Raw genomic sequence first — 60,948 nt, 5'->3', positions numbered from 1 at the left:
TGAAATCCATTTGCCACAATTCTGTCCATTCAATCGGTCAATCAACATCTCTTTGTAATTTTATACTTCCATCTACATTGCTTGTTGTCTATCTTTGTCAACGGCAAATTTAGATTTGTGACTTTCTATCCCATTATCTGAGTTGATAATGACTACATTGTATTCAAGCCCCGGAGCTGTCACATGCTGCCAATTAAAGTTATCCCTAATCTGTCCCCTTCCACTCAGCCGAGTTCCTAACCAGGTCAATAATTTGCCTTCAATGCAATGACATTCATCTACGGCTAACAGTTTCTTTGACAAAAATATCAAATGCCTTCTGGAAGTCTACATAAATAACATGCAAAGACATTCTCCTCTTCAGTGCTTGAGTTACGTCTTCAAAAAAAACCAATCAGGTTTGCGAGACATGACCTACAAATCCATACTGACTCTCTCAGGTCTCTGTGAATTGAAACTGAGTAGTACCTGTCTTCCGAAACTAAACACATATGAATTCTTGATGAAAGCTTTATTTACACAGCAGACCCTGCTCGCAGGGCAGTCCGATACTTCCCAGTCATTTCCTTGGGTAAAGGCACCAGACCTGGGCAGGGAACCTGCCCTTCCACTTGACACATGCATTCTCGCAGGCAGTACTTCTTGGGCCCAAAGTGTGCAGGGTGCGAATGCTCTTTCTGCGCTTGCTCATCCGCTTCCAGTAACTCTCTTTGAGAAAACACAAGATATCACCAGCAGCTGGTTACCATTTTGTTGTACGTAGACAAATATCAACACCATTAACATCAGCAAGATAAAAACAAAATACTGCGGGCGCTGGGAATCTGAAATAAAAAAAAGAAAATGCCAGAAAAACTCAGCAGGTCTGGCAGCATCTGTGGAGAGAAAAACAGAGTTAACATTTCAAGTCTGTATGACTCTCTGAAGAAGGCTAGGCCAGCATTTATTGCCCATCCCTAACTGCCCTTGAGGAGGTGGTGGTGAGCTGCCTTCTTGAACCGCTGCTATCCATGTAGTGTAGGTACACTCACAGTGCTCCTAAGAAGGGAGTTCCAGGATTTTGACCCAGCGACAGTGAAGCAACTGCGATATATTTCCAAGTCGGGATGTGAGAGACTTGGAGGGGAAGCTGCCCGCAACCCAATGGACTGTCGCTGCTCCCACACCAATTTTATCAGCAGGAGGGATGGCGTTGAGATGCGCAGCAGTGGGCCAATTGTGGCCTTTGAGTAGGCAATATTCTCCCACTCATCGCACCACTGACTTGATTAACTGGCGGCAAGAGAGGCCGGCCTGGCAGGTCGCCCTTCATCACCTGTTAGCAGTGAAGGAGGGAGTCCCTCCTTAACAGATCCATTGGGCCCAGAGGGCTAGAAAAACCCGCCACGCCTATCTCTCCCCTCAAAGTCCGACACCTCAGAAAATTCAGTGCAAAGTGCATGCCAGCACTGAAGTAGAGCGGCACAATCAGAGGGACCACGCTGAGGTGGACCTGCACAAAAAGAGGATCCGCACTGAGGGGGAGCTGCACTATCAGAGGGACCGCACTGAGGTGGAGCTGCACCATCAGAGGGACCGCACTGAGGTGGAGCTGCACCATCAGAGGGACCGCACTGAGGTGGAGCTGCACCATCAGAGGGACTGCACTGAGGTGGAGCTGCACCATCAGAGGGACCGCACTGAGGTGGAGCTGCACCATCAGAGGGACTGCACTGAGGTGGAGCTGCACCATCAGAGGGACCGCACTGAGGTGGAGCTGCACCATCAGAGGGACTGCACTGAGGTGGAGCTGCACCATCAGAGGGACTGCACTGAGGTGGAGCTGCACCATCAGAGGGACTGCACTGAGGCAAAGTTGCACAATCAGAGGATCTGCACTGAGGCGGAGCTGCACCATCAGAGGATTCGCACTGAGGTGGAGCTGCACCATCAGAGGATCCGCACTGAGGTGGAGCTGCACCATCAGAGGATCCGCACTGAGGTAGAGCTGCGCAATCAGAGGGATTGCACTGAGGTAGAGCTGCACCATCAGACGGATTGCACTGAGGTGGAGCTGCACCATCAGAGGGAAAGCACTGAGGTGGAGCTGCACCATCAGAGGGACCGCACTGAGGTGGAGCTGCACTATCAGAGGGACTGCACTGAGGTGGAGCTGCACCATCAGAGGGACTGCACTGAGGTGGAGCTGCACCATCAGAGGGACTGCACTGAGGCAAAGTTGCACAATCAGAGGATCTGCACTGAGGCGGAGCTGCACCATCAGAGGGACTGCACTGAGGTGGAGCTGCACCATCAGAGGATCTGCACTGAGGTGGAGCTGCACCATCAGAGGATTCGCACTGAGGTGGAGCTGCACCATCAGAGGACCCGCACTGAGGTGGAGCTGCACCATCAGAGGATCCGCACTGAGGTAGAGCTGCGCAATCAGAGGGATTGCACTGAGGTAGAGCTGCACCATCAGACGGATTGCACTGAGGTGGAGCTGCACCATCAGAGGGAAAGCACTGAGGTGGAGCTGCACCATCAGAGGGACTGCACTGAGGTGGAGCTGCACTATCAGAGGGATCGCACTGAGGTGGAGCTGCACCATCAGAGGGAAAGCACTGAGGTAGAGCTGCACCATCAGAGGGACCGCACTGAGGTGGAGCTGCACAATCAGAGGATCCGCACTGAGGTGGAGCTGCACCATCAGAGGGAAAGCACTGAGGTGGAGCTGCACCATCAGAGGATCCGCACTGAGGTAGAGCTGCACCATCAGAGGGACTGCACTGAGGTGGAGCTGCACCATCAGAGGATCTGCACTGAGGTGGAGCTGCACCATCAGAGGATTCGCACTGAGGTGGAGCTGCACCATCAGAGGATCTGCACTGAGGTGGAGCTGCACCATCAGAGGATCCGCACTGAGGTGGAGCTGCACCATCAGATGGAAAGCACTGAGGTAGAGCTGCACCATCAGAGGGACCGCACTGAGGTGGAGCTGCACAATCAGAGGATCCGCACTGAGGTGGAGCTGCACAATCAGAGGATCCGCACTGAGGTAGAGCTGCACCATCAGAGGGACCGCACTGAGGTGGAGCTGCACCATCAGAGGATTCGCACTGAGGTAGAGCTGCACCATCAGAGGAGCCGCACTGAGGTAGAGCTGCACCATCAGAGGATCCGCACTGAGGTGGAGCTGCACCATCAGAGGATCCGCACTGAGGTGGAGCTGCACCATCAGAGGGACCGCACTGAGGTAGAGCTGCACCATCAGAGGATCCGCACTGAGGTGAAGCTGCACCATCAGAGGATCAGCACTGAGGTGGAGCTGCACCATCAGAGGATCCGCACTGAGGTGGAGCTGCACCATCAGAGTGACCGCACTGAGGTAGAGCTGCACCATCAGAGGATCCGCACTGAGGTGGAGCTGCACCATCAGAGGATCAGCACTGAGGTGGAGCTGCACCATCAGAGCGACTGCACTGAGGTGGAGCTGCACCATCAGAGCGACTGCAGTGAGGTAGAGCTGCACCATCAGAGGGACTGAACTGAGGTAGAGCTGCACCATCAGAGGGACTGCACTGAGGTGGAGCTGCACAATCAGAGGATCCGCACTGAGGTAGAGCTGCACCAACAGAGGATCCGCACTGAGGTAGAGCTGCACCATCAGAGGGACTGCACTGAGGTGGAGCTGCACCATCAGAGGATCCGCACTGAGGTAGAGCTGCACCATCAGAGGATCCGCACTGAGGTGGAGCTGCACCATCAGAGGATCCGCACTAAGGTGGAGCTGCACCATCAGAGGATCCGCACTGAGGTGGAGCTGCACCATCAGAGGATCCGCACTGAGGCAGAGCTGCACCATCAGGGGATCCGCACTGAGGTGGAGCTGCACCATCAGAGGATCTGCACTGAGGTAGAGCTGCACCATCAGAGGACCCGCACTGAGGTGGAGCTGCACCATCAGAGGATCCGCACTGAGGTGGAGCTGCACCATCAGAGGATCCGCACTGAGTGGAGCTGCACCATCAGAGAATCCGCACTGAGGCAGAGCTGCACCATCAGAGGATCCGCACTGAGGTGGAGGTGCACCATCGGAGGATCCGCACTGAGGCAGAGCTGCACCCATCAGAGGGACTGCACTGAGGTAGAGCTGCATAGTTGGACATGCAGTATAGAGGAATATCTAGGCTATCGGTAGGGGGAATGATGGAGCGCTGCACTGTCAGAAGGGGCAATACCGAGTGAGGGCTTTAATGTTGAGGGAGCAGGAACGAGGTTTGGGAGGAGCACTGCACTGTCGGAGTGTCAGTACCCAGGAACCGCTGCATTGATGAGGAGATCCAACACCGGATTAGCCGTGCCAGGTCAGCCTTCTACAAACTACGGCAGCAAGCGTTTGACAACAGAGACCTCTGCAAGTCAACAAAATCCTAGTGTACAGAGCAGCTGTCATCATCAGATTTCTGTATTGCATTGAGATCTGGACTGTGCATTAGTGACACGTAAGAGCACTAGAGGAACTCCAGCAATACCTCCACCACATCCTCTGGGTTCAATGGGAAGGAAGTCAAATAAATGCTAGTGTCCTTCTTGAAGCCAGCTTCACAAACCTTCAGGCAAAACTCCCGCAAAATCAACTTTGATGGACTGGATACTGTGTCCGGGTGGTCAATAACCACCTCCCCGATCAGGTTTCCCTACTCTCAAATGGCTGAGGTTTCAGGGGAGGACAAAGAAAACACTTCAAAGACACTCTGAAGCTTCTTGAAGCACGTCAGCATGACTATGAGGAGCTTGCTAGCAGTTGTTCAAGCTGCATCATGCTTTGGGTCACAATGTCTTAATGATGATACACAGCGCTGGCAGACAAGGAAAGAAAAGGAAACAGATCCTACACTCTAGATCCCACTATCTTGTCGGATGCCCTGCCATGTGACCTGAGGAGATATGATCCACGAATTGAGAGACAGCCAAAGACTGAGAAAGCGCCGTACTGTCAGATGGAGGGATCTGAGGGAGCACCCCACAGTCGGAGGGAGGGTACTGTGGGAGTGCCACACTGTCAAAGGGTCGGTATTAAAGGAGCACTGCAGTGTTGGAGGGTCAGTACTGAGGGAGTGCTGCACTGTCAGAGGGTCAGTACTGAGGGAGCGCTGCACTGTTGGAGGGACAGTACTGAGGGAGAACTGCACTGTTGGAGGATCAGTACTGAGGGAGAACTGCACTGTTGGAGGGTCAGTACAAAGGGAGCATTGCAGTGTTGGAGGGTCAGTACAAAGGGAGCATTGCAGTGTTGGAGGGTCAGTACTAAGGGGGTGCTGCAGCGTTGGAGGTGCTGTGTTGGGGGAGTGCTGTACCTTGTCCGTGAGATTCATCTTCTGTTGCTTCGACTAGAAAGCATCAATTTGTATTTATATAGCGCTTCTAATTTAATAAGGCATCTCAAGATGCTTCACAGGAGCATTCTCTTCAGTCTGCAGGCAGGTCCAACCTACAGTACCGCAAGCTCCACCACGGGTAGGAGGCAGGTCCCAAATGCACCCTTGCCGGAACAGGGTTCAAATCCAGTGCTGTTGGCACCAGTCTGATCCAAACCTTGCCACCCAGCTAACTGAACCAAACTGCACCACCAAGGAATCAGAGTTGCTGTGGAAACATGTATTTTAATATGCATGTTGTAGTCTACAGCAATGAATAGTGATGGTAAAGGCTCCAATGTTTTCCCATCACATGGCTGACCAGGAATCTCTTCACCTCTTACCAATGGCCATTGGTGTATGTTGGAAGAATTTACAGGTTGATACTCAATGGCCCAGATCTTCCAATCTCAGGATAGTCAGAAACTGGATGTCCCCTGGGAGATGTGCCATGGGACCCCATGGAAGTCCCAATGCAAGGACTCCTTGGGGATTGCCTGGGAAGTTTGAACTTCTGATGGGCAATTCCCCTGCTCCCTGCAACCCTCTGAGAAAGTCTCCAAGTCTGAGTGAGATTCGGAGACTTCAGGCGGTTCCGACGTACTTACCTGCAGAGTTATCCAAGAAATGTTACAGAGAAAAACCTAGTCTAACACCTGGATAACTATACAAATTACTTACACTGACCTCCCCGCAACTAACCCCTTGACCACATGACTACCCCTCTACCCCCCACTGACCCGACCTAACTAGTCCCCAACTGACCTGAAATGCCCCCACCATCCAACGCCCCCTCTGACCCACCTACTCATTCAACCACATGCCACCCTACTCATCCTTTCTTTAAAAATTCTTTCACAGGACATGGACATCACTAGCTCAGCCAGCATATTCCTCATCCCTAATTGCCCTTGAGAAGGTGGTGGTGAGCTGCTTTCTTGAACTTCTGCAGTCCATGTGGTGTAGGTACACCCACAGTGCTGTTAGGGAGAGGTCCAGGATTTTGACCCAGTGACAGTGGAGGAATGTGCCATCCCACTACCTCACCCACGTGCCACCCTACCCCTTTACTTCACCCAGCCAACCCACCTCATTCACCAGCTGATTCTCTCTGCTGCTCCCTCCGAGCTTTGCTACACTGAGTCAGTTTGGAAGGATCCTTTCTTGGAAGATTGCTTAGAAAAACTAGAGGAAGATAAATGGGTATTTTTTTTGTCTGATCAGGGTCGGAAATAGGTTTCTGATCCTGCTCAGAAGATTTGGGCTAACCTGTTTTGTTGCGTTATGAATTCACCTTCCTTGGCCTTCAAGTTCCGGAGCGGGACTTGAACCCCAGGGATTCTGGCTCGCATGCAGGGACACTACCAACTGCACCACAAGACTTCCTTACTCTTGTATTATAAAACACAATATGACACTGAGACACAAGGCTTTAGGTTAGGTAAACAGGTTGGTCAAAGGAGTAGGTTTTAAAGAGGGACTTAAAAGGAGAAAAGAGAGGTAGAGAGACAGACAGGTGAAGGGAATTCCAGAGCTCAGGGTTTTTGAAGCTAAAGACACCAATGGCGGAACAATTAAAATCGGGAATGCTCAAGAGGCCAGAATTAGATGAGTGCAGATATCTCAGAAGATTGCTAGCGGAGATTCCAGAGATAAGGAGGGGTTAGGGCGTGGAGGGATTTGAAAAAAGAATGAGAATTTTAAAACCAGGGTGTTTCTTAACTGGGAACCAACGCGGGTCAGTAAGCACAGCAGGAGTGATGTGTGAATAGGACTTGGTACAAGTAAGGACCGGGCAACAGAGTTTTGGACAACCTCAAGTTTTATGTAGGATAGGATGTGGGAGGCCAGCAAGGAATACATTGAAACAATCAAGTCACAAGGTAACAAAGGCATGGGTGAGGATTTCATCATCAGATGAGCTTAGGCAGGGGCAGAGTCGGTCAATTTTGTGAAAGTGGAAGTTGGCGGTCTTAGTGATAATGTGGCTATGACAAGGCATTGGCCGGAGTGTGCAGTTGTAAAATGGCAGTGCTGCCATCAAATCAGCAAGCACACTGATTTGCATCATGGGCTGCCTGCTCCACATGCTGCTGCCAGTCAGTAGATGTGTGCATGTAAACCCCTTTACCAGGACAATCTACGCACTTCCCATCAGAAGTGTGCATGTCCATCTTGAACCTCATTTCAAGCATCAGGTAGCTGCATAGCTCCTAAAAAATGGGGCTACATTGCCCCCACAGAGATACTGAGAGGTACACAGAAATGTTTATAAGTATTGGGATATACATAGAAACACAACAAAAGATTTTTTCCCATAGTTATTTTATATATGGAGAAAAAGATGGAGAGAGAGATATATATAATTACATTTAGGAATCAATGTTGGGACTGTTGCTGTTTACTAATTTTATTAATGATCCAAATGTTGGTTTTGTAAGAATTATGGGCTTTAATATACTTTTTATTGTATTATGAATTTCAGACTGTGCTTTATAAATGTTTCTGTGGGCTTTTGGTAAGCCAAGAGGTAAGTGCTGGTATGTGAATAACTATTTATATTGATTAGTTTAGATATTAGGGATATTGCATGAATCTAGATATTCATAGAAGCAAAGGGCGGGATTTTCCTGCCCCGGCTGCCATTGGGATTGTTCGGTCCCGCTGAAAGTCAATGGGCTTTTGGCTGGGCTGCCAAATCTCCCGCGGCAGCTCCCGCCACGGTGGGGCTGGAAAATCCCGGCCAAAGGGATTCAGTAAGACAATGGAGATGAAAACAGATTGAGTCTGTCTGCAGAATGTCCAGTCATAACAGTAAGAGGCAGGAAGACAGTTAAATTGTTATTCTGTCTCTATATTCCTGATTGTATTACTAAAATATCTAAATGTAAAGCACCATTCACAGAAACATAGAGAATAGCAAGAGTAGATCAGTTGGCCCTTGGAGCCTGCTCCGCCATTCAATATGATCATGGCTGATCCTCCATCTCATCGCCGTACTCCCGCTCTCTCCCCATACCCCTTGGTGCTTTGAGTCTAGAAATCTATTTCTTTCCTTCTTAAATATATTCAGTGACTTGGACTCCACAGCCCTCTGTGGTAGAGAATTCCACAGGTTCACCACCCTCTGAGTGAAGAAGTTTCTCTTCATCTCAGTCCTAAATGGCCTATCCCGTATCCTGTGACTGTGACTATGACTATGACTCATTCTGGAACCCGCCCCATCCAGAGGAAACATCATGCCTGCATCCAGTCTGCCCAGCCCTGTCAGAATTTTATACATTTCAGTGAGATCCCATCTCATTCTTCTAAACTCCAATGAATACAGGCCTAGATGACCCAATCTCTCCTCATATGACAATCCTGCCATCCCAGGAATCAGTCTGGTGAACTTTTGCTGCACTCCCTCTATGGCAAGTACATCCTTTCTTAGGTAAGGAGATCAAAACTGCACACAATACTCCAGGTGTGGTCTCACCAAGACCCTGTACAGTTGCATTAAGACATCCTTGCTCCTGTACCTGAGTCCTCTTGCAATGAAGGCCAACAATACCATTTGCCTTCTTAACTGTTTGCTGCAAGCATTGCTTTCACTGACTGGTGTACAAGGACACCCAGGTCCCTTTGTACATCAACATTTCCCAATCTATCAACATTTAAATAATACTCTGCCATTCTGTTTTTCCTACAGAAGTGGATGACTTCACACTTATCCATGTTATACTGCATCTGCCATGTATTTTCCCACTCACATAACTTGTCTAAATTGCCTTGAAGCCTCTTTACATCCTCCGCACCATTCATTCTCACCAAACTTTGTGTCGTCAGCAAACTTGGAAATATTACGTTTGGCTCCCTGATCCAAATCATTGGTATATATTGTGAATAGCTGGGGCCCAATCACTGATCCCTTTGGTGTCCCACTGGTTACCGTCTGTCATTCTGAAAAAGACCCATTTATTCCAACTGTCTGTTTCCTGTCTGCTAACCAATTCCCAATTCATGCCAATATATTACCTACCCTCAATCCCATGTGCACAATAACCTCTTATGTGGGAGTTCATCAAAAGCTTTCTGAAAATCCAAATACACTACATCCACTAGTTCTCCCTTATCTATTCTGCTAGTTACGTCCTCAAAAAATTCCAGTAGGTTTGTCAAGCTTATAGATCCATGCTGACTTTGTTTAAACCAGATGATATTCTCTAAGTTTTCTGTCACCTCATCCTTTATAATACTGTCATAGACTCTAGCATTTTCCCTAATATTGATGTTAGGTTAACCGGTCTGTAATTCCCTGTGTTCTCCCTCCCTCCTTTGTTAAATAGTGCGGTTACATTTGCCACTCTCCAATCTGCTGGCATTGTTCCAGGATTTTTGGAAGGTGACAATCAACGCATCCACTATTTCCATGGCCATCTCCTTTAGTACCCTGGGATGTAGATTATTAGGTGCTGTGGATTTATCGGCTTTCAGTCCCATTAATTTCTCCTGCACAATTGGTTTAGTAATACTAATTTCCTTCAATTCCTCCTTCTCACTAAACTGTTGGTTCACTAGCATTTCTGGGAAGATATTTGTGTCTTCCTCTGTGAAGACAGATCTAAAGTAGCTGTTTAATTGCTCTGCCATTTCCTTGTTTTCTATTGTAAATTGTCCCATTTCGGACTGTAAGGGACCTATATTTACCTTCATTAATCTTTTTACATACTTATAGAAGCTTTACAATCTGCTTTTATGTTCCTTGCAAGTTTACCCTCATACTCTATTTTTCCCCTCTTAATCAATCTTTCGATCCTCCTTTGCTGAATTCTAAACTGCTCCCAATCCTCAGGTTTGCTACTTTTTTTAAGCAACTTTATATGACTCCTCTTTGGATCTAATACTATCCTTAATTTCTTTTGTTAGCCATGGTTGGGCCACTTTTCCTGTTCTGTTTTTGCACCAGAAAGGAATGTATATAACTGTCGCAATGCATACTTAAATATTCTTTACATGTTCCTTAAATATTAGCCATTGCCTATCCACCATCATGCCTTTTAATGAAGTTCCCCAATCTATCTTGGCCAACTCACACCTCATAGCTCCGTAGTTTCCTTTGTTTAGAATTAGGAGCCTAGTTTTGGATCGGCCATCTTCATTTTCCATCCTAATGAAGAATTCTATTGTGTTATGGTCACTGTTCCCTAAAGGATTCCGCACAACAGGATTATTAAGTAACCCCTTCTCATTGCTCATTACCAAATCTAGGATAGCCTGTATCCTCGTTGGTTTTTTAGACCAGTACGTTGAAGAACCATCTTGTACAAACTCCAGGAATTCATCTACCACAGCATTATTGCTAATTTGGTTTGCCCCAGTCTATATGTAGATTAAAGTCACCCATGATTACTGTATTACCCTTGTTACATGCATCTCGAATTTCCTGTTTAATGCTGTCTCCTACCTCACCACTACTGTTTGGAGGCCTATTGACAACTCCCACTAATGTTTTCCGCCCCTTGTTGCTTATTAGCTCCACCCAGACTGATTCTACATCTAGATTTTCTGATCTAATATTCTCTCTCACTATTTCACCGATTTCATCCTTAACTAACAATGCAATGCCACGCCACCTCCTTTTCTTTTTTGCCTGTCCTTCTTAAATACCGAGTACCCTTGGATATTCAGTTCCCAGCCCTGATCACCCTGCAGCCATGTCCCCATAATTGCAATCATATTGTACCATTTACATCTATTTGCACTGTCAATTCATCTACCTTATTGCGAATGCTCTGTGTATTCAGGTACAGTGCCTTTAGACTTGTCCTTTTAACATTTTTAGACAATTTTTATATTATGGCCCAATTTGCTGCTGGCCCTTGTTTCCTCTACCTTCCACTTTTGCTTTCTACTTTTCTGTCCTTCATTCCTATCTTTGTTTCTCTCTCTTGTGTCTCCCTGCTCAGGTTCTCAACCCCTGCCACTCTAGTTTAAACCCTCTCCCACAGTACTAGCCAATACCCCTGCGAGGATATTGGTGCCGGTCCTGCTGGGGTGCAACTCGTCCAGCTTGTACGGATTCCATCTTCCCCAGGATTAGTCCCAATGCCTCAGGAATCTAAATTCTTCCCTCCTACACCATAGATCCAGCCACGCATTCATTTGATTTATTCTCCTATTCCTGATCTCACTAGCATGTGCCACTCGGGGTAATCCTGGTTTTGAGGTCCTGGTTTTTTCCTATCTCCCTATATTCTGCTTTTAGGACCTCATTCCTCTTTTTACCTATGTCATTGGTACCGATATGGGCCACGACCTCTGGCTGTTCACCCTCCCCCTTCGGAATGTCCTGCAGCCGCTCAAGCAGCATCCTTGACCCTTGCACCAGGGAGGCAACACACCATCCTGGTGTCATGTCTGTGGTTGCAGACATGTCTATATGCTCCCCTTACGTTGGAATCCCCTGTCACAATTGCTCTCCCGCTCTTTTTTCTCCCTCTCTTGTGCAGCTGAGCCACTCATGGTGCCACGGACTTTGCTCTTGCTACCTTCCCCTGTAAAACCATCTCCCCGAACAGTATCCAAAACGGAAAATCTGTTAAAGGGGGAGATGGACCCAGGGGACTCCGGCACTACTTGCCTAGTGCTTTTACTCTGTCTGGTGGTCATCCATTCCCTTTCTGGCCGTGCACTCTTTATCTGCAGTGTGACCACCTCACACTAAGTGCTATCCATGAAAATCTCAGACCTGTGGCTGCCCCACAGTGACTCCAGCCGCAGCTTCAGCTCCGAAAAAGCGGATTTCAAGTAGCTGCAGCTGGGGACACTTCCTGCACACATGGTTGTGGAAGTGTCCCTGTCTTCCTAAATTGCACAGGAGAAGCGTTCCACATGATTGAACTGCCCTGCTGTGACTTACCATTAAATTACTCACTTTACTTTTACTTCCTCTAGTTTAGGGAATATTAAGGACAGTAGAAATACTCACCAGGTCCTACTTACCAAGGCCTCCGCTCTTCTTTCTGAGGAAAGGTTGAAAATGAAAGGATCACCCCCTTCCCTCTTCACTGAACTCCCTCACTCACCAAATTCCAACTTAAGTACTCTAATGCAGCCCAAAGCAGCAGTCCAGTGCAGACAAGCCAGCACTATAGATGGCCTGCCTTTCTGCTCTCTGAATCTGGCTCCTGAAAACCTGTTTAAGCCAGTTATCTAATTAACTAGCTGCAGCTACAAGCAGAGCCTGTATAACCACCTACTTTAAAGCTGGACTAAAACTCACCTTCTCCCAACCCAAAGAGCAACTTTTAGTTAATTGCTAAATTAAAGAAAGACTAGACTTTAGATAGAAATTAACCCCTAAATTAACCCTTAAGAATCCCTCACTCACCAAACTCCAACTTAAGCACTCTAATGCAGCCCAAAACAGCACTCCAGTGCAGACCTCCTGTGAAGGCCATTCGCAACTCTTCAGATACTGAAGCAGTCCATGTCCAAACACAGCAAGAACTGGACAATGCCCAGGCTTGGACTGACAAGTGGCAAGTAACATTTGGGCTACACATGTGCCAGACAATGACCATCTCCAACAAAAGAGAATCTAACCATTGCACCTTGACATTCAATGGCATTACCATCACTGAATCCCCCACTATCAATATCCTGGGGGTTATCATTGCCAGAAACTGAACTGTACTAGCCATATAAATACAATGGCTACAAGAGCAGGTCAGAGGCTAGGAAGCCTGTGGTGAGTAACTCACCTCCTGACTCCCCAAAGCCTGTCCACCATCTACAAGGCACAAGTCAGGAGTGTGATGGAATACTCTCCACTTGCCTGGATGAGTGCAGCTCCCACAAGACCCAAGAAGCTCAACACAATCCAGGAAAAAGCAGCCCGCTTGATTGGCATGCCTTCCACAAACATTCACTCCCTCTGACACTGACGCAGCAGTGTGTACCATCTACAAGATGCCCGGCAGGAACTCACCAAGGCTCCTTATATAGTACCTTCTAAAGCCATGACTACTACCATCTAGAAGAACAAGGGCAGCAGATACATGGGAACATCACCGCCTGGAAGTTCCCCTCCAAGCCACACACCATCCTGACTTGGAAATATATCTCCGCTCCTTCACTGTCGCTGGGTCAAAATCCTGGAGCCCCCTTCCTAACAGCACTTTGGGTGTACCTACACCACATGAACTGCAGCAGTTCAAGAAGGAAGCCTATCACCACCTCCTCAAGTGTAATTAGGTATGGGCAATAAATGCTGGCCTAGACAGCAATGCCCACATACCACGAATGAATTGAAAAAACAACGTAAGCCTATTAAGGTGTCTTTGTGCTAACTTTGTTAATTGTCCAGGATGTAGCTACTGACTTGAGTATTGATGGCCCATTGATACAATTATTGGTGGAGTATTGAGGGTCTATTGATGTAAGCCTGAATGGAGTTTCGATTATATTGATTGTGTTATGAATGCAAGTCAATTGCTTTTGCCAAATATGGTAGGAGAAATCCTGGATATCAGAGAAAGATAATAAGGAAGGGCTCTCCAAAAGGGTCCAGTAAATTGGTGTACAGGTTCATAGACAAAAGAAGATGGAAGAGAGAGGGAAGTAAGAGAAGTCAGAGCAGACCAGAATGAGTGTTGACCTGTGTCCGAGTTGCTCCAGTGAGTAATGGCTGTGTGACTTGTAAACTATCGCCTGGTTGTTAAATATTACTTAATAAATCCTCTTAATTTGTTACATCAAAACTGTCTGCCAACTTACTGCTTTGACAAGAACCTGAATAAAAGTTCAAGTAATTTAGAGAATCTCAAAGTGTTGGGGGCACCAGTAACAAATTTGCAGGTAATACTAATATCTGAACACGTCTTAGGTATATGGGTGTTTCGTGTACATATATCAATACGAACCTACAAATTAGGAGCAGGAGTAGGCCAAGCTAATCTCTTTGTGGCCCCAACTCCACATTCCATCTACCACTGATAACCCTTGACTCCCTTGTTAGTCAAGAGTCTATCCACCTCTGCCTTAAAAATATTCAATGACCCTGCCTCCACCACACGCTGGGGAGGAGAGTTCCAAAGATTCACGATTCTCAGAGAAAAAAATATTCTTCTCATCTCCATCTTAAAAAGGAGACCCCTTATTTTTAAATTGTGCCCCCTAGTTCTACTCTCTCCCACAGTGGAGGGGGTGAACATCCTTTCAACATCCACTCTGTCAAGTCCCCTCAGGATCTTATATGTTTCAATAAGATCACCTCTCAGTCTTCTAAACTCCAATGGATACAGGCCCGATCTGTCCAACCTTCCCTGCAAGATAACGCCTCCATCCCAGGTGTCAGTCGAGTGAACCTTCTCTGAACTGCTTCTAACGCTATGACAATGACATTCAAATCTATATAAAAACAGAAAATGCTCAAAATTCAGCAGATCTAGCAGCATCTGTAGGGAGAGAAAAACAGAGTAACATTTCAAGTCTGTAGGCCTCTTCTTCAGAGCTCTGGAGAAGCTTATTAACCTGTGTTGCTATTTTTGGTGATTTGTGCCCCTAGATCCCTTTGTCCTCTACCCCATTAAAATTCATTTTATAAGCAGTTCCTGACCTGGGGAAACAATTCACCCAGTGGAGCAGCTCTGGGTGGGAGCAGAGAATTGGAGGGTGAAAATTCTGGGGGAGAGGCAGGCATATACGAATGAAACTAAGAAATCTCCCGTTAGACCATCTTGCACTGTGGCTTTATCCACTACAGCCAAGCAGGTAGATTTTAAGGTGGGATCCTGCAATGCAAACAGATAAAATTGAACATTACATACCTATGGTATTAATACAGTAAAACAAAGCTCACCGGCTCTTTCCCAGGATTGTCTTCACATGTTCAGCAATTTCTTTGTGGTTCTTTCCTTCTACATCAACCAAGACCTGTTCACCATCATCTGGGGAGAAATGGCAAAAGTGCAATTTTAGACATAATACTGAAACAGTTTGACCCTATCTCCCATACCCGAGACAGTCCAACCACACCCCCCCAGAAATGGTCTGGCCCCACTGGTCAGACAGTCTGACCCTTGTTCCCTCCTCTCCCCGAGTCTGACCAGCCCCATTCTCCCAAAGCAGCATCGTATCTGTCACCAAAACCCAGGTTGTTCAAGCTCTCTAGAGCTGCCACAGTTTAATAACAAACTTTTAAGTACAGGAGGAACTGAAGGCTTACCTAAATAAAATCTTAGAAATGGTGATGGTGTCAGGTTTTTGAACATAACAATTTGAACCCAGGGATTCTGGTGCTGGATCTGAGGCACGTTGAAGAAAACAAACTTTCTGAAAAGAAACAAATTGAAATATGTCAATATCACAAGCTGAAGTACTGCAAGGTTATGATCAACCTGAGGTTGCCTGAGATTGCAGTGCTGGATTAGTTCTACATGGTATTTTCCTGTTTAACGATATCTGTTTAAAACACAACCAGTTTCATTGAACATTGGGCTAGTGCAACATCCAGAGTAGGTGGAAGAGCTCCTGAACTAGACATGCACGGCATCCACAGGGCAGTAATCCATTGAACCCACCATGCCCGGCTGTAACAGGTCAGTGATCCACTGAGCCAGACATGCCCGGCATCTACAGGGCAGTTGTAAAGAACATATCTTTTTATTTCTGCTAGAATGTTGTAAAGAACATATCTTTTATGGACTGTGGATTAAAATTACAATGGCTGTAGTTTGAAAGACATGTCTACTGGAACAGTGTGAGGGATTTATACAATGTTGCTGTCCTAGAACAGAGTGTGCCATGAAAGACAGGATGGTGTCAAGGAGTCCGGTCTAACGGGGAACTGCTTAGCAACATTTTCATTAGCTCCTAACCAGCTGACCAGGGTTTGTGTGAGAGCAGTGCAGCGGAGAAAAAAGCTCCTAACCTGAAAAAAGGCCTAAAGCCTTTTTCTCCTGTGTGTGGAAGATTCCAGTTATTTCTAGTTTTTTTCCCCTCATATTTTTAGTTTTTTGTTTTTTTTCCCTCACATCTCTATAACCTGCTCTCTCTCTGAAAATCCCCTATCAAGAGGAAAAGCGGAAAATCACCGTTAGAGATATTGAAAAGCAAGTGCTCAACCAGTGAACGAAAGACGGAAAACGCTGGAAGACCACCTTGTGCTATCAACAAAGAACTGAAAGGAATTTGGAAGACATAGATCCAGATCAACCCATCGAATGCTGTACTCCAATATTGATGCTACTGAACTGCTATATCCCACCCTTAATATCCATGTTTTTGTGTGTCTTGTATGTGTGTGCATCAGGATTCAAGGAAGGGTAGAGTTTAGGCTACAGAGTTAGAAATTAGCAGCTACATGTTTCTTTCTTTTGCCACTGGTTAAAGACAATTTGCTCAATAAAGAGTTACTCACTTGCTAAGTTTACAAACCTGGTGCTCGTATTCTGTTCACCTAAATTAAACAATCAGGTTGTTTGATCAAACTTTTCACACTTGTCGTGGCTTGGGGAGCAGTGGGGCTTCATATTACAGCACACTATCCCCAGTGAGTCGTGACATGGTGAACCACTGAACATGACACGTTTGGCATCCACAGGGCAATGATCCACTGACCCAGACACACCCAGCATCCATGGGGCAGTGATCCAATGAACCAGACACACCTGATACTCACAGGGCCGTGATCCACTGAACCAGCCACACCCAGCATCCACAGGACAGTGACCCACTGAACCAGACATGTCCAGCATCAACAGGACGGTGATCCACTGATCCAGACATGTCCCGCATCCACAGGGCTGTGATCCACTGAATCAGGCACATCCAGCATCCACAGGGCAGAGAAGCACTGAACCAGACATGCCCAGCACCCACAGGGCAGAGATCCACTGAACAGGACACGCCCAGCATCGACACAGCAGTGATCCACTGAACCAGACATGTCTGGCATCCACAGGGCAGTGATCCACTGAACGAGCACATCCAGCATCCATGGGGCAGTGATCCACTGAACGAGGCACGTCCAGCATCCATGGGGCAGTGATCTACTGCACCTGACACACTGATACCCACAGGGCAATGATTCACTGAACCAGACACGCCCGGCATCCACAGGGCAGTGATCCACTGAACGAGGCACGTCCAGCATCCATGAGGCAGTGATCCATTGAACCAGACACGCCTGATAACCACAGGGCAGTGATTCACTAAAGCAGCCACACCAGCAGCTACAGGACAGTGATTCACTGAACCAGACACGTCCAGCATCCACAGGGCAGTGATCCACTGAACCAGACGTGTCCAGCATCCATGGGGCAGTGATCCACTGAACCAGCCACACCTGGCATCCACAGGGCAGTGATCCACTGAACCAGACACATCTGATACCCACAGGGCAGTGATTCACTGAACCAGACACATCTGATACCCACAGGGCAGTGATTCACTGAACCAGACACATCTGATACCCACAGGGCAGTGATTCACTGAACCAGCCACACCCGGCATCCACAGGACATTGATCCATTGAACCAGACATGTCCAGCATCCACAGGACAGCGATCCATTGAACCAGGCACGTCCAGCATCCACAGGGCAGAGAAGCACTGAACCAGACATGCCCAGCACCCACAGGGCAGAGATCCACTGAACAAGACACGCCCAGCATCGACACAGCAGTGATCCACTGAACCAGACACGTCTGGCATCCACAGGGCAGTGATCCACTGAACGAGCACATCCAGCATCCATGGGGCAGTGATCCACTGAACGAGGCACGTCCAGCATCCATGGGGCAGTGATCTACTGCACCTGACACACTGATACCCACAGGGCAATGATTCACTGAACCAGACACGCCCGGCATCCACAGGGCAGCGATCCACTGAACGAGGCACGTCCAGCATCCATGAGGCAGTGATCCATTGAACCAGACACGCCTGATAACCACAGGGCAGTGATTCACTAAAGCAGCCACACCAGCAGCTACAGGACAGTGATTCACTGAACCAGACACGTCCAGCATCCACAGGGCAGTGATTCACTGAACCAGACGTGTCCAGCATCCATGGGGCTGTGATCCACTGAACCAGCCACACCTGGCATCCACAGGGCAGTGATCCACTGAACCAGACACATCTGATACCCACAGGGCAGTGATTCACTGAACCAGACACATCTGATACCCACAGGGCAGAGATCCACTGAACAAGACACGCCCAGCATCGACACAGCAGTGATCCACTGAACCAGACACGTCTGGCATCCACAGGGCAGTGATCCACTGAACGAGCACATCCAGCATCCATGGGGCAGTGATCCACTGAACGAGGCACGTCCAGCATCCATGGGGCAGTGATCTACTGCACCTGACACACTGATACCCACAGGGCAATGATTCACTGAACCAGACACGCCCGGCATCCACAGGGCAGTGATCCACTGAACGAGGCACGTCCAGCATCCATGAGGCAGTGATCCATTGAACCAGACACGCCTGATAACCACAGGGCAGTGATTCACTAAAGCAGCCACACCAGCAGCTACAGGACAGTGATTCACTGAACCAGACACGTCCAGCATCCACAGGGCAGTGATCCACTGAACCAGACGTGTCCAGCATCCATGGGGCAGTGATCCACTGAACCAGCCACACCTGGCATCCACAGGGAAGTGATCCACTGAACCAGACACATCTGATACCCACAGGGCAGTGATTCACTGAACCAGACACATCTGATACCCACAGGGCAGTGATTCACTGAACCAGCCACACCCGGCATCCACAGGACATTGATCCATTGAACCAGACATGTCCAGCATCCACAGGACAGCGATCCACTGAACCAGGCACGTCCAGCATCCACAGGGCAGTGATCCATGGAACCAGGCACGTCCAGCATCCATGGAGCAGTGATCCAATGAACCAGACACACCTGGTACTCAAAGAGCAGTGATCTACTGAACCAGCCACACCTGGCATCCAAAGGACTATGATCCACTGAACCAGACACAGCCAGCATCTATGGGGCAGTGATCCAATGAACCAGACACACCTGATACTCACAGAGCAGTGATCCGCTGAAACATGCCACACCTGGCATTTACAGGGCAGTGATCCACTGAACCAGAAACACCCTGCATCAACAGGGCAGTGATTCATTGTACCAGACACACCTGGCATCCACAGGACAGTGATCCACTGAACCAGACGCATCCAGCACCCATGGGGCAGTGATCCAATGAACCAGACACACCTGATACTCACAGGGCAAGATCCATTGAACCAGCCACATCCGGCATCCACAGGACAGTGATCCATTGAACCAGACGCGTCCAGTGTCCATGGAGCGGTGATCCAATGAACCAGACACGCCTGATACTCACAGGGCAGAAATTCACTGAACCAGACACATCCAGCATGCACAGGGCGGTGATCCACTGAACCACACATGCCCGGCATCCACAGAACAGTAATCCAATGAACCAGACAGCCCGGTACCGACAGGGCAGAGATCCACTGAAACAGACACATCCACAGGGCAGTGATCCACTGAACCAGGTACGTCGACTATCCACAGCGAAGTAATCCATTGAACCAGACACACCTGACACCACAGGGCAAGATCCACTGTACCAGCCACACCCGGCATCCACAGGGCAGTGATCCACTGAACCAGACACACCCAGGGTCCCTAGGGCAGTGATCCACTGAACCAAACCAAACACATCCAGCAACTGCAGGGCAGTGATCCACTGAACCAGCCACACCTGGCATCCACAGGACAGTGATCCACTGAACCAGACACATCCAGCATGCACAGGGCAGTGATCCACTGAACCAGACATGCCTGGCATCCACAGGGCAGTAATCCACTGAACCAGACACACCCAGCATCCACAAGACAGTGAGCCACTGAACCAGACATGTCCAGCAGGCACAGGGCAGTGATTCACTGAACCAGACATGTCCAGCATGCACAGGGCAGTGATTCACTGAACCAGACATGTCCAGCATGCACAGGGCAGTGATTCACTGAACCAGACATGTCCAGCATGCACAGGGCAGTGATTCACTGAACCAGGCATGTCCAGCATCCACGGGGCAGTAATCCACTGAACCAGGCACGTCGGCCATCTACAGAGCAGTAATCCACTGAACCAGACACACCTGACACCCACAGGGCAGTGATCCATTGTACCAGACACACTGAGCATCCACATGGCAGTGATCCACAGGACCAGATACACCGAGCATCCACAGGTCAGCGATTCACTGAACCAGGCATGCTGGGCATCCACAGAGCAGTAATCCACTGAACCAGACACACGTGGCATCCACACGGCAGTGATAAACTGTACCAGCCACACCCGGCATACACAGGGCAGTGATCCACTGAACTAGACAGGTCCAGCATCAACAGACCAGTGATCCACAGAACCAGATACACCTGGCACCCACAGGGCCATGATCTACTGAACCAGACATGTGCAGCATCCACAGATAAGTGATCCACTGAACCAGACACACCCAGGATCCACAGGGTAATGATCCACTGAACCAGTCACACCCGGCATCCATAGGGCAGTGATCCAATGAACCAAGCACACCTGATACCCACAGTGCAGTCATCCACTGAGCCAGACACACCTGGCATCCACAGGGCAGTGATCCACTGAACCAGACATGTCCAGCATCAACAGGACAGTGATCCACTGAACCAGACATATCCAGCATTCACAGGGCAGTGATCCATTGAACCAGACACGCCCAGCATCCACAGAGCAGTAATCCATTGAACCAGACACACCTGACATATATAGGGCAGTTATCCACTGAATCAGGCACGCCGGCCATCCACAGAGCAGTAATCCACTGAACCAGACACACCTGACACCACAGGGCAAGATCCACTATACCAGCCACACCCGGCATCCATAGGGCAATGATCTGCTGAACCAGACACATCTAGCATTCATAAGGCCGTGATCCACTGAACCAGACACGTCTGGCGTTCACAGGGAAGTGATCCACTGCATCACTGGACAAATAAAGGGCTCACCCTGCTGTAATCCAGGCTCCACCCCATCCAAACTCCACCCTCTCCCATCACCCTTGGGGAGTCCAGGCTTTATCTCATCCCTACTACCATGCAAGAGTGTCTCAGGTGCAAAATCATGCCCCAGAGGTCAGACGAAAGCTCTTACATTCCTATCACATCCAGTACAGGATGGCGGGAGACAACAATGCAACTGACAGGAGGGGATGCATCAATAAACATTCCTACAGGGACTGCAGCAGTTCAAGAAGGCAGCTCACCACCACCTTCTCAAGGGAAACTAGGGATGGGCAATAAATGCTGGCCCAGCCAGTGAAGCCCACATCCAGTGAATGAATAAAAAAAAATCCTCAATCACTGTTGTGAACTGCATGTGAGACAAGACAAGACTGAAGGGCTGAGAATTTGATTGCACTCAGTCACCTCCTGAGTGGATCCCACCAGCATAACTCACTTTGGTTGGTTCCCATGATGTCCAGTAAGAGTGACTGGGCAGTGGAGACACTATTGCTAATATTAAGGAACAGCAAAGGATAAAGCACTCTGGTTTCCACATCAGAGTATTAAAAGAAACAAGTAGGGAACTTGTGTCAGTCATTATTTTCTAAAGCTCTCTAGATTTAGGAATTGTGCTTTTGGATTAAAAAATTGTAAATGTCATTCCATTATCTGAGCACAATTTATTACCTGCTTAAATAAAATATTAAATCAAAAGTCATCACCTAGTGTGGGGTTTAAGACCATGACCCTGGGATTAAGAGTCACAATAATTACTTACTGAGCCAGCCAGGGAGCACAGAAAGTTGCTCTGCAAAACCTTTCCAACTTGGGTAACAGCTCCATAACTCATTGCCTGAAACTTATTAAACCTTTGCCCCTCCTGTCCGAGCAAGAAACCTTTGAGCTGTATGTGGATGCGCAGCCCTTCCTGATGTCTTTTTGGTCGGTGGCAGGAGTTACAGTGAATATTCAATCAGAGACAGGGACCCACCAAAATTAACAGGGGCAAAAATACTATAATGGTTGGGGCACCTGCAAAGATCCTTTGATTCGTTACTATAGATTGGAAAACTGTGCATGTCACTCCGCTATTTAAGAAAGATGAGAAGGAAAACCAGGGAATAACAGGCCTGTTAAGGATAGGATGGCTGAATATCTTGAATATTTTCAGCTGTTCAGAGAGCCAGCATGGATTTGTAAAAGAATTTATAACTGACAAATGCGTTGAATGTTTTGGAGCAATGGTCGTAGTGGACAAGGGGAATGTTCATGTACAATATTTATATGGATTTCCAGAAGGCATAAGATAAGGTCCATCATGGAGTCATTATGGTACAGAAGTTGGCCATTCAGCCCATTGCTCTCCATCGAGAGCAATTCCACCGCTGCAAGTTTATTTTCCTCGAGGGTCCATCCAATTTCCTTTTGAAATCATTGATTTTCTCTGCTTCCATCACCCTCATAGGCAACAGGTTCAAGGTCATTGCCATTCGTTGAGTACAAGTTCTTCCTCATATTCAACCTGCCTCTCCTACCTAAAACCTCAAATGTGTGAAATCTTGGTCCTTGTAGTATCAGCTAATTGGAACAAATTTTCTCTGTCTACCTAGGATATACTTGCATTGGAGGTGGTGCAGCGAAGAATCACTACATTGTTTCCTATGATGAAAGTGTTGTCCTATGATGAGAAGCTTTGTTAATTGAGCCTGCGCTCTCTGGAATTTAGAAGAATAAGAGTAGTCTCATCAAAACATACATGATTTTGGGAGACGTAACAGATTGTTTCTACTAGTTAGGGAATCTAGAACGAGGGTGCACAGTCTCAGGATAAGGGATCAATCATTTAGGGCTGAGATGAGGAGAAATTTCTTCACTTTGGAATTCTCTATGCCAGAGGGTTGTGACTCCATAGTTGAATATATTTAAGGTTGGGAGACATATTTTTGTTTTCTCAGGGAGTCAAAGGATATGGTGAGCAGGTAGGAAAGTGGAATTAAGGCAGCCACGATCATATTGAATGGTGGAGCAGGCTCGAGGGCCAGCTCCTGCTCCGAGCTCTTGTGTTATGTTCTTATCTAAGTCTGTCAATCTAGTATACCTTCAAATCTCCCCTCAATCTCCTTTGCTCCAAGGAGAACACCAGTTTCTCCAACCTAACCTTGTAGAAAAATTCCTCATCCCTGGAACTATTCCGTTTTGGATACTGTTGGTGGGGACGACCTACCAGGGACAAGTTATAGTGGTCGCGTCTCTGGCACCGAAGCTGGACCCTCAGCTCAGAAAGGAGGGAGGGAAAAGAGGAGAGCAGTAGTGATAGGGGATTCGATAGTTAGGGGGACAGATAGGAGGTTCTGTGGGAGAGATCGAGAATCCCGGATAGTCTGTTGCCTCTCGGATCGAGTTCTCAGTATTCTCAGGAGGGAGGGTGAGCAGCCAGATGTCGTGGTCCATGTAGGGACCAATGACGTGGATAGGAAGGAGGAGGAGGTCCTGCAAAGAGAGTTTAGGGAGTTAGGTGCAAAGTTGAAGGACAGGACCTCCAGGGTTATGATCTCAGGAGTGCTACCTGTACCACGTGCTAGTGAGGCTAGAAATAGGAGGATAATGCAGCTAAATACGTGGCTAAGGAGATGGTGCAGGAGGGAGGGCTTCATGTTTCTTGACAATTGGGCTCTGTTCCAGGGAAGGTGGGGCCTGTTTCAACAGGACAGTTTGCACCTGAACTGGAGGGGGACTAACATCCTTGCGGGTAGGTTTGCTAGTGCTGCTCCGGGGCGTTTAAACTAGATTTGCAGGGGGAGGGGAACCAGAGTGTTAGAGCAGATAGTGAGGTGGAGGAGGATAAAGGTCAAGCGAGGAATGCATGCATTTACAGAAATCAAGGGTCCGTACGTGATAGAAATGTTCTCAGGTGCATCTATTTCAATGCAAGGAGTATTGTCGGTAAGGCAGATGAGCTTAGGGCGTGGATTGGCACGTGGGATTACGACATTATTGCTATAAGTGAGATTTGGTGACAGGAGGGGCAGGACTGGCAGCTCAATGTTCCAGGGTTCCGTTGTTTCAGACGTGATAGAGGGGGAGGGATGAAAGGGGGAGGAGTGGCATTACTAGTCAGGGAAAATATCACAGCTGTGAGGGCTCGTCTACAGAGGCCATATGGGTGGAGCTGAGGAACGGGAAAGGTGTGACCACACTAATAGGGTTGTATTATAGACCGCCCAATAGTCAGAGAGAATTGGAGGAGCAAATCTGTAGAGAGATAGCAGACCAATGGAAGAAACAGAAAGTTGTAATAGTAGGAGATTTTAACTTTCCACATATTGACTGGGACTCCCATACTGTAAAAGGGCTGGATGGCTTGGAGTTTGTCAAATGTGTTCAGGAAAGTTTTCTAAATTAATATATAGAGGTACCAACGAGAGAGGATGCAACACTTGATCTCCTATTAGGGAACCAGACAGGTCAGGTGACAGAAGTATGTGTAGGCGAACATTTTGGGTCCAGTGACCACAATGTCATTAGTTTTAAGCTAATTATGGATAAGGATAGGTCTGGTCCTCGAGTTGAGATTCTAAATTGGAGAAAGGCCAATTTTGTGAAAATGAGAAAGGAAGAGTGGATTGGCATAAGTTGTTTTCTGGCAAGGATGTGTTCAGTAAGTGGAAGGCATTCAAAGGCGAAATTTTGTGAGTGCAGAGTTTGCATGTTCCTGTCAGGATTAAAGGCAAAGTTAACAGGCATAGGGAACCTTGGTTTTCAAGGAATATTGGCGATCTGGTTAAGAAGAAGAGAGAGGTGTATAGCAGGTATAGGCAACAAGAAGCAAATGAGGTATTTGTAGAGTATAGAAAATGTAAGAAAATACTAAAAAAGGAAATCAGGAAGGCAAAAAGAAGACATGAGGTTGCTTTGGCAGATAATGTGAAGGTAAACCCGAAGGGTTTCTACAAGTATATTAAGAGTAAAAGGATAGTAAGGGACACAATTGGTCCCCTTGCAGATTAGAGTGGTCGTCTATGTGTGAAGCCTCACGAGATGGGGGAGATCTTAAACAGTTTTTTTGCATCAGTATTTACTCAGGAAACTGGCATAGTGTATAAGGAAGGAAGGGAAACAAGCAGTAGTGTCATGGAACATATAGAGATTAAAGAGGTGGAGGTGCTTGCTGCCTTACAGCGAATAAAGGTAGATAAATCCCCCGGGCCTGACACGATATTCCCTCGGACCTTGAGGGAGACTAGTGTAGAAATTGCAGGGGCCCTGGCAGAAATATTTAAAATGTCCTTAACCACGGGTGAGGTGCCGGAGGATTGGAGGGTAGCTCATGTTGTTCCGTTGTTTAAAAAAGGCTCCAAAAGTAAACCAGGTAATTACAGGCCAGTGAGCCTGACGTCAGTAGTAGGTAAATTATTGGAAGGTGTTCTGAGAGATCAGATATATAATTATTTGGACAGCCAAGGGCTGATTAAGGATAGTCAGCATGGCTTTGTGCGTGGTAGGTCATGTTTAACGAACCTTGTAGAGTTTTTTGAGGAGGTTACCAAGAAAGTAGATGAAGGAAAGGCTGTGGATATTGTCTACATGGACTTTAGTAGGGCCTTTGACAAGGTCCCACATGGGAGGTTAGTTCAGAAGGTTCAGACACTTGGTATCCATGGAGAGGTTGTAAACTGGATTCGAAATTGGCTGTGTGGGAGAAGACAGAGAATGGTAGTGGATGATTGCTTCTCAGACTGGAGGTCTGTGGCTAGTGGTGTGCCTCAGGGGCTTGTACTGGGACCATTGTTGTTTGTTGTCTATATCAATGATTTGGATGATAATGTGGTGAATTGGATCAGCAAGTTTGCTGATGACACTAAGATTGGAGGCGTTGTGGACAGCGAGGAAGGCTTTCAAAGCTTGCAGAGAGATCTGGACCAACTGGAAAAATGGGCCAGAAAATGGCAGATGGAATTTAATGTGGAAAAGTGTGAGGGGTTACATTTTGGAAGGTCAAACCAAGGTAGGACATACACAGTAAATGGTAGGGCACTGAGGAGTGCGGAGGAACAAAGGGATCTGGGAGTTCAGATACATAATTCTCGGAAAGTGGCGTCACAGGTAGACAAGGTTGTAAAGAAAGCTTTTGGCATACTGTCCTTCATAAATCAAAGTATTGAGCATAGAAGTTGGGATGTTATGGTGAGGTTGTATAAGACATTGGTGAGGCCAACTTTGGAGTATTGTGTGCAGTTCTGGTCGCCTAACTACAGGAAGGATATCAGTAAGATTGAGAGAGTGCAGAGAAGATTTACTAGTATGTTGCCGGGTCTTAAGGAGTTGAGTTACAAGGAAAGATTAAACAGGTTAGGACTTTATTCCTTGCAGCGTAGAAGAATGAGGGGAGATTTGATAGAAGTTTACAAAATTGTGAGGGGTATAGACAAAGTAAATGCGAGTAGGCTCTTTCCACTTAGATTAGGAGAAATAAACACGAGAGGACATGGCTTTAGGGTGAAAGGGGAAAGGTTTAGGGGGAACATTAGGGGGAACTTCTTCACTCAGAGAGTGGTGAGAGTGTGGAACGAGCTACCATCTGACGTGGTAAATGTGGGCTCACTCTTAAGTTTTAAGTATAAATTAGATAGATACATGGATGGGAGAGGTCTGGAGGGTTATGGACGAGGTGCAGGTCAATGGGACTAGTGGAATAATATTTCAGCACAGACTAGAAGGGCCGAATGGCCTGTTTTCTGTGCTGTAGTGTTCTATGGTTCTATTCTGGTAAATCTCTGCAACCTCTCAAGGGCCCTCACATCCTTCCTATAGCATAGTGACCAGAACTGGACACAATACTCTCGTTGGGGCCTTTATAGAGAGCTTTATAAAGGTTTAGCATAACTCCCCCGCTTTTGTACTCAATGCCTCTATTTATGAAGCCCAGGATCCCATGTGCTTTGCCAACTACTCTCTCAATATGTTCTGCCACCTTCAAAGACTGATGCACATGAACTCCCAAATCGCTCTGGCCCTGCCCACTTTAGAATTGTGCCACCTAGTTAATACTGCCTCTCCCTATCCCTTCTGCCAAAATGAATCACCTCACACTTCCCTGTATTAAATTCCATCTGCCACCTGAGAGCACAAGAAATAAAAAAAAACTAAATGACTCACACTTATTCCTACTGCCCATTCTCTGTCCATTAACCAGAGTCCTGGCCATGCTAATCTATTCACCCAATCCAATGAATCCTCATCTTCTGTACTAATCTTTACTGTAGCACTTTTCTGAATGCCTGCTGTAAGTTAATCTATACCTGATGAGTGGGTCTCCCTTATCTATACTCTCAGTCACACACAAACAAAAATCACAGAATCACAGAGTCACAGAATCACACAGCGCAGAAGAGGCCCTTCGGCCCATCGAGTCTGCACCGACACGTGAGAAACACCTGACCTACCTACCTAATTCCATTTACCAGCACTTGGCCCATAGCCTTGAATGTTATGACGTGCCAAGTGCTCATCCAGTTATTTTTAAAGGATGTGAGGCAACCCTCCTCCACCACCTTCCCAGGCAGCGCATTCCAGACCGTCACCGCCCTCTGGGTAAAAAAGTTTTTCCTCACATCCCCCCTAAACCTCCTGCACCTCACCTTGAACTTATGTCCCCTCGTGACTGACCCTTCAACTAAGGGGAAGTTAGTTGCTGCTCCCTATCCACCCTGTCCATGCCCTATGAGGGGCATTATGAGATCTTGTACAACTCGATCAGGTCGCCCCTCAGTCTTCTCTGCTCCAACAAAAACAACCCAAGTCAATCCAACCTCTCTTCATAACTTAAATGTTTCATCCCAGGCAACATCCTGGTGAATCTCCTCTGCACCCCTTCCGGTGCAATCACATCCTTCCTATAATGTGGCGACCAGAACTGCACACAGTACTCCAGCTGTGGACTCATCAAGTTTCTATAAAACTCCAACATGACATCTCTACTTTTGTAATCTATGCCTTGATTGATAAAGGCAAGTGTCCCATATGCCTTTTTCACTACCCCACTAACATGCCCCTCCACCTTCAGAGATCTATGGACACACACGCCAAGGTCCCTTTGTTCCTCAGAACTTCCTAATGTCATGCCGTTCATTGAATACTTCCTTGTCAAATTACTCCTTCAAAAGTGTATCACCTCACACTTTTCAGGGTTAAATTCCATCTGCCATTTATCTGCCCATTTGACCACCCCGTCTATATCTTCCTGTAGCTATGAGCCAAGTGCTGGTAAATGGGGTTAGGTAGGTGGGTCAGGTGTTTCTTACGTGTCGGTGCAGGCTCGATGGGCCGGAGCGCCTCTTCTGCACTGTGTGATTCTGTGAAGACACTCAACCTCACTATTAACCACCTGGCCAATCTTTGTGTCATCCGCAAACTTACTAATCCTACCCCCCACATAGTCATCTATGTCGTTTATATAAATGACAAATAATAGGGGACTCAGCACAGATCCCTGTGGTACGCCAGTGGAGACTGACTTCCAGTCACTAAAGCATCCTTCTGTCATCACCCTCTGTCTCCTACAACTAAGCCAATTTTGAATCCACCTTATCAAATTACCCTGTATCCCATGTGTATTTGCCTTCTTTATAAGTCTCCCATGTGGGACATTGTCAAAGGCTTTGCTGAAATCCATATAAACTACATCAACTGCACTACCCTCATCTACACAGCTGATCACCTCCTCAAAAAATTCAATCAAATTTGTTAGGCATGACCTCCCTCTGACAAAGTCATGCTGACTATCCCTGATCAAACATTGCCTCTCCAAGTGGAGATAGATTCTCTCCATCAGAATTTTCTCCAATAATTTCCCTACCACTGACGTGAGACTCACTGGCCTGTAGTTACCTGGCTTATTTCTACAACCCTTCTTAAATAGCGGAACCACATTAGCTGTTCTCCAGTCCTCTGGCACTATCACGGGGGAGCCGTGACCAGAGAGGAATTAAAAATTTGGGTCAGAGCTCCTGTGATCTCCTCCCTTGCCTCCCTCAGCAGTCTGGGACACAAATCATCTGGACCTGGAGATATGTCCACTTTAAAGCCTGCCAACATCTCCAATACCTTGTCACTCCATATATCAATTTGTTAAGAACCTCGCTCTCTCTCCCCGAGTTCAATACCTTCATCCTCATTCTCTTGGGTGAAGACGGATGTGAATTATTCGTTCAACACTCTTGCAATGTCCTCTGGCTCCACCCATAGATTGCCCCCTTGGTCCCTAATGGGCCCTACTCTTTCCCTGGTTACCCTCTTCCCATTGATATACTTATAGAATATCTTGGGATTTTCCCTACTTTTACCAGCCAGAGCTTTCTCATAACCCCTCTTTGCTCTCCTAATTGCTTTCTTAAGCTCCACCCTGCACTTTCTGTACTCCACCAATGCCTCCGCTGATTTGCTTCCCTTGTACCTGCTAAAAGCCTCTCTTCTCCTTCTCATCGTAGCCTGAATATCTCTGGTCATCCATGGTTCTCTGGGCTTGTTACTCCTTCCTATCAACCTAGAGGGAACATGTTGAGCCTGTACCCTCCCCATTTCCTTTCTTAACCGCATTGCTCCTTTGTAGATTTCCCCACAAGTAACTGTTCCCAGTCTACTTTGGCTAGATCCTGCCTTATTTTACTAAAATCCACTCTCCCCCAATCCAAAATATTTTTTTGCAACTGGTCTATTTCTTTGTCCATAACAAGCTTAAATTGTACCATGTTGTGGTCACTATCACTAAAATGCTCCCCCACTACCACCTCAGCCACCTATCCAGCTTCATTCCCCAGAATTAGGTCCTGCACTGCGGCATCCCTTGTTGGACCCTCTACATATTGACCTAAAAAGTTCTCCTGTACACATTTCAAGAAATCCATTCCATCCAAGCCCTTAACAGTATGTCTATCCCAATTAACCTTGAGAAAGTTGAAATCACCTAATATAATTACCCTATTGTTATTGTTTTTATACACCTCTGCAAATTGTGTATATATTTGCTTCTCAATTTCCCGCTGACTATCTGGGGGTCTATAATAAACACCTAACAATGTGACTGACCCTTTTTTATTTCTAATCTCTACTCACAAAGCTTCATTCGATGTCCCCTCCAAGATATCATCTCTCCTTACTGCAGTAACTGAGTCCTTAACTAATAATGCAATGCCTCCTCCTCTTTTACCCCCTCCCCTATCTTGCCTGAAGATTCTATATCCTGGAATGTTGAGCTGCCAATCCTGCCCCTTCCTCAACCATGTCTCAGTGATGGCTACTATATCACAATTCCACGTGTCAATCCTCACCCTTAACTCATCCGTTTTACCTGTAATACTCCTGGCATTAAAGTAGAGGCCATGCAGCCCTGCTTTACTCCCTTGAAACTTAATGCAGCTGTACTCCCTCTGACTTGATTGTTTTACTGTATTATGATGTGTCCCTATTCTGCTAACATTCTGTGTCCCCTCCCCCTGCCGAATTAGTTTAAACTCCTCCCAACAGCACTAGCAAACCCACCTGCAAGGATGTTAGTCCCGCTCTGGTTCAGATGTAGACCGTCCCCGCTTGTACAAGTCCTACCTTCCCCAGAAACGGTCCCTGTGATCCAGGAATCTAAAACCCTCCCTCCTGCACCAACTCTTAAGCCACGTATTCATCTATGCTATTCTCCTATTTCTGAGCTCGCTAGCTCGTGGCACTGGGGGTAATCCAGAGATTACAACCCGAGAGGTCTTGCTTTTCAGTCTACTGCCTAACTCCCTGAATTCTTGATGCAAGACCTCATCCCTCTTTCTACCTATGTCATTGGTACCAAAATGTACCATGACCTCTGCCTTATCACCCTCCTCCTTCAGGATGCCCTGCAGCCATTCAGTGACATCCCGGACCCTGGCACCAGGGAGGCAACACACCATCCTGGAGTCACTTTGACGGCCACAGTAGCACCTATCTGTTCCCTTGACTATAGAATCCCCTATTACTATTGCTCTTCCTCCCCTCCTGTACAGACAGGCTGCTTGTGGTGCCAGAAGCTTGGCTCTGTCCGCGCTCCCTGGAGGAACCAGCGTCCTCATCAGTCTCCAAAATGGAATACCGATTTGCGAGCGGGACTCCTGAACTACCTGCTTGTTTCTCTTGGACTGCCTGGTGGTCACCCATTCCCTTCTTTCCTCAACTCCCTTCAGCTGCGGTGTGACCACCTCTCTAAACGTGCTATCCACGATGCTCTCAGACTCATGGATGCTCCACAGTGTCCCCAAACGCCGTTCCAGCTCTGAAACCCGAGCTTCCAGGAGCTGCAGCTGGACACACTTCCTGTAGACATGCTGGTCCCGGGCACTGGAAATGTTCCCGGCTTCCCACCACAGCTTTGAGCGCTCCTGCCATGACTTATCCCTTTAAATTAAACCTTTTAAATCAATTACTCTAGGGCCCTTCTTTCCTGATCCTTGTTACTACAGAATATAAAAACTATAAACCACAAAAAGACCTTAAACTATAAGCGATAAAAGTAGGAAATACTTACCCTGCTGGTTAAAGAGGAAATTAATGCAATAGTGAGGTAAAATATTAGCTCTGACAATGTGGAATCTGTATGGGTTGAGCTGAGAAACACTAAGGGGCAAAAAACGTTAGTGGGGGTTGTATATAGACCCCCAAACTGTAGTGGTGATGTTGGGAATGGCATTAAACAGCAAATTAGAGATGCATGTAATAAAGGAACATCTGTAATCATGTGTGACTTTAATATGCATATAGATTGGGCAAATCAAATTAGTAACAATACCGTAGAGGAAGAATTCCTGGAGTGTATACCGGATGTTTTTCTGGACCAATACGTTGAGGAACCAACGACAGAACAGGCCATCCTCGACTGGGTATTGTATAATGAGAAAGGAATAATTGGCAATCTAGCTGTATGAGGCCCCTTGGGGATGAACGACCTTAATATGATAGAATTCTTCATCAAGAAGGAGAGTGATGTAGTTGATTCTGAGACTTGGGTCCTGAATCTTAATAAAGGAAACTACGATGGTATGAGGCACGAGTTGGCTATGATGGGTTGGGAAATGTTACTTAAAGGGATGACGGTGGATAGGCAAACATTCAAAGAGCGCATGGGTGAACTGCAACAATTGTTTATTCCTGTCTGGCGCAAAAGTAAAACAGGAAAGGTGGCCAAACCATAGCTTACAAGGGAAATTAGAGATAGTATTAGATCCAAAGAAGAGGCATACAAATTGGCCAGAAAAAACAACAGACCTGAGGATTGGGAGCAGTTTAGAATTCAACAAAGGGAGGACCAAGGGATTGATTAAGAAAGGGAAAATAGGAGTACAAGAGTAAGCTTGCAGGAAACATAAAAACAGACTGTAAAAGTTTCTATAGGTATGTGAAGAGAAAAAGATTGCTGAAGACAAATGTAGGTCCCTTACAGTCAGAAACAGGGGAATTTATAATGGGGAACAAAGAAATGGCTGACCAGCTAAATACATACTTTGGTTCTGTCTTCACAAAGGAGGACACTAATAACATACCAGAAATGTTGGGGAACACAGGGTTTAGTGAGAGGGAGGAACTGAAAGAAATCAGTATTAGTAGGGAAATGATGTTGGGGAAATTGATGGGATTGAAGGCCGATAAATCCCTGGGGCCTGATAATCTACATCCCAGAGTACTTAAGGAAGTGCCCCTAGAAATAGTGGATGCACTGGTGGTCATCTTCTGAGATTCTATAGACTCTGGAACAGTTCCTACAGATTGGAGGGTAGCTAATGTAACCCCACTACTTAAAAAGGGATGCAGAGAGAAAACAGGGAATTATAGACCAGTCAGCCTGATGTCGGTAGTGGGGAAAATTCTAGAGTCCATTGTAAAAGATTTAATAGCTGAGCATGTGGAAAACAGTGGCAGAATCGGACAGAGTCAGCATGGATTTATGAAAGGGAAATCACGCTTGACAAATCTGCTGGAATTTTTCGAGGATGTAACTAGTAGAGTTGATTAGGGGGAGCCAGTGGGTGTGGTTTATTTGGACTTTCAGAAGGCTTTCGACAAAGTCCCACATAAGAGATTGGCATATAAAACTAAAGCGCATGGGACTGGGGGTAGTGTATTGAGATGGATAGAAACTGGTTGGCAGACAGGAAACAAAGAGTAGGAATAAACAGGTCTTTTTCCGAATGGCAAGCAGTGACTAATGGGGTACCGCAGGGATCGGTGCTGGGACCCCAGTTATTCACAATATATATTAATGATTTAGGTGAGGGAATTAAATGTAACATCTCCAAATTTGCAGATGACACAAAGCTGGGTGGGAGGGTGAGCTGTGAGGAGGATGCAGAGATGCTTCAGTGTGATTTGGACAAGCTGAGTGAGTGGGCAAATGCATGGTAGATGCAGTAAAATGTGGATAAATGTGAGGTTATCCATTTTGGTAGCAAAAACAGGAAGGCAGATTATTATCTGAATGGCTATAAATTGAGAGAGAGGAATGTGCAGCGAGACCTGGGTGTCCTTGTACACCAGCATGCAGGTGCAGCAGGCGGTAAAGAAGGCAAATGGTATGTTGGCCTTCATAGCGAGAGGATTCGAGTACAGGAGATGTCTTGGGTGTCTTGCTGCAATTATACAGGGGCTTGGTGAGACCACACCTGGAATATTGTGTGTAGTTTTGGTCTCCTTATCTGAGGAAGGATGTTCTTGCTAGACGGAGAGTGCAGCGAAGGTTTACCAGACTGATTCCTGAGATGGCGTATGAGGACAGATTGAGTCGGTTAGGATTATATTCACTGGAGTTCAGAAGAATGAGGAGGGATCTGATAGATACCTATAAAATTCTAACAGGACTAGACAGGGTAGATGCAGGAAGGATGTTCCCAATGGTGGGGGAGTTTAGAACCAGGGGTCACAGTCTGAGGAAATGGGGTAGACCATTTAGGACTGAGATGAGGAGAAATTTCTTCACCCAGAGAGTGGTGAGCCTGTGGAATTCGTTACCACAGAAAGTAGTTAAGACTAAAACATTGTATGTTTTCAAGAAGGAGTTAGAAAAAGTTCTTGGGGCAAAAGGGATCAAAGGGTATGGGGAGAAAGTGGGAGCAGGCTAATGAGTTGGATGGTCAGCCATGATCATAATGAATGGTGGAGCAGGCTCGAAGGGCCGAATGGCCTACTCCTGCTCCTAGTTTCTATGTTACCTGACCTTACCCACTATTTACCAGTCATTCCTTTCCCTTGTAGCCTCTACTGCTGCAGCAGGGCAAGACCACTCTCTGAAGATTTAAGAAGTTGGATAGCAAAGAAAAAATGCAAAGAGCACCTCTTCCCCTATGCACCGAATTCCCATTGTGCACCAAATTGCCACTACCCACACTCACTCTGGCTGTGTCTCACTGTAGTGCAATTTGTCAAAGACCTGTTCATGGGCCCCTGTTGGCTCTGCCTAATCACATTGTAATTTTACAAGTGGCTGTTAGCACATCCTTATTTTCCATAGTATTGATGTCAGGCTAACTGGTCCACAGTTCTGTTTTCTCTCTCCCTCCTTCCTTGAACAGATGGTACCTTCCAATTCCCATGGATTGTTCTAGAATTTAGGGAACTCTGGAAGTTAAAACCAATATCACTTCTAAAACCTAGCATGTAGGCCACCTGGTCCAGGAAATCTTAATTAATTTCCCAGTATATTTTCTTCACTAATAATTACTTTAAGTTCCTCACTCTCCTTAGTCCCTTGGTTCGCCATTATTTCTGATATGCCCTTTGTGTCTTCTCCTGTGAAGACAGACACAAGATGGGCAGGGTTTTACGTTCGTCATGTGGGTGCATGCCCGACCCAATTGGGCGTAAAATCATGCGCGATGACGTTGGGTGAGCGTCCCAACATCACTGCGCACTCTTGTATATCTCGGTCGGCGGGTGAGTGCGAGAGTCGGCAGTGAGCCCGCCAACAATTAAGAGGCCTATTATTGCGCTTAAGCAATTAATTAATTTGTATTTTTTGTTGCCCGTCCAACCTTATGGCTGGTGGGCGGGTGAATAGACAAGGCGGCCTTTGAACTTTTAACAAAACCTCATCCAAGGTGGGGGATGGGGTAAGTAAAATAAAAATCCATTAAATATTTTTCACCATCATTTTAAACATGTCCCTCTTCATGTGACTTAGTCACACGTGGGGACATGTTTATATCATCTTTAAAATCTCAAGTTTCATTTCTCCAATTCTTCAGCTCCCTGAGGCAACTCTGTTCCTTCAGGGAGCTTTCAGTGCGCGCTCCCCCATGCATGCACAGACTGCTGCGCTTGCCCTCCTCCTACCCCCACCCCAGTAGCACTGAGCTCCTCAGCACGCGTTTCACGCTGGCCGGCCGTTAATTGGTCAGCCAGCGTGAAATCATGGTCAGGGGCCGATTGCGGGTGGCAGGCTGTTTCCTGGTCACACCCGGGCCCGCCCACCACGCTCAACGAACGGAAAATCCGGGCCAAAATCTCTTTAATGCCCTGATTCCCCTTGATAATTTTGCTACCTCTAAAGGGACACATATTTAACTTTGCTGCTCTCTTCCTTCTCACATACTTATAAAAAAACTCTTACAATCCATTTTTATATGAGTATTTTTTCAATACTGGAGAGATTTTACTGGTTAATTTAAATTGACCTGATATGAATGCCAGAGCAAAGAACCTCAGGATTGTTTCATCATTTGATAGGATATTAATAAGCGTATAGAGTATAATTTTTTAAAAATTCATTCATAGGGTGTGGGCCTCGGTGGCTAGGCCAGCATTTATTGCCCATCCCTAATTGTTCTTAAGCAGGTGAGCTGCCTTCTTGAACTGCTGCAGTCCATATGGTGTAGGTACACTCACAGTGCTGTTAGGGAGGGAGTTCCAGGATTTTGACCCAGCAACAGTGAAGGAACGGCGATATATTTCCAAGTCAGGATGGTGAGTGGCTTGGAGGGGAGCTTCCAGGTGGTGGTGTTCCCATGCATCTGCTGCCCTTGTCCTTCTAGACAGTAGTGGCCATGGGTTTGGAAGGTACTGTCTAAGGAGGCTTGGTGAGTTCCTGCAGTGCCTTTTGCAGATGGTACACTCTGCTGCCACTGTGCCTCAGTGGTGGAGGGAGTGAATGTTTGTGGATGGGGTGCCAATCAAATGGGCTGCTTTGTACTGGATGGTGTCAAGCTTCCTGAGTGTTGTGGGAGCTGCACTGATTCAGACAAATGGCGAGTATTCCATCACACTCCTGACTTGTGCCTTGTAGATAGTGGACAGGCTTTGGGGAGTCAGGAGGTGAGTTACTCGCCACAGGATTCTTAACCTTTGACCTGCTCTTGTAGTCACAGTATTTATATGGCTAGTCCAGTTCAGTTTCTGGTCAATGATAACCCCTGGGAGGTTGATGTTGGGGATTTCAGTGAAGGTAATGCCATTTCTTGTTGGAGATGGTCATTGCCTGGCACTTGTGTGGCATGAATGTTACTTGTTACATGTCAGCCCAAGCCTGGATATTGTCCAGGTCTTGCTGCACTTGGACATGGATGGCTTGGTATCAATTTGCCAAAGACTATTTATTACCTGTTCATGGACCCCTGTTGACTTTGCCTAATCACATTGTGATTTTACAAGTGGCTGTTAGCACATCCTTATTTTCCATAGTATTGATGACAGGCTAACTGGTCCACAGTTCTATGTTTTCTCTCTCCCTCCTGGGAGAGTCGTGAACGGTGCTGAACATTGTGCAATCATCAGCCAACATCCCCACTTCTTATGATGGAAGGAAGGTCATTGATGAAGCAGCTGATGATGGTTGGGCCTAGGACACTACCCTGAAGAACTCCTGCAGTGATGTCCTGGAGCTGAGATGATTGACCTCCAACAAGCAAACTGAGTTCAGCGAGCAGGTTATTTCTAAGCCAGTGCTGCTCGATAGCAGGGTTCATGGTGAGAAGAAACTTATTCACACAGCGAGTAGGTAGGGTTTGGAATGCACTGCCTGGATGTGTGTTGGAGGCAGGTTCAACTGAGGCATTCAAGAGGGCATTGGATGATTATTTAAATAGAAACAATGTGCAGGGTTACGGGGAAAAAGCTTGAGGTTGGCACTAAGTTAAAATGCTCAGAAAGCCTGTGCAGACATGATGGGTCGAATGGCCTCCTTCTGCACTGTAACAATTCTGTGATGACCCTTTCCATCACTTTACTGATGATCGAGAGTAGACTGATGGGACAGTGATTGGCCGGGTTGGATTCGTCCTGCTTTTTGTGTACCGGGCATACGTGGGCAATTTTCCACATAGCCAGTAGATGCCAGTGTTGTAACTGTACTGGAACAGCTTGGCTAGGGGCACAGCAAGTTCTGGGGCATAAGTCGTCAGTACTATTGCCGGAATATTGCTCGGGTCCATAGCCTTTGCAGTATCCAGTGCCTTCAGCCGTTTCTTGATATCACGTGGAGTGAATCGAATTGGCTGAAGACTGGCATCTGTGATGCTGGGGACCTCCGGAGGAGGCCGAGATGGATCATCCACTCAGCACTTCTGGCTGAGGATTGTAGCAAATGCTTCAGCCTTATCTTTTGCACTGATCTGCTGGGCTCCTCCATCATTGAGGATGGGGATATTTGTGGAGCCTCCTCCTCCTATGAGTTAATTGTCCACCACCATTCATGACTGGATGCTGGAGGGCTGCAGAGCTTAGATCTGATTCATTGGATGTGGAATCGCTTAGCTCTGTCTGTCACTTGCTGCTTATGCTGTTCGGTATGCAAGTAGTCCTGAGTTTTAGCTTCACCAGGTCGACACCTCAATTTTAGGCATGCCTGGTGCTGCTCCTGGCATGCCCTCCTGCACTCTTCATTGAATGAAGTTGCTCCCTGGCTTGATATTAATGGTAGAGTGGGGGATATGCCGCGCTATGGGCTACAGATTGTGGTTGAGTACAATTTTGTTGTTGCCGATTGTCCAGAGCGCCTTATGAACGCCTATTCTTGAGTTGCTAGATCTGTTTGAAATCTATCCCATTTAGCACGGTGGCAGTGCCACACAACATGATGGAGGGTATCCTCAATGTGAAGATGGGACTTTTTCTCCACAAGGACTGCGCAGTGGTCACTCCTACCGATACTGTCATGGACAGATGCATCTGTAGCAGGCAGGTTGGTGAGGATGAGGTCAAGTATGTTTTTCCCTCTTGGTTCCCTCACCACCTGCCACAGACCCACTCTAGCAGCTATGTCCTTTAGGACTTGGCCAGTTCGGTCAGTAGTGGTGCTACCGAACCACTTTTGGTGGTGGACATTGAAGTCCCCCCAGCCCAGAGTACATTCTGCACCCTCAGTGCTTCCTCCAAGTGGGTTTTAACATGGCGAAGTACTGATTCAGCTGAGGGAGGGCGGTACATGGTATTCAGGTTTCCTTGTTAATGTTTGACCTGATGCCATGAGGCTTCATGGGGTCCAGAGTCAATGTTGAGGACTCCCAGGTCAACTCCCTCCCGACCGTATATCACTGTGATGCCACTTCTGCTGGGTCTGTCCTGCTGGTGGAACAGGGATGGTGATGATGGTGACTGGGACATGATTTGTAAGTTATGACTCTGTTGCTGTACTATTCTGTGAGACAGCTCTCCCAGATGTTAAGGAGGGCCTTATAGGGTCGACAGGTTTGCTGTTGTCGTTTTTTGGCCGGTTTCATTCCTTATAGACCGTAGCAGTTTGATACAACTGGCTCGGTCATTTCAGAGGGCATTTAAGAGTCACATGTAGGCCAGGCTAGGTGAGGGCGGCAGATTTCCTTCCTTAAAGGACATTAGTGAACCAGGTGGGTCTTCACAACAATCGACAACGGTCATTATCAGACTTTTAATTCAAATTCCACCATCTGCCGTGGGATTTGAACCCGAGTCCCCAGAGCATTACCCTGGGCCTCTGGATTACAAATCCAGTGACAATACGACTGCCCTGAAAGGAAGCTATGTTAAACTTGTATAGAACACTGGTATGGCTTCATCCAGTTTTTGAAATTCTTTCAAGGGATGGGTGTCATGGGCAGAGCCAGCATTTATTGCCCACCCCTGACTGCCCTTGAACTGAGTGGCTTGCTAGGCCTTACAGGGGTCAGTTAAGAGTCAGACACATTGCTGTGGGTCTGGAGTCACATGTAGGCCAGACCAGGTAAGGACAGCAGATTTCCTTCCTTAAAGAACATTAGTGAACCAGATGGGTTTATACAAAAATGATAGTTTCATAATCACCATTACTGAGACTAACCTTATATTCCAGATTTCATTCAAAGAATTTAAGTTCCATCAGCTGCCGCAGTGGGATTTGAACCTGTGTCCTCAGAGGGTCAGCCTTGGCCTCGTGATCACTAGCCCAGAGTCACTACCAATAACCCCCCATCTCCCCGCCTGGGCACCACAATTTAGGAAAGAGGTGAAGTCATTAGAGAGAGTGCAGAAAAGATTCACAGAGGCGGTGGTGGGCGCGATGGGGTCACAAGGTGGCGGGGGAGAAAGGGGGAGGGGGGGCGAGTGGGAGAAGGGGGGGGGCGAGTGGGAGAAGGTGGGCGAGTGGGAGAAGGGGGGGCGAGTGGGAGAAGGGGGGGGCGAGTGGGAGAAGTGGGGGGGCGAGTGGGAGAAGGGGGGGCGAGTGGGAGAAGGGGGGGCGAGTGGGAGAAGGGGGGGGCGAGTGGGAGAAGTGGGGGGGCGAGTGGGAGAAGGGGGGGGGCGAGTGGGAGAAGGGGGGGGCGAGTGGGAGAAGGGGGGAGCGAGTGGGAGAAGGGGGGGCGAGTGGGAGAAGGGGGGGGGCGAGTGGGAGAAGGGGGGGGCGAGTGGGAGAAGGGGGGGGCGAGTGGGAGATGGGGGGGGCGAGTGGGAGAAGGGGGGGGCCAGTGGGAGAAGGGGGGGCGAGTGGGAGAAGGGGGGGGCGAGTGGGAGAAGGGGGGCGAGTGGGAGAAGGGGGGGGCGAGTGGGAGAAGGGGGGGGCGAGTGGGAGAAGGGGGGCGAGTGGGAGAAGGGGGGGGGCGAGTGGGAGAGGGGGGGGGCGAGTGGGAGAAGGGGGGGGGGCGAGTGGGAGAAGGGGGGGGCGAGCGGGAGAAGGTGGGGGGGCGAGCGGGAGAAGGGGGGGGCGAGTGGGAGAAGGGGGGGGCGAGTGGGAGAAGGGGGGGGCGAGTGGGAGAAGGGGGGGGCGAGTGGGAGAAGGGGGGGGCGAGTGGGAGAAGGGGGGGCGAGTGGGAGAAGGGGGGGGCGAGTGGGAGAAGCGGGGGCGAGTGGGAGAAGGGGGGGGGCGAGTGGGAGAAGGGGGGGGCGAGTGGGAGAAGGGGGGGGGGCGAGTGGGAGAAGGGGGGGGCGAGCGGGAGAAGGTGGGGGGGGCGAGCGGGAGAAGGTGGGGGGGGCGAGCGGGAGAAGGTGGGGGGGGCGAGCGGGAGAAGGTGGGGGGGGCGAGCGGGAGAAGGTGGGGGGGGCGAGCGGGAGAAGGTGGGGGGGGCGAGCGGGAGAAGGTGGGGGGGGCGAGCGGGAGAAGGTGGGGGGGGCGAGCGGGAGAAGGTGGGGGGGGGCGAGCGGGAGAAGGTGGGGGGGGCGAGCGGGAGAAGGTGGGGGGGGGCGAGCGGGAGAAGGTGGGGGGGGGCGAGCGGGAGAAAGTGGGGGGGGCGAGCGGGAGAAGGTTGGGGGGCGCGAGCAGGAGAAGGTGGGGGGGGCGAGCGAGAGAAGGGGGGGCGAACGGGAGAAGTGGGTGTGGGGGGGCAAGTGGGTCCTTCTTTCCTGGAATGTTTCTTGTCAATTTTTTCTGAACTGTTTCCAGTGCCTCAAGTGCATTGCCCAGAAATAATTGAAATCTTCCAGCTGGGACCTAATCAATGTTCTATAAAGTTGCACGATTTGTTTCCCGCTTTTTTACTCTGCCTCTATTTATAAAGTCCAGATTCTGTATACTTATTTAACTGCTTTCTCAGCCTACCTTGCCACTTTCAACAATTTATGTACACATACCTTCAGCTCCCTCTGCTGCTGCACCCCCTATCGAATTGTACCCTTTATTTTACGTCGCCTCTCCTTGTTCATCCTATCAAAATATATAACTTCACACTTCTCCAATTCTGGCCTCATACACATCCCTGGCTTTATATTGGCGCCGTGCTTCCAGCTGCCTAAACCTGTCTTTCACTCATGTATTCTCTTATTAAGACAAGACTTCCAGTCTCCATGGCAATAGTAGCCCGTCCTCCAGTGTCCAAGGTGACAGAAGCCCCTCCCCGAGTCACCGTGGTGACACTAGCCCCCCCCCCAACATCTCCAAGGTAACCGTAACCCATCCCCCCATCTCCCTGGTGACAGTAGCCTCTCCCCCAATTTCCCTGTTGCCAGTATCCCTTCGCCTAGTGTCCCAGGTGACAGTAGCCCTTCCCCAGTCTCTAAGGTGACAGCAGCCCCACCCCCAGTCTCCAAGGTGACATTTGCCCCTTCCCCAGTCTCCATGATGACAGTAGCCCCTTCCCATCTCCATCGTGACAGTAGCCGCTCCCCCCACCGCCCTGGTGACCGTATCCCCTCCCCCAATCTCCTTGGTGACAGAGGCCCCTCCTCCATCTCCAGGGTGATTGAAGCCCCTCCTCTGGTCCGCACGGTGCCAATAGCCCCTCCCCCAGTCTCCACAGTGCAGTAACCCCTCCCCCAGTCTCCACGGTGACAGTAGCCCCTCCCCAGTCTCCACGGTGATAGTAGCCCCCCAGTCTCCATGGCGACAGTAGCCCCTCCCCAGTCTCCATGGTGACTGCAGCCCCTCCCCCAGTGTCCATGCTGACAGTAACCCCTCCCCTCCACCGCCACTGACCTTGCTCCGTCGCTTCGCTCCCCGTGCGTATTGTAATTCACTGTCAGGATCTTAACGGAGTCCTTGAACACCACCGCCCCGCTCCGCAAGAACTCGAGTGTCCGGCGAACCGGGAAACGACCTTTCATCGGCATGGCTGCTCCTGTCTCGTACCGCGCCTGCGCCCTCCCGCTGCTTCGTTCCGCGCCTGCGCCCTCCCGCTGCTTCGTACCGCGCCTGCGCTACCCTGTCACTGGGAATGGTGGCGGGGAGTGAGGTTCATTGTAAAAACTAAGAGTATTTTCCTGATGACTGATGTCAGGCTAACTGGCCTTTAGTTCCCTGTTCTCTCCCTCCTTTCCTGAAGGGCTGAGTTTGTGGCCAGTGCAGTTGTACTGTTTCACCCTGTGATGACATTGTGAGTGACAGGAACATAGATGTTTATCAAACAGTTATTAAAGATAGTGATTTAAAAAGCCTCACCTGGGGCAGAGGAATAGATCTTCACATTTACCCAGTGACAGCTGCAATGCCACATTACAACCTCCATATCCAGTGTTTGGCCATCAGGGGCTTCTACCCTGGCTGGATCTTATTTGGATCTTAAAGCCAGTTTCTGAGCCCATGACGGGCAGTGGGGGCACAGCATCCCCACAGTTTCTGAATCTCTTGCACTGGGGCCATTGCCGGAAAGAAATTGCAAAGGTACTGGCTGTAGATACAGGGGTGGTGTCAGAGGGCTGGCACCTTGGTTTAAAAAAGGTGTAAGAACAAAGCCAACAACTACAGGCCAGTCAGTTTAATCTTGGCATTGGGAAAGCTTTTAGAAAAGATAATCCAGGACAAAATTAACAGTTGCTTGGGCAAGTGTAGATTAAGGAAGGCCAGTATGGATTCTTAAGGCAAGTCATGCTTAGCTAACTTGACTCTATTTTTTGACACAACATAGAGGGTTGATGAGAGTAATGCAGTTGATGTGATCAACAGGGACTTCCAAAGATGTTTGATAAAAGTGTCACAACTTGCCAGCAAAGTTGAAGACTGTGGAATAAAAGGGAAGGTAGCAGCATAGGAAACAGAGGGTGCTGACGAATGGTTGTTTTTCAGATCAGAAGGTATACAATGGGGCTCCCGGTACCAGGACCACTGCTTTGCTTGATCTGTACAATGGACCCAGACTTGGGTGTACAGGACACAATTTCAAAAATTGCAGATAACATAAAGCTCTCAAGTATTGAGAACAGTGCGGAGGATAGTGATAGACGTCAAGAAAACATATACAGGCTGGTATAATAGGCAGACAAGTGGCAGATGATATTTAATGCAGAGAAGTGTGAAGTAATTCATTTTGGTAGGAAGAATGAGGAGAAGCAATATAAACTAAGGAGTACAATTCTAAAGGGGGTGCAGGAACAGAGGTTCCTGGGGTATATGTGCATTTATCGAAAATGACAGGGCAGGTCGAGAAAGGGGTTAAAAAGGCAAACAAGATCTTGGGGCTTTACAGAGGCAGTCACTGCACCAGCACCAGCAGGAAATTATAATGAATCTTTTATAAGTCACTAGTTTGGCCTGAATTGGCATATTGTGTTCAATTCTGGGCATCACATTTTAGGAAGGTTATGAATGCTTTAGATAAAATGTTCTTAGAAAAGAGAAGGTTGAGAGCAGTTTTGGTAAAAGTTTTCAAAATCATAAAGGGTTTTGACAGGGTAGATAGAGAGACAGTGTTTCCAGTGGCAGAAGGGTCAAGAACCAGAGGACATTGATTTAAGATGATTGGAACATGAGAGGCAGAGAGTCCAAGAGGAAGGCAGGCCTGGGACAGAAGCAGCAGAGTAGAAAGGTGAAATGACTACTGTGGGTTGGAGTAGGGATTGAGGGGAGAGATGAGAGGAGAAATGAAAACAAAGAGAGAAGAAGTGAAAAGTGGGGTGGAAAAAAAGAGGAAACAGAAGTGATGGCCTCTGGTCTGGAGTGGAGGTCAAAATGGACACTGAAAACTCAAGTTATATAGGCTTGGAAATGTAGCAATTATTAGGATCCATATATCATAAGACTTCATAATTGTAGCAGTTCAAGAGGCTCTCCACCACCTTTACAAGGGAAATTAAATAGTTGAAGAGAGGAGATTGTGAGACAGGTCAACAGATGGTGTATTAACAGGGTTGAATTAATTGTTGGCCAATGTAATATTGTACAACAGCAGTATAAAACCAAAGCTGTTACATTAAAGCTTGTTGTTTAAAACAACTTGGGCCTTAATCACATAGAGGTTATTGTTTCAAGGCTAAAAATCCTTCATTGTGAGTAATCACAAGAAATTTATTAACAGAATCTGTTGAGGGTTTCAGGTGGTTCATGTATAGAGCAGGAAACTGGGAGTGAGTTACAGGCTGGAATCTAATCAAGGGCTAGATACAGAGTAAAGCTCCTTTTGTAATGATGCTGTAGTGTGCTGTAATAGCCAAGGAAATTAAGCAGTTCGTGATACGGAAAGTTTTCATCGAAAACACCGACTCTGGGCCCAAGACTTTTTCCCCATCCTGTCTGCAAGTTATAAATAGGAAGTTGTAAAACATTCAAGTAGATTATTTCACACGTTAAAAATGACACCAATGCCGTTATGCGAACAGAAGCATCACAGAACAAGGAAGTCCAAATGCCCAAGGAGCAAAGTGCTGGTGCAGTGACCGTCCAATCCAAGATCAAGGGCGGCATTCCACTAGAGTCAGAGGAATGGACAAGCACAGAGTAACCAAGTAAAAGAAGCAGCATGGAAGGAAATGGTTGACTTTAATAGTATAAACCTTTCAAAGGCAGGAGTTCTTTGCAACAAAGCAGGATGCAACATTCAGAGAGCATTTAATGAAATGCACCTCCATGCATTGCTACATTTTATATACAAAAAAAAATGCAGTTCCTCATCATGATTAAATATAAAATTCTGATTTAAAAAAGGATCATGCAATTATTTTCATGAAATCACATTTACAAAGGTGATTCCATGAAAAAGTTGACAAAGCAGTAATGTAAGGTCTGCCAACACAGCAGACACAAACACTCATCTAGAAATTACAATAATTATTTTTTATAATACATTGTCTCTCAACAACCTATAGAGTGCATTCTGCATTGCACCAACCCCAGGCAATAGCTCACCAGACCACATCTTCTCACTTCAATTCCCATCAAGGGCAAAATTGCATAAAAAAATAACATCCCATCAGAGGCCTTTTCTTACCAAACAAAACACATTTCTAATTTTAAACAACGAAGTCAGGAGTATAAAACAACCACTTGAACGGAAATACATCAATGAATGGGACAGACTGGATTGGAATACAACAAGATGTTCAGTAATGTCCAGCGAGAAAAGAGAGTAAGAGTCACAAACCGACAGGAGAGTGTGTAAATAGCAATGCATGCAGTGTATATTCAGCAGTACAGTGAGCAGTGTGCATGGCAGTGAGCAGTGAGTGTAGTCAGCATTTTGAAGGAGCAGTTTGTATGAAGTGAGCATTGTATGCGTATAGAGTGTAGTGTGCATAGTGAGCAGTGAGTGTCATGAGTAGTGAGCGTAGCAAGCAGTGTTTGCAGAGAGCAGTGGGTGTAATGTGTAGTGAGCGGTATTTGCAGAGAGCAATGGGCGTAGTGTGCAGTGAGTATAGTGAACAAAGAGTGTAATGTGCAATATCTGCAGAGTGTAGTGAGTGTAGTGAGTGTAGTGAGCAGTGTGTGGTTGGCAGTGTGTATAGTGCGCAGTGTGTATAATGGACAGTGAGTTTAGTGAGCAGGGTGTCTAGTGAGCAGTGGGCGTAAGGAACACTGCATAGTGAGCAGTGAGCCCAGTGCACAGTGGGTGTAGTGAACACTGTGCAGAGTGAGCATTGTGCGTCATGAGTTTGTGTAGTGAGCAGAGTGTGTAGTGAGCAGAGTGTGTAGTGAGCAGAGTGTGTAGTGAGCAGTGTTTGCAGTGCACCATGGTTGCAATGAACAGTGCGTGTAGTGAGCAGTACATGCGGTAAGCAGATACTGTTGCAAACAGTGTGTAGTAACCAGCGAGTGCAGTAAGCAGTATGTAGTGATCAGTGTGTGTAGTGAGCAGTGACTACAGTGAGCGTAGTATGCAGTGAGCATAGTGTGCAGTGAGCGTAGTGAGCAGTGTTTACAGTGAGTGTAGTGTGCAGCGAGTGTAGTGAGCAGTGTTTGCAGTGAGTGTAGTGTGCAGCGAGTGTGGTGAGCAGTGTTTGCAGTGAGTGTAAGTGAGCAGCGAGTGTAGTGAGCAGTGTGTGCAGTGAGAAGTATCTAGTGAGCAGTGTGTGTAGTGAACAATGTTTGCAATGAGAAGTATGTGTAGTGAGCAGTGAGTGTAGTGAGCAGATGTGCAGTGAGCAGTGAATGTACTGATCAGTGTGTGCAGTGAGCATTGTGTGTAGTGTGTGAAGTGAGCAGTGTGCAGTCAGCAGCGTGTGCAGTGACCCCAGTGAGTAGTGTGTGCAGCGAGATGTGTGTGTAGTGGGCAGTGAGTTTAGTGAGCAGTGAGTGTAGTGATCAGTGTGCGTAGCGAGCAATGTTTGCACTGAGTAGTGGGTGCAGTAAGCAGTGAGTGTAACGAGCAGTAAGTGTAGCGAGCAGTAAGTGCAGTGAGTGTAGTGAGCATGGAGAGTAGCGAGCATGAGTGTAGTGAACAGTGTGTAGTCATTAGTATGCGTAGTGAGCAGAGTGTGTAGTGATCAGTGTGTGCAGTGAGCATTGTGCATTGTGTGCACCGAGCAGTGTGTGTAGTGAGCAGCGTGTGTAGAAAGCAGTGTGTGAAGTGAGCAGTGTGTGTGATGTGTAATGTGTGAGTGTACTGAGCAGGATGTGCAGTCAGCAGCATATGCAGTGACCCTAGTGAGTAGTGTGTGTAGTGAGAAGTATGTGTAGTGAACACTGTGCATAGTGAGCAGCATGCATAGTGAGCAGTTTGTGTAGTGAGCAGTTTGTATACCGAGCAGTGAGCAGTGTGTGTAGCGAATAGTGTTTGCAGTGCACTAAATTTGCAGTGAGCAGTGTGTGTAGTGAGCAGCACATGCAGTGAGGAGTCAGTATAGCAAACAGTGTGTGTGGTGACCAGTGTGTGTAGTGAGCAGTGTGTGCAGTGAGAAGTATCTAGTGAGCAGTGTGTGTAGTGAACAATGTTTGCAATGAGAAGTATGTGTAGTGAGCAGTGAGTGTACTGATCGGTGTGTGCAGTGAGCATTGTGCGTAGTGTGTGAAGTGAGCAGTGTGCAGTCAGCAGCGTGTGCAGTGACCCCAGTGAGTAGTGTGTGCAGCGAGTAGTGTGTGTAGTGGGCAGTGAGTTTAGTGAGCAGTGTGAATAGTGAGGAGTGTATGAACACTATACATCGTGAACAGTGAGCCGTTTGTGTAATGAACAGTTTGTATAACAAGCAGTAAGTGTGGTAAGCAGTGTGTGTAGCGAAAAGTACTGGCAGTGAGCAGTGTGTGTAGTTAGCAGCACTTGCAGTGAGCAGTCAGTATAGTGGGCAGTATGTATAGTGAGCAGTGTATGTAATGAGCAGCGTGTGTAGTGAGCAGTGTATGTAATGAGCAGTGTATGTAGTGAGCAGTGTACGAAGTGAGCAGTGTGTGTAGCGAGCAGTGTACGTAGTGAGCAGTGTACGTAGTGAGCAGTGTGTGCAGTAAGCAAAGAGTGTAGTGAGCAGTGGGTGTGGTGAGCAGTGGGTGTGGTGAGCAGCGGGTGTGGTGAGCAGCGGGTGTGGTGAGCAGCGGGCGTGGTGAGCAGTGTGCGTAGTGAGCAGTGAGTGTAGTGAGCAGTGTGCATAGCGAGCAATGTTTGCAGTGAGTAGTGGGTGCAGTAAGCAGTGAGTGTAACGAGCAGTAAGTGTAGCGAGCAGTAAGTGCAGTGAGTGTAGTGAGCATGGAGAGTAGCGAGCATGAGTGTAGTGAACAGTGTGTAGTCATTAGTATGCGTAGTGAGCAGAGTGTGTAGTGATCAGTGTGTGCAGTGAGCATTCTGTGCAGCGAGCAGTGTGTGAAGTGAGCAGTGTGTGCGATGTGTGTAATGTGTGAGTGTACTGAGCAGGATGTGCAGTCAGCAGCATATGCAGTGACCCTAGTGAGTAGTGTGTGTAGTGAACACTGTGCATAGTGAGCAGCATACATAGTGAGCAGTTTGTGTAGTGAGCAGTTTGTATACAGAGCAGTGAGCAGTTTGTGTAGTGAGCGGTTTGTATACCGAGCAGTGAGCAGTGTGTGTAGCGAACAGTGTTTGCAGTGCGCTAAATTTGCAGTGAGCAGTGTGTGTAGTGAGCAGCACGTGCAGTGAGGAGTCAGTATAGCGAACAGTGTGTGTGGCGAGCAGGGTGTGTGGCGAGCAGGGTGTGTGGCGAGCAGGGTGTGTGGCGAGCAGGGTGTGTGGCGAGCAGTGTGTGTGGCGAGCAGTGTGTGTGGCGAGCAGTTTTTGAAGGGAGCAGTATGTGTAGTGAGCAATGGGTGTAGTGAGCAATGGGTGTAGTGAGCAATGGGTGTAGTGAGCAATGGGTGTAGTGAGAAATGGGTGTAGTGAGCAATGGGTGTAGTGAGCAATGGGTGTAGTGAGCAATGGGTGTAGTGAGCAATGGGTGTGGTGAGCAATGGGTGTAGTGAGCAATGGGTGTAGTGAGCAATGGGTGTAGTGAGCAGTGTGTGTAGTGAGCAGTGTGTGTAGTGAGCAGTGAATATAGTGATCAGTGTGCAGCACTTGCAGTGAGCAGTCAGTATAGCGGGCAGTATGTATAGTGAGCAGTGTATGTAATGATCAGCGTGTGTAGTGAGAAGTGTACGAAGTGAGCAGTGTGTGTAGCGAGCAGTGGGTGTAGCGAGCAGTGGATGTAGTGAGCAGTGGGTGCAGTAAGCTAAGAGTGTAGTGAGCAGTGGGTGTAGTGAGCAGTGGGTGTGGTGAGCAGTGGGTGTGGTGAGCAGTGGGTGTGGTGAGCAGAGGGTGTGGTGAGCAGTGGGTGTGGTGAGCAGTGGGTGTGGTGAGCAGTGTGCGTAGCGAGCAATGTTTGCAGTGAGTAGTGGGTGCAGTAAGCAGTGAGTGTAACGAGCAGTAAGTGCAGTGAGTGTAGTGAGCATGGAGAGTAGCAAGCATGAGTGTAGTGAACAGTGTGTAGTCATTAGTATGCGTAGTGAGCAGAGTGTGTAGTGATCAGTGTGTGCAGTGAGCATTGTGTGCAGCGAACAGTGTGTGTAGTGAGCAGTGTGTGTAGTAAGCAGCGTGTGTAGTGAGCACTGTGTGTAGTGAGCAGTGTGTGTAGTGAGCAGTGTGTGCGATGTGTGTAATGTGTGAGTGTACTGAGCAGGATGTGCAGTCAGCAGCATATGCAGTGACCCTGGTGAGTAGTGTGTGTAGTGAACACTGTGCATAGTGAGCAGCATGCATAGTGAGCAGTTTGTGTAGTGAGCAGTTTGTATACCGAGCAGTGAGCAGTGTGTGTAGCGAATAGTGTTTGCAGTGCACTAAATTTGCAGTGAGCAGTGTGTGTAGTGAGCAGCACGTGCAGTGAGGAGTCAGTATAGCAAACAGTGTGCGTAGCGAGCAGTGTGCGTAGCGAGCAGTGTGCGTAGCGAGCAGTGTGTGTAGCGAGCAGTGTGTGTAGCGAGCAATGTTTGAAGGGAGCAGTATGTGTAGTGAGCAGTGTGTGTAGTGAGCAATGGGTGTAGTGAGCAATGGGTGTAGTGAGCAATGGGTGTAGTGAGCAATGGGTGTAGTGAGCAATGGGTGTAGTGAGCAGTGTGTGTAGTGAGCAGTGTGTGTAGTGAGCAGTGTGTGTAGTGAGCAGTGAATATAGTGATCAGTGTGTAGCACTTGCAGTGAGCAGTCAGTATAGCGGGCAGTATGTATAGTTAGCAGTGTATGTAATGAGCAGCGTGTGTAGTGAGCAGTGTACGTAGTGAGCAGTGTACGAAGTGAGCAGTGGGTGTGGCGAGCAGTGGGTGTGGCGAGCAGTGGGTGTGGCGAGCAGTGGGTGTGGCGAGCAGTGGGTGTGGCGAGCAGTGGGTGTGGTGAGCAGTGGGTGTGGTGAGCAGTGGGTGTGGTGAGCAGTGGGTGTGGTGAGCAGTGTGCAGTGAGCAGTGAGTGTAGTGATCAGTGTATGTAGTGAGCAGTGAGTGTAGTGATCAGTGTGCGTAGCGAGCAATGTTTGCAGTGAGTAGTGGGTGCAGTAAGCAGTGAGTGTAACGAGCAGTAAGTGTAGCGAGCAGTAAGTGCAGTGAGTGTAGTGAGCATGGAGAGTAGCAAGCATGAGTGTAGTGAACAGTGTGTATTCATTAGTATGCGTAGTGAGCAGAGCGTGTAGTGATCAGTGTGTGCAGTGAGCATTGTGTGTAGCGAGCAGTGTATGGAGTGAGTAGTGTGTGGAGTGAGCAGTGTGTGCAGTAAGCAGCGTGTGTAGTGAGCAGCGTGTGTAGTGAGCAGCGTGTGTAGTGAGCAGCGTGTGTAGTGAGCAGCGTGTGTAGTGAGCAGCGTGTGTAGTAAGCAGTGTGTACGATGTGTGTAATGTGTGAGTGTACTAAGCACGATGTGCAGTCAGCAGCATATGCAGTGACCCTGGTGAGTAGTGTGTGTAATGAACACTGCGCATAGTGAGCAGCATACATAGTGAGCAGTTTGTGTAGTGAGCAGTTTGTATGGCGAATAGTGTTTGCAGTGCACTAAATTTGCAGTGAGCAGTGTTTGCAGTGAGCAGTGGGTGTAGTGAGCAGTGAGTGCAGTCAGCAGTGAGTGCAGTCAGCATTGAGTGCGGTCAGCAGTGAGGGTAACGAGCAGTGTTTGTACTGAGCAGAGTGTATAGCGAGCAGTGTGTCTGTGACCAGGGCTTGCAGTGAGCAGTGTGTGCAGTGAGCAGTGTGTGCAGTGAGCAGTGTGTGCAGTGAGCAGTGTGTGCAGTGAGCAATGTGTGTGGTGCACAGTGTGTGTAGTGGGCAGTGAGTTTAGAGAGTAAGGTGTCTAGTGAGCAGTTGGTGTAGTGAACACTGTGCGGAGTGAGCCTAGTGAGCATCGTGCATCGTGAGCAGATTGTGTAGAGAGCAGTGAGTGTAGCGAGCAGTGTTTGCAGTGCACAGTGTTTACAGTGAGCAGTGTGTGTAGCGAGCAGTACATGCAGTGAGCAGGCAGTGTTGCAAACAGTGTGTAGCGACCAGCGAGTGCAGTAAACAGTATGTAGTGATCAGTGTGTGTAGCGAGCAGTGAGTTTAGCGAGCAGTGAGTGTAGCGAGCAGTGAGTGTAGCGAGCAGTGAGTGTGGCGAATAGTGAGTGTGGCGAGCAGCGAGTGTACTGAGCAGGGTGTGCAGTGAGCAGGGTGTGCAATGAGTGCAGTGACCCTGGTGAGTAGTGTGTGTAGTGGGCTGTGAGTTTAGTGAGCAATGTGTGTAGTGAGCAGTGTTTGCAATGAGCAGTGTTTGCAGTGAGCAGTGAATGTTCCAAGCAGTGTGCATTGAGCAGTGTGTAGTAAGCAACATTTGCAGCGAGTATTGGTTGCAGTGAGCAGTTTGTGTAGTAATCAGTACATGTAATGAACAGTCCATGTAGCGAGCTGTGTGTGCAGTGACCTGTGTGTGTAGTGAGCCGTGTGAGTAGTGAACCATGTGTATAGTGAACCGTGTGTGTAGTGAACTGTGTGTGTAGTGAGTAGTATGTGTGATGAACAGTCAGTGTAGTGAGCAGTGTGCACGGCGAGCAGTGTGTGCAGTGACCCCCTGTGTGCAGTGACCCTGTGTGCAGTGACCCGAGTGCAGTGAACATTGTGTGCAGTGACCAGTTTTTGCAGTGAGGTGTGTGTCGTGAGCAATGAGTGTATGAACAGTGTGTGCAGCGAGTATACTGAGCAGAGTGAGTAGTGAATGCATGAACACTGAGTGTATGAACATGGTGTATAGCTGACGGTGAGTGTAGTGAGCAATGTTCACACTGACCATTGTGTGTAGTGAGTGCAGTTAGCAGTGTCTTCAGTGAGCAGTGTGTAGTGAGCACTGTTTGCAGTAAGCAGTGAGCTGTGTCTGTGGTGAGCAGTGTCTAGTGAACGTACTGTGCAGTGAACAGTCAGTCGAGCAAGCAGTGTGTGTAGTGAGCAGAGTGTGTCGTGAGTAGTGTGTGTAGTGAGCAGAGTGTGTAGTGAACAGTGTGAGTAGTGAGCAGATTGTGTAGTGAACAGTGTATTGAGCAGTGAGAATAGTCAGCATTATTTGCAGTGATGAGTGACTGTAGTGAGCAGTGTGTGCGGTGAGCAGCGTGTGCAGCGAGCAATGAGTGTAGTGAGCAGTATGCGTAGTGAGCAGTGTGTGTAGTGATCAGTGTGCGTAGCGAGCAATGTTTGCAGTGAGTAGCGGGTGCAGTAAGAAATGAGTGGAACGAGCAGTAAGTGTAGCGAGCAGTAAGTGCAGTGAGTGTAGTGAGCGTGGAGAGTAGCAAGCATGAGTGTAGTGAACAGTGTGTAGTCATTAGTATGCGTAGTGAGCAGAGTGTGTAGTGATCAGTGTGTGCAGTGAGCATTGTGTGTAGCGAGCAGTGTGTGCAGCAAGCAGTGTGTGCAGCGAGCAGTGTGTGCAGCGAGCAGTGTGTGTCGTGAGTAGCGTGTGAAGTGAGCAGCGAGTGAAGTGAGCAGCGTGTGAAGTGAGCAGCGTGTGTAGTGAGCAGTGTGTGTCGTGAGTAGCGTGTGTAGTGAGCAGCGTGTGAAGTGAGCAGCGTGTGTAGTGAGCAGTGTGTGCGATGTTTGTAATGTGTGAGTGTACTGAGCATGATGTGCAGTGACCCTAGTGAGTAGTGTGTGTACACTGCATAGTGAGCAGCATGCATAGTGAGCATTTTGTGTAGTGAGCAGTTTGTATACCGAGCAGTGAGCAGTGTGTGTAGCGAATAGTGTTTGCAGTGCACTAAATTTGCAGTGAGCAGTGTGTGTAGTGAGCAGCACGTGCAGTGAGGAGTCAGTATAGCGAACAGTGTGTGTGGTGACCAGTGCATGTGGTGAGCAGTGCGTGTAGTGAGCAGTGTTTGCAGTGAACAGTGTCTATAGTGAGCAGTGTTTGCAGTTAACAGTGTGTGCAATGAGCAATGTGTGCAGTGAGCAGTGTTTTCTGTGAGCAGTGTGAGCATTGAGCAGTGTGTGTGGACTGAGCAGAGAGTCTGGTGAGCAGCGTGTCTCATGAGTTTCGCGAGCATAAAGTGTAGTGAGCAGGTTTTACAGTGAGCTATGAGTGCAGTGAGCAGTGTTTGCAGTAAGCAGCGTGTGCAGTAAGCAGCGTGTGCAGTAAGCAGCGTGTGCAGCAAGCAGCGTGTGCAGCAAGCAGCGTGTGTAGCGAGCAGCGTGTGTAGCGAGCAGCATGTGTAGTGAGCAGCGTGTGTAGTGAGCAGCGTGTGTAGTGAGCAATGTGTCTAGAATTCAGCGTGTGGTGAGCAGCGTGTGTAGCGAGCAGCGTGTGTAGCGAGCAGCGTGTGCAGTGAGCAGCGTGTGCAGCGAGCAGTGTGTGTAGCGAGCAGCGTGTGTAGCGAGCAGCATGCGTAGCGAGCAGCGTGTGTAGTGAGCAGCGTGTGTAGTGAGCAATGTGTCTAGAATTCAGCTTGTGTGGTGAGCATTGTGTGTAGTGAGCAGTGTGTGTAGTAAGTAGCGTGTGTAGTGAGCAGTGTGTGACGAGCAGTGAACGCACTGAGCAGTGTGTGTGGCGAGCAGTGTGCACATTGAGCAGTGTGTGTGGCGAGCAGTGTGCACATTGAGCAGTGCATGTGGCGAGCAGTGCTCGCGTTGAGCAGTGTGTGTGGTGAGCAGTGCGCGCATTGAGCAGTGTGTGTGGTGAGCAGTGTGCACATTGAGTAGTGTGTGTGGCGAGCAGCGCGTCAGGTGAGCAGTGCATGTGACGAACAGTGCGTCTGGCGAACAGTGCGCGCATTGCGCAGTGTGTGTTGTGAGCAGTGCGTATGGCGAACAGTGCACGCATTGAGCAGTGTGTGTGACGAGCAATGTGTGTAGCGAGCAATGTGCGCATTGAGCAGCTTGTGTTGCGAGCAGAGTGTGTGGTGAGTAGTGCGTACATTGAGCAGTGTGTGCGGCGAGCAGTGCGCGCATTGAGCAGTGCGTGTGGCGACCAATGTGTGCATTGAGCAGTGCGTCTGGCGAGCAGTGTGCACATTGAGCAGCATGGGTGGTGGGCAGTGCACACGTTGAGCAGTGTGTGTGGCGAGCAGTGCGTGCATTGAGCAGTGCGTGTGTTGAGCAGTGCGTCTGGCGAGCAGTATGCGCATCGAGCTGTGTGTGTGGCGAGCAGTTCCTGCATTGAGCAGTGTGTGTGGCGAGCAGTGCGCGCATTGAGCAGTGTGTGGCGAGCAGTGTGTGTGGTGAGCAGTGCATGCACTGAGCAGTGTGTGTGGTGAGCAGTGCATGCACTGAGCAGTGTGTGCGGTAAGCAGAGTGCATATTGAGCAGTGTGTATGGCAAGCAGACTGCACATTGAGCAGTGTGTGTGGCGAGCAGTGCATGCACTGAGCAGTGTGTGTGGTGAGCAGTGCATGCACTGAGCAGTGTGTGCGGTAAGCAGACTGCACATTGAGCAGTGTGTGTGGTGAGCAGTGCATGCACTGAGCAGTGTGTGTGGTGAGCAGTGCATGCACTGAGCAGTGTGTGCGGTAAACAGACTGCACATTGAGCAGTGTGTGTGGCGAGCAGTGCGTGTGGCGAGCAGTGCGTGTGGAGAGCAGTGAACGCATTGAGCGCTGTGTGTGGTGAGCAGTGTGCATGACGAGAAGTGCGCGCATTGAGCAGTGTGTATGGCGAGCAGTGCACGCATTGAGCAGTGTGTGGCGAGCAGTGTGTGTGGTGAGCAGTGCATGCACTGAGCAGTGTGTGTGGTAAGCAGAGTGCACATTGAGCAGTGTGTATGGCAAGCAGACTGCACGTTGAGCAGTGTGTGTGGCGAGCAGTGCATGTGGCTAGCAGTGCGTGTGGAGAGCAGTGAACGCATTGAGCGCTGTGTGTGGTGAGCAGTGTGCATGACGAGAAGTGCGCGCATTGAGCAGTGTGTGTTGCGTTCAGTGTGTGTGGTGAGTAGTGCGCGCATTGACCAGTGCGTGCATTGAGCAGAGTGTGTGGCGAGCAGTGTGCACATTGAGTAGTGTGTGTGGCGAGCAGTTCGCGCAATGAGCAGTGTGTGTGGCGAGCGGCATGTCTGGCGAGCAATGCATGTGACGAGCAGTGCGTATGGCGAACAGCGCGCGCATTGCGCAGTGTGTGTGGTGAGCAGTGTGTATGGCGAACAGTGCGCGCACTGAGCACTGTGTGTTGCGAGCAGTGTGTGTGGGGAGCAGTGCGTGCATTGAGCAGTGTGTGTGGCGAGCAGAGTGCGCATTGAGCAGTGCATGCGTTGAGCAGTGCATGTGGCGAGCAGTACGCACATTGAGCAGTGTGTGCAGCGAGCAATGCGTGTGGCGAGCAGTGTGCATGGCGAGCAGGTGCGCATTGAGCAGTGTGTGTTGCGGGCAGTGTGTGTGGTGAGCAGTGCGTGCATTGAGCAATGTGTGTGGTGAGCAGTGCGCGCATTGAGCAGTGTGTGTCGCGAGCAGTGTGTGTGGTGAGCAGTGCATGCATTGAGCAGTGTGTGTGGCGAGCAGTGCGCACATTGAGCAGTGCGAGTGGCGAGCAGTGTGCACATTGAGCAGTGCGTGTGGCGAGCAGTGTGCACATTGAGCAGTTTGTGCAGCGAGCAGTGCGTGTGGCGAACAGTGCGCGCATTGTGCAGTGTGTGTGGTGAGCAGTGCATATGGCGAACAGTGCGCGCATTGAGCAGTGTGTGTGGTGAGCAGTGCGTGCATTGAGCAGTGCGTGTGGCGGCCAGTGTGCGCGCATTGAGCAGTGCATGTGGCGAGCAGTGTGCGCATTGAGCAGTGCATGTGGCGAGCAGTGTGCGCATTGAGCAGTGCATGTGGCGAGCAGTGTGCGCATTGAGCAGTACATGCGTTGAGCAGTGCGTGTGGCAGCCAGTGTGCGCATTGAGCAGCGCATGTGGCGAGCTGTGTGCACATTGAGCAGTGTGTGCAGCGAGAAGTGCCTGAGGCGAGCAGTGTGCAGAATGAGCAGTGTGTGGGGTGAGCATTGTGCATGGCGAGCAGGTGTGCATTGAGCAGTGTGTTGCGAGCAGCGTGCGTGGTGAGCAGTGCGTGCATTGAGCAGTGTGTGTGGCGAGCAGTGCGCGCATTGAGCAGTGTGTGTTGCGAGCAGTGTGTGTGGTGAGCAGTGTGCGCAATGAGCAGTGCGTGTGGCGAGCATTGTGCGCATTGAGCAGTGTGCGCATTGAGCAGTGTGTGTGGTGAGCAGTGTACGTGGCGAGCAATGCGAATATTGAGCTGTGTGTGTGGCGAGCAGTGCGTGCAATCAGTGTTTGTGGCAGGAAGTGTGCGTATTGAGCACTGCGTGTGGTGACCAGTGTGCACATTGAGCAGTGTGTGTGGTGAGCAGTGTACGTGGCGAGCAGTGTGTTTGGCGAGCAGTGTGCATGGCGAGCAATGCGAATATTGAGCAGTGTGTGTGGCGAGCAGTGCATGCAATCAGTGTTTGTGGCAGGCAGTGTGCGCATTGAGCACTGCGTGTGGTGACCAGTGTGCGCATTGAGCAGTGTGTGGGGCGAGCAGTGCACATACTGAGCAGTGTGTGTGGTGAGCAGTGTGCACATTGAGCAGTGTGCGCAATGAGCAGTGAGTGTGGCAAGCAGTGCTCGCATTGAGCAGTGTGTGCGGCGAGCAGTGTGCGCATTGAGCAATGTGCGTGGCGAGCAGTGTGCACATTGAGTACTTTGTGTGGCGAGCAGTTCGCGCAATGAGCAGTGTGTGACGAGTAGTGTGCGTGGCGAACAGTGCGCGCATTGGACAGTGTGTGCTGTGAGCCGTGTTTCTGGTTGGCAGTGCGTGCATTGAGTAGCGTGTCTGGCGAGCAATGCATGTGACGAGAAGTGCGTATGGCGAACAGTGCGCGCATTGCGCAGTGTGTGTGATGAGCAGTGTGCGTGGCAAGCAGTGTGCGCACTGAACACTGTGTGTTGCAAGCAGTGTTTGTGGTTGGCAGTGCGTGCATTGAGCAGTGTATGTGGCGAGCAGTGCACCCATTGAATAGTGTGTGTGGCAAGCAGTGTGTGTAGCAAGCAGTTCGCGCAATGAGCAGTGTGTGTGGCGAGCAGTGTGTGTTGCGAGCAGTGCATATGGCGTACAGTGCGCGCAATGAGCTGTGTGTGGTGAGCGGCGTACACGTTGAGCAGTGTGTGTGGCGAGCAGTGCGCAGAATGAGCAGTGTGTGTGGTGAGCGGTTTGCGCATTGAATTGTGTATGTGGTGAGCAGTTTATGCATTGAGCAGTGAGTGTGGCGAGCAGTGTGCGCGTTGAGCAGTGTGTGTGGCGAGCAGTCCATGCACTGAGCAGTGTGTGTGGCAAGCAGAGTGCACATACAGCAGTGTGTATGGCGAGCAGTGCGCGCAGTGTGTGTTGCGAGCAGTGTGTGTGGTGAGCAGTGCGTGCATTGAGCAGTGTGTGTGGCGAGCAGTAGGCGCAATGAGCAGTGTGGGTGGCGAGCAGTGCCCGCATTGAGCAGTGTGTGTAGCGAGCAGTGCGCCCATTGAGTTGTGTGTGTGGCGAGCAGTTTGCGCAATGAGCAGTGTGTGTGGCGAGCAGTGCGCGCAATGAGCAGTGTGTGTGGCATGCAGTGTGCGCATTGAGCAGTGTGCGCATTGAGCAGTGTGCGCATTGAGCAGTGTGTGTGGCGAGCAGTGTGTGTGGCGAGCAGTGCGCACATTGGGCAGTACATGTGGTGAGCAGTGCACACTTTGAGCATTGTGTGTGGCGAGCAATACACACATTAAGCAGTGTGTGGCGAGCAGTGCGTGTGGCGAACAGTTTGTGTGGGGAGCAGTGCGCACATTGAGCAGTGTGTGTGGGCAGCAGTGCGCGCAATGAGCAGTGTGTGTGGCGAGCAGTGTGCACCTTGAGCAGTGCGCGCAATGAGCAGTGTGTATGGCAAGCAGTGTGCGCATTGAGCAGTGTGTGTGGTAAGCAGTGCATATGGCGAACAGTGCACGCATTGAGCAGTGTGTGTGGCGAGCAGTGCGTATGGCAAACAGTGCGCGCATTGAGCAGTGTGTGTGGCGAACAGTGCGCGCATTGCGCAGTGTGTGTGGTGAGCAGTGCGTATGGCGAACAGTGCGCGCATTGAGCAGTGTGTGTGGCGAGCAGTGTGCGTGGCGAGTAGTGCACACATTGAGCAGTGTGTGTTGCGAGCAGTGTGTGTGGCGAGCGGTGTGCGCATTGAGCAGTGTGGGAGGCGAGCAGTGGGGGTGGTGAGCAGTGTGGGTGGTGAGCAGTGCGAATATTGAGCAGTGTGTGTGGGGAGCAGTGCGCGCAATGAACCGTGTGTGTGGCGAGCAGTGTGCACGTTGAGCAGTGCGTGCAATGAGCAGTGTGTGTGGCGAGCAGTTTGCGTGGCGAGTAGTGCGCACATTGAGCAGTGTGTGTTGCGAACAGTGTGTGTGGCGAGCGGTGTGCGCACTGAGCAGTGCGGGAGGCGAGCAGTGGGGGTGGTGAGCAGTGTGTGTGGTGAGCAGTATGCACATTGAGCAGTGTGTGTGGCGAGCAGTGTGTGCAATGAGCAGTGTGTGTGGTGAGCAGTGCACGCAATGAGCAGTATGTGTGGCGAGCAGTGTGAATATTGAGCAGTGTGTGTGGGGAGCAGTGCGCGCAATGAACTGTGTGTGGCGAGCAGTGTGCTCGTTGAGCAGTGCGCGCAATGAGCAGTGTGTGTGGTGAGCAGTGTGCGTGGCGAGCAGTGTGCGCAATGAGCAGTGTGTGTGGGGAGCAGAATGCGCATTGAGAAGTGTGTGTGGCGAGCAGTGCGCAGAATGAGCAGTGTGTGTGGTGAGCAGTTTGCGCATTGAATTGTGTATGTGGTGAGCAGTTTATGCATTGAGCAGTGAGTGTGGCGAGCAGTGTGCGCGTTGAGCAGTGTGTGTGGCGAGCAGTCCATGCACTGAGCAGTGTGTGTGGCAAGCAGAGTGCACATACAGCAGTGTGTATGGCGAGCAGTGCGCGCAGTGTGTGTTGCGAGCAGTGTGTGTGGTGAGCAGTGCGTGCATTGAGCAGTGTGTGTGGCGAGCAGTAGGCGCAATGAGCAGTGTGGGTGGCGAGCAGTGCCCGCATTGAGCAGTGTGTGTAGCGAGCAGTGCGCCCATTGAGTTGTGTGTGTGGCGAGCAGTTTGCGCAATGAGCAGTGTGTGTGGCGAGCAGTGCGCGCAATGAGCAGTGTGTGTGGCATGCAGTGTGCGCATTGAGCAGTGTGCGCATTGAGCAGTGTGCGCATTGAGCAGTGTGTGTGGCGAGCAGTGTGTGTGGCGAGCAGTGCGCACATTGGGCAGTACATGTGGTGAGCAGTGCACACTTTGAGCATTGTGTGTGGCGAGCAATACACACATTAAGCAGTGTGTGGCGAGCAGTGCGTGTGGCGAACAGTTTGTGTGGGGAGCAGTGCGCACATTGAGCAGTGTGTGTGGGCAGCAGTGCGCGCAATGAGCAGTGTGTGTGGCGAGCAGTGTGCACCTTGAGCAGTGCGCGCAATGAGCAGTGTGTATGGCAAGCAGTGTGCGCATTGAGCAGTGTGTGTGGTAAGCAGTGCATATGGCGAACAGTGCACGCATTGAGCAGTGTGTGTGGCGAGCAGTGCGTATGGCAAACAGTGCGCGCATTGAGCAGTGTGTGTGGCGAACAGTGCGCGCATTGCGCAGTGTGTGTGGTGAGCAGTGCGTATGGCGAACAGTGCGCGCATTGAGCAGTGTGTGTGGCGAGCAGTGTGCGTGGCGAGTAGTGCACACATTGAGCAGTGTGTGTTGCGAGCAGTGTGTGTGGCGAGCGGTGTGCGCATTGAGCAGTGTGGGAGGCGAGCAGTGGGGGTGGTGAGCAGTGTGGGTGGTGAGCAGTGCGAATATTGAGCAGTGTGTGTGGGGAGCAGTGCGCGCAATGAACCGTGTGTGTGGCGAGCAGTGTGCACGTTGAGCAGTGCGTGCAATGAGCAGTGTGTGTGGCGAGCAGTTTGCGTGGCGAGTAGTGCGCACATTGAGCAGTGTGTGTTGCGAACAGTGTGTGTGGCGAGCGGTGTGCGCACTGAGCAGTGCGGGAGGCGAGCAGTGGGGGTGGTGAGCAGTGTGTGTGGTGAGCAGTATGCACATTGAGCAGTGTGTGTGGCGAGCAGTGTGTGCAATGAGCAGTGTGTGTGGTGAGCAGTGCACGCAATGAGCAGTATGTGTGGCGAGCAGTGCGAATATTGAGCAGTGTGTGTGGGGAGCAGTGCGCGCAATGAACTGTGTGTGGCGAACAGTGTGCTCGTTGAGCAGTGCGCGCAATGAGCAGTGTGTGTGGTGAGCAGTGTGCGTGGCGAGCAGTGTGCGCAATGAGCAGTGTGTGTGGGGAGCAGAATGCGCATTGAGAAGTGTGTGTGGCGAGCAGTGCGCAGAATGAGCAGTGTGTGTGGTGAGCAGTTTGCGCATTGAATTGTGTATGTGGTGAGCAGTTTATGCATTGAGCAGTGAGTGTGGCGAGCAGTGTGCGCGTTGAGCAGTGTGTGTGGCGAGCAGTCCATGCACTGAGCAGTGTGTGTGGCAAGC

At 49.1% G+C, this 60,948-nt stretch overlaps 1 protein-coding gene across 1 annotated transcript; it reads right to left on the bottom strand.

The window, feature by feature from the left end:
• Positions 1–492: 492 nt before the first annotated feature.
• mrps25 (mitochondrial ribosomal protein S25) lies at positions 493–42,482 on the bottom strand. The gene is made up of 4 exons (XM_078534951.1): positions 42,306–42,482; positions 15,610–15,716; positions 15,244–15,331; positions 493–708 (listed from the first exon to the last, which is right to left on the bottom strand). Exons 1-4 carry the CDS (start codon positions 42,437–42,439, stop codon positions 516–518), a joined length of 522 nt encoding a protein of 173 aa, XP_078391077.1. The 5' UTR covers positions 42,440–42,482; the 3' UTR covers positions 493–515.
• Positions 42,483–60,948: the final 18,466 nt, after the last annotated feature.

The sequence above is a fragment of the Cetorhinus maximus genome, unplaced genomic scaffold, assembly GCF_964194155.1.
Source record: "Cetorhinus maximus unplaced genomic scaffold, sCetMax3.hap1.1 HAP1_SCAFFOLD_162, whole genome shotgun sequence".
Taxonomy (NCBI): domain Eukaryota; kingdom Metazoa; phylum Chordata; class Chondrichthyes; order Lamniformes; family Cetorhinidae; genus Cetorhinus; species Cetorhinus maximus.
The sequence above is the reverse complement of the archived record's forward strand: the minus strand, read 5'-3'. Positions and strand labels throughout refer to the sequence as shown.

Bases quoted from the DNA above. Each gene is read 5' to 3' on its own strand.
- mrps25 (XM_078534951.1), bottom strand. From the start codon at position 42,439: ATGCCGATGAAAGGTCGTTTCCCGGTTCGCCGGACACTCGAGTTCTTG. The intron at 15,717-42,305 runs GTCAGTGGCGGT...GTTTCTTTTCAG, and splicing joins GAGCGAAGCGACGGAGCAAG to AAAGTTTGTTTTCTTCAACG. The intron at 709-15,243 runs GTGAGCTTTGTT...GTTTTCTCAAAG, and splicing joins ACAATCCTGGGAAAGAGCCG to AGAGTTACTGGAAGCGGATG.